The sequence below is a fragment of the Zootoca vivipara genome, chromosome 8 (genome assembly GCF_963506605.1).
Source record: "Zootoca vivipara chromosome 8, rZooViv1.1, whole genome shotgun sequence".
NCBI classification, from domain to species: Eukaryota; Metazoa; Chordata; class Lepidosauria; order Squamata; family Lacertidae; genus Zootoca; species Zootoca vivipara.
Window position 1 is genome coordinate 48,693,581 of NC_083283.1, and position 72,089 is coordinate 48,765,669.

The following is a 72,089-nucleotide window of genomic DNA, read 5'->3' on the forward strand; positions in this document are numbered from 1 at the left end:
CAAGCAGCTCCTTATACCACATGACAAATTTCTGCAATGGATGGGATTTTCAAAAACAGTTTTTGGTATTTATTAGCCATTTCTCTACTGAAGTCTTCAAAGCAGCAAAGAAATTGTGCAGTATAAAAACACATACAATAGATACAACAAAAGCTAATTAAAAAACAACTCAAAACCACAGTTCAAAGTAAGCCCCAGGAAACAGCAGCAAATGGAATTGCGTTTATTGTTCAAAGTGGGTGGGTGGAAAGTCCCACTGTACATGCCCAGGCCGTTGAACCCACCTAAAGTAGATCACTAGATTCATGCCAGTGCATTTTATGGCGGATTTAGTGGTGAAGCTTGAGTTGCTCTGGTTAACTACTCAGGTCTAGAAGTTATGGGGTATGCCACAGTAACAAACCAACTGTTTTCAAAGGAAACCTAGTTCTGAGAAAAAAATCTTACATATTTTGGAATACTGTTTTTGTCCCTGAAAATATGGATCATGTTGAGGATATTCTACATTTTCATGAATTTTATATTGGGCTAACGAGAGAAAAAACGATTCTTACTTTTGGAGGAAATTATCCATTTCATCCTAATGCACTGAAGATATTCCCCCACCCCATATACACACTGCAAAAAACAATCAGTTCTACACCATTTACTTACATAAACCTGAAAAGAAATGTAATTTGGAGTTTCATTATGTATTTATAGTAGTTTCTGTTACTTGTTTCACAACCCTATGCACAATTACTCAGAAATTAGTCCAATGAGTCAATACAGCTTACTCCCAAGGGAAGAATGTATAGGATTTTAACTTTTGATTTGCTTTATTAAACATATACTTTCAGTTATATTACATTCTCTAGTTATTTAAAGTACTGTATTGTACTATTTCTGCCTGTGATTAATATAACTAATTTTAATGAAATCTGATATATCTGTAACAGAGTAAAAAGAAAACCCAACTTTTAAAAACCAAATATGTTTTGTTCTTCAATGATTGAACCATCACTTTTTAAAAAAAAGATTATGGTAGAACCAGTACTATGGTATAAATAGCTCATGAGATAAAAAGGGACATCATAGTCTGAGTGTTGGAATAAAAAGGTGGGATCTGATCAAAGACAATATAATTGATGGTTCCATGAAGTAAAAAACTTGGGATGAGTGCCATAAGGTATTGCTGAATTTCAACACATGCATCTTGAGTAAGAAAGGGGGAGGGGAGGAAACACCCACACTGTCACTACAAACAACATCAGAAACTTTAAAAGGCTGCAGTGGAAATCAAAAGGAAGAAAAAGGCTTTGCCATCTTTTGTGTTTAAGGGAAGCAAATTAACTTCTTGACATTTGCGTTATTAATTTTTATGCTTTGATGGAAATAATCTGTTGCAGTGCTTTAAAGTCCTGGGTTTCACCTCAAGGAGGGAGGAGGAGGGAGAGGAGCAAAAGACTTCAAAGTGAATGATTACCTGTTGATGATGTATTGTATTTAAACACTCTGGCTGGGGATTAAAGCCAATCCTTAGGGCTGTTAACAATCTGCTGTAAACAACTAATGAATCAGAGGACTGGGGCATAACTAACCAAAGCTGAAGGATTTTCCCATTATGATTACAAGCTGTGGCCAGACTATGGCACTATTCTGATATAGTAAAAGGGATTTAGGTCGCTGCGTACCCTGATATATAGGGACCACTTATTATTCCTGACAACAACACAACTCCATCCAGGCTTTGCCTAGATATCTCCTGAAAAGTTTTTGATGTAACAAAGTAACACAGTATTTCTCATTACTGTATATCCATAGTCATCCTCAGAAGTATTGATAGTGCTATAGAGAGGGACTGCCACGTTACAGGAATTTCAGTATTAACTTGTCTTAATTTAACAGCATTTGTATGCTAGTTACTCAACAGAAAACTTCTAAACAGTTTACAAAGCACAATCTAAAATACTCATACGTATTGATAAATTGCAAACATTAGAGAAAAGGTTTACATAATCAAAATATAAATAAGACCATCAAGACATCCTACATGTGTTGTATGCCTGCAGAGGGTTCCATTCATAGAAGGAGACGACTTCTCAAAATACTTAGAGAGTTGCATACAGACACCACAGTTAAAATCAGAAGTGGGATGTCAGGCAGCCATACTAACCCAATGCCACTGGGGAAAGGGGTTAAACAGGGTTGCTTGTTAGCGCCGTTCCTCTTTAATTTTTATATAAATGACATTGCTCAACATATGGCGAAGTACAAGTCATCAGCTCCTGCCCTGGAAGGCAAACACCTGATGCTGATGACATGGCTGTCATGGCACTTACTCGAAGGGGTCTACACAGCATGCTGGAAGGGCTTGCAGCTTATTGTTCCCAAAACTCTTTAAAGATAAATTATGGCAAAACCAAAATTGTGGTGTTTACTAGAGCTCGCCACACATTTAGATGGACTTTAGATGAACACATAATTGAACAGTGTCCTTTTTTAAAATATCTTGGTATCACTTTCCAAGCTACATCTAGCTGGCTTGCCCACTTCAAGGCTGTAACCCTTCTAACACGTAGGACAATTGGTGCTCTGCTCAGCCTTTTTTATACGAGGGGAGGGCAACTGGTGATCCCGGAACTAAAAGCTTTTGTTGGAAAAGTGATTCCCCAGATGCTATATGGGGTAGAACTTTGGGGATGGAATCAGAAGCTGCTAGAACAGCTTGAAATCTTCCAAAAAATTTATCTCAGAAGAATTCTAGGCCTCCCTCAGGGTACTCCGGCAGCCTTCTTAAGAGTGGAAGTAGGATTACCTTCTGTGTCTGCCAGGGCCCACTTAAGTTCATCAACCTCGCAGATGCCTCGAACACCTTATTGGCTAAACAAGCCTTTGTATCTTTACAACATAATACTACTTGGCGTCAAAACCTATTAGATATTGTATCCAGATACAATCTACCCGAGTTTAATACTCTCAAACTGTGGAGCCCTGATAAAAGTTCGGGAATGGATCTTTGAAAAAGATGCCTTTTTAGACACCATGAAGATAAAAAAATATGGGTTTTCCTACTGGTTCCCCCGAGTAAAGGCAGTCAAAATCTGTGCCAACTACCTGGTGGATATCACTGATCCCACCCTTCGGAGAGCTTTCACAATGGCCCAGTTTCAAACATTGCCAACTGCATACCTGACCGGTAGATTTACAAAAATCCCAGCAGAACACCATTTATGCCCTTGCTTCATGAAAATTAATGAGGATCTTATACATTACCTCCTCTATTGCCCCATTCACTCGGGCTTTAGAGACGCGATGCTGCAAACTATACCCAACTCTATAATCAATCCTGAAGATAGAGTAAAAATGTTGTTAGTTGATGCTAACCCACGAATTACCCATGTGGTAGCGGTCTTTGTGATGAAGGCCATGAAAGCCAGGGAAACATTTATGGATGATAAAATAAAGACCCCTTCATCGTCCGTTTAACTTGTTGCTTGTTTTCCTTCTCTTTCTGTTTTGTGGGGTGAAGGTTTTGTTGGGATAGTATGTAATGAATTTTAACATTTTTAATTATTGTTGTGTTGATATTTGTGTACAGGCATGGTCCTCACAATAAACGGTTTTGTTGTTGTTGTTGACAGATTTACACTCATAGAAGGAGCTGCATGTTGTATGCCTGCAGAGGGAGCCATTCATATCTCCCTGTTCCCACCCTCTGATGCCCACATGCTGAATCTGGAATTCTGAGAAGGAAAGCTGTCATGCATATAACCTTTCAGGTCCTCAGGAACCCCAGTCACTCAGGTATTCCAGATCATAGCCTATGCATGTAGAGCTCTGTGCATGTGTAGGTTTTCCTTCCTCAACCATCCACACTCATTACATAGGCTTGGATTCAACTAACCTGGTGCACAAGGGCTCCAACTAGTGCAACAGGGCTCCTCCCATATACTGTTACCAGAATTTATGGAAAGGTGGGGGGGGAGGTTTGCCCCTCCAGCAGACATCATACCCCCTATTACCAAAATCAGCACAATCACTCCTGCAAATGTCCCCACAAAACACTTCATCACACAGTTTTTTCCTATCTCTATTCAAAGGGCCTTTGCTGCACATTACCAAATGTAACAGTTCACTGATAAGTGAATCTATATGCTGGCTCTATGGGAAAACTTTGTTGTTGTTTAGTCGTTTACTCGTGTCCAACTCTTTGTGGCCCCATGGACCAGAGCATGCTAGGCACTCCTCTCTTCCACTGCTTCCCGCAGTTTTGTCAAACTCATGTTAGTAGCTTCAAGAACACTGTCCAACCATCTTGTCCTCTGTCGTCCCCTTCTCCTTGTGCCCTCATTCTTTCCCAACATCAGGGAAAACTTTAGAAAGTCATATAAAATCGCTCCAGTATCGGATTTGTGCCATTCCAACTTTGTTCTGTTCAGGAAAGGAATGGCTACCAAGGGGGGAGCCTGGGATGTGGGCAGGGGCAGCCATCATCCCCCAAGCCTGAGACCACATACTTAGCAGCCTCCTTGCCTAGGTGATAATCGCTGGCATCCAAGCCCCTGAGTGCCAGACAGGTAGCCATTCCAGAAACAATAGTAAACCCAACCACAGGATCTTGGTCAAGAAAAAGGGATGTGCTTAACTTGACCGGGAGAACAGGAACATGTACATACTTGCCTTTGTTCTGCTTAATGTGTGTGAGGTGGAGGTCAAGGGAGGAATGGAGACAAACTTGATACTCAGGTTTTTGCTAGAAGACCCCTCCCATATTATGACATAGCTGTGATGTATATATGATGTATGTATGATGTTTCACTAAGGGTGTTGTGGGTAAAAAGGGAAACTTATATAAAAAATGAGCCATCCTTTGTTCAGGGCTTCTTTCTGCTTCTTCCATGTGGTAGTTGGAAGTCCTGTTGCAACAGTTCCTACAGGCTGCTGTTTTGCTCCAATGCTCTTGGCTGGTGTCTTTGTTTGGCAAATCCAAGTGAGCCTGGAATTTTCCTATAACAATACCTCCCCCAAGTCTACTCTGTAGGGTAGACCCCTATAATAGTGCATGAGGGTGAGGAGAGTGAGGATCATTCTGTCTGGCCAACAGAAATACACAACACTGAATTTCTTCCCAGGACAGCAACAGGGGTCACAATATGGGCCCATGTCCATTTCTTATGTGTGGAGTCCACTTCACATATATATTATGATCACATTTTAAAACATAGAACTATGGCTAAAATGGGCTTACTAGAGGACTTTAATCTGTGTTCCCTTGAACTTAGTTTTAACATTTTGTCCACTGCACTGTATGAAAAAGTGATAGCTATTACTGCACTCCTTACCCTCAGCTACTCCTACTTTGTGTGTAATGTAAGTTCAGAAAGATGTGCTCAGATTATAAATGTATAGCCTGGATTCAGCATACTTTGCAAAGTTTTACCCTCCCTGCAAGAATGTGATGAGTTGTAATCTGAGACATGCATTAAATGAGCCTGGTCTCATCTATTGAGAAGTGTTGACTTTATGACTGTGTGAATGGGTCCAATGTGATGGGCTAGGAGAGGAGCACAAGCAGCTGTTCTGGACTGGATATATATGGGAAATGTCCGAAGAAGGCCAATTTTTCAATTACAGAGTGTGTATGTGAACCACACACACACACTGTGTGTGAGCACACAAACACATTTCTAATATAGACAACCACACCTGGCATGATGACATTGTTCTTGAAATGCAAAGAACTCGTTGACCTTTACAGTCTTTCTTTTTTTGTGGTGGTGGTGGGGAGGGATCTTTCTCACTAAAAGGAAAGTAAACAAGAATGCAAACAAGAATGAAGACTTCAGATTTAGCATACACCGGCTGTTCTTTTGAGGAATAGAAATCAACAGTATTTGCCTTTTATCAGGGGTGTGTGCGCAGTGTGGGATTGTCAGTGCTCTCAGCTAAGATGCAGAAAGAGAACTGAAAATATGGGAAAGTAAATACAGACACAGAGAATGGAATGTAAATAGTCTCTGAGCAGCCAAAAGGCATCTTAGAGGAGGCAGGCAGACTTTTACCCCCGGATTACTTCCTTTGAAGATTTATGGTTTGTGGAACTCTAATGCATTATTTGTGTGTATTATATAGCTTTATTACAAACTATCAGCCCAAAGCAAGAACATTCATGCCAAAAGACTGATGTGCATGTGCACAGGCTGCAGTGACCACAATACATCTCTTCCTGTGAGACTCCCTCCCTCCTTAAGGGAGTTGCCTGCCTTTTAACAGGTGCAAGATAGAAAATGCTCCAACAAGTGAAACTTCTCCCTTCATGGCATACCAAATCAGCAAAGGTAAAGGTAAAGGACCCCTGACAGTTAACTCCAGTCGCGAACGGCTCATCTCGCTTTACTGGCCAAGGAAGCATTTGTCCGCAGACAGTTTTTCCGGGTCATATGGCCAGCATGACTAAGCCGCTTCTGGTGAAACCATAGCAGCGCACGGAAACGCCGTTTACCTTCCCATCGGAGCAGTACCTAAGCTGTTAATGGTTGTCAGGTTGAAATTACTCTTGTATCCTAAAGAACTGTATAGAACAGAAAACACAGAGCAAAAGTGGCTTGGGGTACCGTAAAAGCCAACAGATTCATTGTTGCCATAAGCCTTCAGAGACTGGAGACTGCTTTGCTAGGTCTACTTTTTCAAGGCTCCAGCCTCCAAAAGCTTATTGCACAATAAATCTGATAATATTAAGGCACCCCAGTCTCTTCTGCTGGGTTTACTGTAACAAACTAACACTGCTACCTCTCTGAAATAGAACAGGGTTTTGTTTTTTGTTGAAAAAACAAATCACAGAGGTCTGGCCCTGGCTCTTGAGCTATTCCCTGCTATGTTAGGTACAGAAACTCCCTCACAATCTTCACTAGACAGTTCTACAGCTTGTAAGTCTAAATGCCTGTGATCAACATTAATTTGTCCTAATTCAGTTTTTGGCAACTTAGACAAAGCATTTCTCAATGCATACTTAAATCGTTTCTAGATCTCAAAAATTATTGGGACTTGTTTTCTGAACTGACATGCATTAATTAGTACACTCCTAAGGCAGTGCTGCGTTGGAAAGAAAACCCTGTTGTGTAAGGCACTTTCTATGCATGCATTTGAAAGCCTTGATCTGTTTGGTCCAAAAATTGTTCTCACGCTAGCTGTCCTGTCTTTTGGTTCCACAATGTTCCTTGCTGTTATTGAGCCTAATAGGTTCCATTTGCCACTTCTATGAGAAAATTGGCTTCTTCTGCTTAGAAAATATATTAGCATAAAACAGGAGATACAGCAAGCCTTTCATTAGTGACAGTGTTCATTACTCAACAAATGTCTTCCCCAGATTTCTTTTTGCTTGGTCTGTCCCAGGACATGTGTTTGTAATTGGTATTGTTTGTCAATTGTTGTTTCAGGACACAATTTAGAATCTTAGAATCATAGAATTTGAAGGAGCATGGGAAAGGTCTGAAGTTTCAGCCTCTTTTAATTATTCTGAGGCCCAGTACATGTGACTATCTTGTGTTCTTCACATTATCGTGCATCTGATTCCAGTGTGGATTTCCTTTATTTCTCCACGTACAGCAGCTCCAAGAGTACTGTAGTGGACAAGTGTTCAGTTGAGTGGGGTGAATGTAGCCAATGAACACAGCGGGGAGGAAAGCTTAAACAGTTTATTCAGCTATAGCAGATGGCATAGAGTAGATTGACACCCAAAGAATCTGGGCAGCACCTTGAAGTGCACAGCAAATATTTATATGGTTCTAATACATGTGAAAAATGTGTGATCACAATTACTATTGGTTACACACAAGCATGTACTACTCCATTACTAATTAACATTAAGCATAGACATAGGCCTCAAAGGGGAAAAAGACTCTTGCAGTCACTCTTCAGTTAGACTCGAGGGCCTAGTTTCTCAGAAAGCAGGTTTTAGCAGGTTCTATGGTCAGGCTCTGTCTCTGCCCTCTTCCTCCCGGACATGGCCTTTTGGAGTATGCCGGGAACTCTCGAATCACAAGATCTGTGAAAACGGACAGTTTGATTTTTCTCCTGAAGACACCAGGTGTCAGCTAAATGGGTTGGGCTAAGTAGGTCATGCCATTTGGAAGCACAGTCTAATTGGGGGAGAAGCAGCCAATAGGGTCTCTCTGGCCAATTCAGCATAGCCTTGCACAGAATCTGCCAGTCATTGTGGACAATATTGAGCTAGGTGGACTAATGGTCTGATAAGGCAGCTTCCTATGCACCTAACCCAGCTCATATGGTTGTTGTGAGAATCAATAGGGAGACTACATAAGCTACCCTGAACGCCTTAGAGAAAGATGGGAAATAAATAAATGTAATATATTTATATAATTCATTTATATATAATTCATTTAAATATAATTCATTTATATATATTGTGGAATATATATATATAATCCACAATAATTGTTACATCTGCTGAGACAACTCCATCCCATGTTGTTGTTCACCGAAAGGTGAGCACAAAAAAACCACCCCAATGATTTACAGATCTTATTTTCCAGGAAAATTTCTTCCCGATTACAGTTCTGGGACCTGATCTTTCTTCTCTTTTAACATGTTGAGAATGCACACTCAGCCATCATCAAAGCCACATCCTTTATGTACTGTAAACCCTGTAAACTCTGTTGACTGACTTATGCTGATTTCTTGATAACAGTAAGGAAGAGAATCCTGTTGTCTTCCCCCTCGTATCTAAAAAGCAATCAGGCTTGCGGTGTCTAAATTGTTTGTGATCAACTGTCTGCTTTTAAGTAAGAGGACTCATTAGAATGGATGTTGAAAGCAATCTATGTTTAGTTTGGAACTTGTATGTTCAGTTCTTATTCCTTACTTGAGAAGAGCTTACAGGCAAACTGTAACATGCCATGTCTCTCAGTACAATAATGTTCCCCCAAAGCCAACAGCAACAAAAAGAAAAAGGTGCTAAAATAATTCCTTCTTGTGGCATTTGGCGACATCAGATTTTGTTTTGCAGAATCTGCTTTGAACCTTCAAACTGTGTTTTGCCATAGCTATGTCAACATCTTCTCTGAGTTCCAAAAGACAGAGAACCTGACACTGTTACCCTTCTGGAAATTGACATTAAATTGTCATTAATATCTGCTGGAAAGAGGGAAAGAAAGCAAATCATAGTAGAAGGGCTTTAAACAACAACATATAGGAATCTATCTAAAATCTCTGCCGCCATGAGTATTGTGTAACAACAGAAGGGCAAGCTTTCCACCCAAACAACTAACTAACTAAAAATCTGCAGCCATGTGAGCTCCTAAGGGCCCCGCTCCATGTGACATACAAATAAGGACAGAAAACACACACGAAAAGAGCTGTTTTCTTTTGTTTGCATTTTTGTTTAAAGAAAAGATTGAGACATTTAGAGCAGAGTAACAGCAGGCGGGGGAAACAATAAAGTTGCTTCTCTGCACCCCTGCCTGAAAAAGTCACTTTTTTTCTTAAGATAAAAAGGCCATCTAATTTGATACACGTATTTGCATACAATATTATTATTATTTAGTTCAATAACATTTAACAGTTGTCCCTTAATGCTAGAGATGGTGGTGAATTTTGAAAACAGAGATTTAGAATGTGGTCTCCCTCAGTTCAGAAATCTATGCTCCTTTATTAGATGAGCCCCAATACACACCCACACACCTCTGATCTGGCTGATAAATGGGTTCTCTGCTGCTAGACAACCTTTCCTGTTGGTTCCTAAATGGCTTTATTCTTGTGAGGTGTGGCAAGACTGGTGGCAAGGTGGGCTTTATGGAGACAGGAGATGTTTTCTTGACCTCATCCTTAAAGTCTGGGCACTGAGAAGCATAGCATGAGAAAGGATGTTCCTGAGGTTTATAACATTATGCATGGAGTGAAGAAAGTGGACAGAGAAGTTTTTCTATCTGTCATCCTACTAGAGCTCAGATTCTTCCAATGAAATTACTTGGCCATAGATTCAGGACAATCTTCACACAACAGATGGTTAGCTTAAAGGAATTTGCTGCCACAAAATGTGATGATGACTAGTTGCTTCGGTGGCTTTAAAACTGGATTAGATAAATCAATAACAGGATAAAGTCTATCACTGACTCCTAGTCATGATGGCTGTATGGAAATGTTCAAGTCAGGATGTCCCTCAGTCCCAGTTGCTGGAGAGTAGCAGTGGGAGCAGGCTATTGCTCTCATGTGCTGCTTGTGAGTTTCCCAGAGACATCTAGCTGGCCACTATGGGAAAGAGGATGGACCTTTGGTTTGATCCAGCAGGGCTCTTCTTCAGTTGTTACAATGAAGTCATTTTCAACAGCTGCCATGTGCCCTTACAGTTAAAGTGATGGTGTGATAAGTAGAACTTCTATATCTGATTTGTCACGGTGAACTGCTGAGTCCCAAGATGGACCCTATATCTCATCAATTTTGCCAAAGATATGCTTTACAAGCTAGGTTGACTCTACTATACCAGTAGACTAGGTAGCTAGTTAAACCAGCACAGTTAAAGAGACACCCCTTATCTAGTAGAAATATGTGTAGATCTTTGGGCTCTCATGCTGCTTCCAGCATGGCCCACTTGCCATGCAAACTGAGCACTGCTACAACTTTTCAGGGAGTTCTAAAGTACTCTCCACTCCTGCAGTGTTTCTGTCATCCTGTGCATGGTATAAAAATTGTTTTACCAACAGCTGTCATTACTGAATATGTGGACTTATAACAATGATTGCCTATCACTCTAAAGAACTTTTCACATGAAGGTTAGCTGCAACCAGGATTTCAACCACCCAGCAATGGAAAACCTTGAAAAATCTACATTTGTCTTTTGTGGTATAAGAATTTATGGATTTTGGCTATTACAGGGAAAAAAGGCACATAAATTGTGTCTCCAAGAGGATGGAAAACCCAGAGTACTTTTACGTTATCTGGTGGGATTTTATTTATTATGCTTCAGACTTAGCTGCCCAACATTCACCATCTACACCAACTCAGGAAATATGGGTGTTTTGATTTATATTTGTGTGTTACCATGTCTTCCTCTTATTATTTTTAGCTTCTTTCTTACCTTACTTTGTATGTGGTACCCTGCTACTGCACCTTTGAGTTACCAATGGTCATTATGTTACACACACACCCCAACACACACACAGAGAGAACCCCTGATTTGTGTGGGGGTCGCTTTCCTGGCAGAGTGTGTATAAGACCGCCCTACCTTGTTCTGCCCCACCCCTGTTTTGCCCTATTCCACCCCCACTATGCCCAATGGGTGTTTCTTGGGTACAAACAAGGCACACGGATCACTTCCCTGTGCCTAGCCTACCTCTACCAAACCCCCATCTCATTTTTGGGGGTGGGGTGGGGTGTTTTTTTGTTTTGAACATCTATTACATGAGAGTTTGAAAACTCTCCAGGCACATTTGGATACATTAGTGCAGTCCTGGAGTAGCTGAAGTCTTTCTTGGCTGTGTGCCTCACAAAGCACCCTAGGCAAAGAAGCAAATTTCCAGAAAGGCATGGCTTGTCATGTTACATTGCTCCACTGATGAAACTCAGATCCTCTAGGGATAGAAATATTTGTCTTGGCTAAAATGAGATAAAACTACCCCAGCTTACCACAGAATAAGATAAAAGGTGTTTGGATTTGTTCGCCTGGCCTCTGTACCCACTCAGTATGTGTCAGTGTCCCACATTTTGAACTGAACCAATTTCTTATTTATTTTGAAAGGGATCACCTAAGCATACCGGAAGACTTACAGTATAAGCAGAAGCAACAAAACTTAGTAGGCCATCAATAAGTATCACAGTTGCTGTAAATTAGGGGGGTGTTTTGAGGTAGTATAATGGGGTAATCAGTGTTAATGGCATTAGATTCTTCCATTCTCACCAAGAGTTTGGATAACTGTTTATATTTGCATAGCTCGCTTGGTTAGAGCGTGGTACTGATAACGCCAAGGTCATGGGTTTGATCCCCCAGGGGTGCATATTCCTGCATTGCAAGGGGTTGGACTAGATGGTCCACAGGATCCCTTTCAACTCTATGATTCTATGATCTATATTGATGTGTGTTTCCCTGCTTAAGAACAGTTAGGATTTCTAATGGAGAATGACTGGCTTTTGTCCTTACCATTTACTCTGCATCCAGTGCATTCCTAACACTGGTTTTTGAAGCCATGTACAAACATCATGTTAGCCACAATCTATATCTATCCTGTTGTTTCTGGAGAAATATTGCCGTTTGATGCATTATCCCTCAAATCAGCTTTAATCAGAACTAAAAACAAGGCACAGTGCTTGCACATGCACAAATGACAATGAATAGGAGTTCCAGGGAGTGTTGCATCCCTGCCTGCTTTCCACCCATTGGCATGGACAGACAGTGGATGACCTAGAAACACATTACACCTTACCAATGTTTATAACAATATGCAAATGTGTCTTGAAATGCACCCCTCCCCCAAGATCTTGCTGTGCTTTAAGCTGGTAATGTGTATATAGTCATTGTTTTCTTGGGGTTGGAAAGTGGACTGGAAGGCACCTCCAGATGACCGTTTATTGAGGATTCATCCTGATACGTTTCCAGGGAAATTAGATGTCGTTGGCTATTTAATGAGTGTTCATTCTCATTTGTTTGCAGGGACGTTAGATGATGTTGTGTCAAAGCAAGTGTTACCCCACACTTCCCTCATAACTTTTTTTAAAAAAATTTCAAAATGCCTAATCTTTTGGGGAAGCAGATTTCTTTTGCTGGAGTACCAAATGAACTACAGTTGCACAACCTGAATTTGTCAATGTGTGATTGAACCTCGCGTGAAAGTACACTATAGGAAGTACCTATAGTGTCTTCATAACATTTGTTTTAGTTACAAATATACAGCAGCAGCACATCTGCTGATTTTGCATCATATCCCCAGAACTGCCCCTCCACAAGAAAATCACAGCTCTCTCTTCTCCAAATGGAAACTGAAATCTGGCTCCATATTATTTCTTTGCCTTCTTCTTAGCTAGAGGGATGTCATGTTCTTCAAACTCTGATGTTAATCATATACCAGCAGCTAGACAGAGATGCCTAGTTATCAGGAGAAAGCTGCCATTGGTTACTTATAATTAAGGAAGCATTAAGTGATCATCCTGGACTGTGAGTGAGCCATCAGCCTAGGAAAGGTTGTTCTCCCAGTATCTGCAAGGATATATCTAGTGGCTTCTTTGAAGTGTTTTCCCCTTTGATCCTGAGTTTTAAACTGCACGAATATCCTGTATTAATGTGCACACTATTTTTAAGGACATCTGCTTAGAAACACGATGATCAGCCATTTTCCTCCATAAGGGGAACATTTAAGTATTACTATATTTGTGGTGAACAGCTAAGAGGCCATCTGCTTAGTGCTTCTAGAGCTCTACAGGAAACAAACACGTTTGAGCAAAAGACTCAAAATGACAAAATGCAACCCTTCCCCAAAGTATTTTTCTAAGGCTGTTAGTTAAAAGTTTTCATATGGTTGCTGCCAGCATCAAACAGAATGTGGATTGGTTGTTTAAATTTTAAAGCGCACGCTGTGTGTTTCATCACATGAAATACAGACTGCTTGAACTGGCCAGCCATGTTTTGAAGTTGTAAAGAAATCTCGCTTCTTTTTCTTGATACAGTACAATGCATTCAGTTCTGTATAACGTATGTTAGTTCCCTTCCTTCTGCGAGATGAGGTGTATGAGAGCGCTGAGAATAGAGACGTCATTATTTGTGCTTGACACTGAAAGCAAGAGTTCTGGTCTACCGGGATGAAGTGAAAGGAATTTACTCTCATATAATAAATGAGGATTTCTGCAATGCATTATAAATTGAGGACAAGAATTGCTTACGTCTTTGTCATGCAACAGATTTATATTGGAGCAGGGAACCTATTTCAGCCTGAAGGCCACATTCCATCATAGACAACCTTCCGTGAGCCATATACTGTGGACTGTATCCTCTACCTAGCTATACCTAGCAAGAGGTATTGTCACAGTTCAATGATACATTACAGCAAGGTAAAGTCACTAGAAGACAACACAGAGGGAGAGGTAGTCCTGAGGGCCAAACAGAGGCAAAAAAACCATACCTTAAGGCATAAATAAAATTTGAACCTAAAACATAAATTAAACTCTGTCAGAGACTAACAGGGCACGGCAAGAATCACACAAGAATTACTCTCTGCAAAGTACCGCAGAAATGTCACGACATCAAAAAACAAACAGCTATGAGTTCTACAGAGTAGTATAATTAGATGGTGGCATTACAACATTCATTTACTTACTAACATGCAGTACAAATTCAAACTATTCTGATCCCCCTTTTAGTCTCCCAAGCCAATTTTATTTGTCAATTTTTCAACCAAGGCTATATCCCAAACCTTTTGATTCAAATATTCTTTTATAACTCCTTCCAAAAAAAAGGGTAATCACATTTCTGTAGCATTTAGAACATGCCTGCATAATGTCTGACCCACTAAGGCATATGGAGCCATGCAGTCATATGTGGCAATTTCACTGTCCCACCATTACTAGAAGGCAACTGAAACATTTACTAACTAGGCCATCATATGTGATAATTTTTGGTTTGCTGGGTCACACGTTGTGGATTGACTGCTTTAGAAGCCAGTAAAATGCACCACCAACCCACAGGGCACAAAATTTGCTTCCCTTGAATTCAGGAAAGTTTTGTGAAACTGGAACAGTCGAAGCTCCCCCATGTAGGTCCCCCATAGGTCATATGAAACTGATTTTGAAGAAGGTGACTGATGACTGATAGACACAGATTACTGGCTTGCATTATATAGTCCAGAAAGCATACATGACCATTCCCAGCTGTGGCTCCAACACTGGGTAAAAGCATCTGCCACATTAAATTACATTACAAAGGAAAGAATAAAGGAGTCCCTTCCATGCTCTTTTACCCAGAAAAAACAACAACCAAGAAACTTGAAAAGCCTGAGGATTTTTTTTCCTTGTTTTTATAAATATTGATTCATCTGATTGCTCTCTACCTTCCAGGGAACAGGGGGTAAACATAGTGCAAACTCATTCTGGTATGCTCAGTGACTTCCAATTCCTGCTTTTTAGAAGAATCCGTTATGAACTTCACTGGGGCAGTAATTGGATTTCTCTAAATGTTCCCCTAAATCCCACATCTAGAGAGTTATTTATTTTTAAAGATAGATGCACTAGAACCACACTAATTACTGAACAAGATTCCTTGATACAGATGGCTTACTGTTTTTCACATGGCTGCAGGGGAATTGGGGAGGGCAAGGGTCCTTACCTATACGACTGCCAGGGGCACTAACAGCATTGGCCAGTTGGGGGTCCTCTGGGTCAACTTGCCAAAAATTGAACTTCAGATTGGCCAATTGTGGCTGGTTCAGTGGGCATGGTTTAGGGAGACTGAACTGGGGGAGCTAGTCTTCTCTCAGGCAGAGCAGTTGGAATTGGATCCCCCCCTCCCCCGGTATCTCTTGGCTGTGCCTGAAAGTAGGCAGACAGTTCTGTAGCACAACCTTGCTGTGGAATTAATTGGTCGCCATATTCAGGGCCAGGGAGGACTTTGCTTGCAGGCAAATGGGTCATGTCTGGAGGTCATATTAACAGTCACAGCTTTTGACGGGATCCTTAGTCAAAACTAGAACCAACTGTGTAGTGTACTCCGCTAAAGGGGTCCATGGGAAAAGTTTTGTCTGAAGGCCCAGATGGGCGCTAATGTGCCATAAAACATCCCATGTGGCAGCCTGATGGGGCTGCTCCATTTGATGTGTGTCATGGGGGGATCCTTTAACACAGGATTGGCCCTAAAGGGGCAATTAGCCAGCAATTGGGCTAGGCTGATTCAGGATACATACCCAATGCCGAAGTCAAAGCCTATTTACACCTGTGATCAATAAAAGTTGTGGCCATTTTAATCTAAGCTGTTGTCCTGCCTTTACTGGCACTCTTACACTGCCTGTCCCGGTGAACCTGGGATCACGGTACCTGAGCTCACAATCTCATGCCATTGCCTGTCAGTGCTCTCAATGGCTTCCAAAGTAAGCAGATACTGTGAAATGCTCTTGTCAGTTGTCCTGCACATTCATAATGTGCAGAATTTTTATCATCATATGTTCCACTTATAGGTAAAAGGTAAAGCTAAAGGACCCCTGGACAGTTATGTCCAATCAAAGGTGACTATGGGGTTGCAGCACTCATCTTGCTTTCAGGCCGAGGGAGCCAGCATTTGTCCACAGACAGTTTTTGGGATCATGTGGCCAGCATGACTAAACTGCTTCCACAACGGAACACCGTGATGGAAGCCAGAGCACACGGAAACACTTGTTTACCTTCCCGCCACAGTGGTACCTATTTAGTTACTTGCACTGCCATGCTTTCAAACTGCTAGGTTTTCAGGAGCTGAGACAGAGCAACGGGAGCTCACTCCATCGCAGGGATCCGAACCGCTGACCATCCGATCAGCAAGCCCAAGAGGCTCAGTGGTTTAGACCACAGCGCCACCCGTGTCCCTGTTCCACTTATAATACAGTCTTATACCAAACAATAGAATGGATGTGTAGGCTGCAATTCTATGCAGACTTAAACTTGCTTCTGAGTAGACATGCATAAGCTTACACTGTTACATATTTTAACATGAACAGTAATGAGCAAGTTCAATTATATATGTAAAATGCCTTGAGTTGTAGCCAACTAAGTTCTACTCACTCAATGAAATCCATGAATGTAAGTCAGCAATGTGTATTAATTTCATTGGGACTACTAAGTAAAACTAACATTGGATACAATTGCTTGTAGAATGTGTTGAACTCTTACCACTGTTCTATTGCTTTATAGCATGAGTTTCAAGATGACCTGAACAGATTGGGAAACAGCCTAAACTAGCAAAATGGATTTCAATAGGGACAAATGCCAGGTTCTGTACTTAGGCAGGAATAATCAGATGCACAAATATAGGATGGGGAACATCTGGTTTGACAGCAGTACGTTTGAAAAGGATCTAGGGGTCTTAGTAGACCACAAGCTTAACATGAGTCAACAGTGTGATGCATCTTTAGGAAGAACTTTATGACAGGTGGTGGACTCTCCATCACTGAAGGTTTTTAAACAGAGGTTGGATAGCCATCAGTCAAGGATTATTTCACAGCAATTGCAGGGGTTTGGACTAGGGAGTCAGTGTGGTGCAGTGGTTAAGAGCTGTAGTCTCTTAATCTGGTGAACCGGGTTTGCGTCTCCGCTCCTCCACATGCAGCTGCTGGGTGACCTTGGGCTTCTTTGAAGTCTCTCAGCCCCACTCACCTCACAGAGTATTGGTTGTGGGGGAGAAAGGGAAAGGAGAATGTTAGTTGCTTTGAGACTCCTTATGGTAGTGATAAAGTGGGATATCAAATCCAAACTCCTCCTCCTCCTCCTCCTCCTCCTCCTCCTCCTCCTCCTCCTCCTCCTCTTCTTCTTCATGACACTTGGGGTCCCTTCCAACTATAGAATTTCATTAATTTTTTAAACACCAGACACTTGTATGTAGAGAATCTCTCTCTCTCTCTCTCTCTCTCTCTCTCTCTCTCTCTCTCAACTGCAGTCCTGTACTTACCTGGGGCTATGCCCCATTGGACTCAATGGGATTTACTTCTAAATAGACATTCATAGGATTGCACTGTTAAGCACTTAGGCATTTATAACTGTAATTTTATAACTCTTCACTTTCCAAATACAGGTAAAGGGAATATTTAAATAAATGTAACAATTTTAAATATGAAATGTGATCAGCAACATTAATATTACACTGCCACTGATTTATATTTGTTTGATTCATAACTGGATAATTGCCTTGCTTTCATTCAAGGATCACAGGTGATATTTCAAATATGATAAATATATAATTTCTTACTGTGCAAGAAGGTAAAATGAAGCCAAGACATTCCAATCATCTTTTTACTTTCTATGCCTATGCAACATGCACTGGACCTGATTTTAATTAGCTACTGAATGTCTTCTTAAAAGATAGTCATCTCTCTGTCATGTAATCTTTTCAGTTACTTAAAAGTTCAAGGTAGAAAGTTTCCATAGGTATATTTTACTACACAAGCCTACCATGGAAATTTACTCATGTATAGTCAAAGTCTTGCATTCTCTGCTTACGGTACTTTAGAAATGTCTCATTCTTTTCTTTTCTTGGATTAGCAAATATGGCATACTTGCTTCATAAATATCCTAGAAACAATTTCTTGCGTGGAAAAGGTTTTTTAATAGTCACACCCAGTTATTGGGGTCAGATTAGGATAAGGACCAGGTGGTTAAGCCTACACTTTAGGCATGTGTAATATTTGTTAAATCTGTATGCCAAGAACTCTGATAACAATGGATGCCATGCATATCTCAGCTTGTTTTTAAAGGAGACTGTGCTATAGAGTGTTTTTTTTAGCATATTGCTTTAAAGTTCTAATATTCTCTTTCATAACATAGGGGAATAATATATATAATGGTGTTTAATAGTAGTTATATACAAGACTGCAGTGCAGTATCTTTAACTTTTGTACTAATATAATCCTTACCCATAAATAAACATCATTATTGAAAGACCTACTGTGAACTGCCCATCAACATCAATCTTGCAAACTGTTGAGGGTCCTGCACAGCAATAAATTGTAGAAACCAATCTTCCCATATGTATATCAACATCCTACATATGGGAGTGCACTGAAAAAATAACAAATCAGTGTCATGCCTAATTCTTTCCCCTGGATTTCGCATTCACCCAGGTCTCCTTGAATGAGATGGCAAATGGCCCATGAGGAAACCATGGAGTTCCAAAGGAGTCCTAAGCTCTTGATTAGATAATTGTGCCTTTAAGGAATATTGAAGCGCTTGATTCAGAGATACCAGGGCTTACTCCAGTACCTAGGAGCTCAGTTTGGCTCTGGCTGTTGTAAGAGCAAGTTGGCTGTCTTGATGATGTCTATAGGCCATCAGACTGTGTCTGACTAATGGGTCTTCCCAACTGATCAGCTTCCTCATCTTTCCCTTCAGATTTCCACTATATTTTTCAAGTACAAACCCCTAACAAACCCCAGTCTAGGATCTGAATGTTGCCAATATATGTTAGTGGTTAAGGTGCCAAACTAGGGCTGGGGAGACCCAGATTCTATTGAATCTCAATGAGTGATCTTTGGCCAGTGACTCTTTCTCGGACAAACCCCCATCACAGGGTTGTTGTGAGTATTATACCAGGGGCCGGGTAAAAACCATGTATGCCACCTTGAGCTCCTGGAAGGAAGGAAGGAAGGAAGGAAGGAAGGAAGGAAGGAAGGAAGGAGATACCATCTGCTAGGGGTGCTGGAACAATCCAGGGGGGGGCGTAGTGGTCTCGGGTGCAATTGGGGGGCATTGAATAAAAATAAGGGGACAGTGGAAGCATAAAGAAATAAGTGAGGAGAATAAAATTTTGAAAAACCATTTATACATGTTTCATCTGTTGTGTGATGACGCTTATCGCCAGGTTGGGTGCCACTGCAGGACGGTGACAAAGCCTCCCTTGGCTCTTGTGGTTGAGTTGGAGGCGAGGGGTTTTCCTGGAGTTGAGTGAACCCCTTTCGGCTTCATCAGGAAGTGGATCGCAGCTTAAAGAAGGTAGATTTCCAGGGGGCGCTGAATACCTTTTTTTTTTTAAATGAAAAGGGGCAGTAGGCCAAATAAGTTTGGGAACCCCTGAGACAAACCATCTGATGGATCTTCTTTTTTCTCTCAATCAGATTGGGACCCAGTATTTTTGGAGAAGTAGTGTTTGGAGGATTTTTGCTCTATAACCTATTAAGATTGGAAGCTTGTCGTCGTACTTGCCATGAGAGACTGCACACAGAAGAAGCATAGGCATAGGTTGTTTTTGTTTTTTAAGCCATTAAAAACAAATGGACTGCAAGATAGATGAGTTTCTAGGCATGGTGTGACAACTATACACAGCGTAAAACAAAACAAATGATATTAGCAATAACCTTTGAAGCAGTTTGAATAGCAGTTCCAAGAGATGATAAGAATTCTAGGAAACCCAGGGACAATATACAAAGGACATCTAATGTTGTATCTATTCTAGCCTGGACAGGTGGCTTATATGGAATGCTGCAAGATATTAAGATAAAATAGAAACAAAATACTAATGGAATCCTCCATGTGAGATTTAAATTATGGGTGAACTATTGCTCTCTTTCAGGCTAATAGTTTGATCCAATGCACATACACTCACACATAGGATTTGTCTTAAGGAACCTTATGTTAGAGCAGGGATGGGGACCCTCAAGGATGGGGAATCTCAGACTCATAGAGCAAATGTGACTTTCTAGGCCTCTCTATTTGGCCTCTGAGATTATGCCTGCCACTGTGTTAGATTATAGCTATGACTCCTGGTCTGTGCTGTAATCCCATGCATGCCCCACCATGGGCCCATCATGCTGCCTTTTTGCTGGTTTATCTTCCTTTAGCCATGCAGTAGTAGATCTATTGATACATGTGTGAGGATGTAACATTTGGTTGAATTTATGGAAGATGAGGAACCTTGGGCATAATCCAATCCAGGCAGAAGGACTATGAGGGGCAAATAAATTACTCTAGGGGATTTTACCTGGCAGGGAACAAGGCCTAGACACTGCTTTACCTGCAGCACATTTGGAAAGCTAAGTAGGGAACGTCTGGTATGGTTTCAAATTGGATGGGGAAACCACATTTTAAGATTACTCATTGCAGACAGTTGGAAGAGATGACCCTCGGGGTCCCTTCCAATTTACAATTCTGTGATTCTAAGCCTCCTGTCTGGAAGCATCCATTGTAGGGGCTCACCCACACTTTAGCTTGTGCTGCACAGGTCAGAGAGGTTTTCCCCTTGCCACTCCCTTCCAAGGGAAAATCCGTTCTTTAGTGATAGAGCAGAACAAATGGCAATCTGGGGAAAACTCACATTGCTGTTTGCTCCAACTGAGAGCTAAAATGTGCTTTTCCCTGGGGAGAGAAACAGCAGGACAGTAGGAAATGTGAATAAGCCCTGAGTTGGTTTACAGAACCAGCACAACCAAATGTTAAAGCTTTGTCCTGAACTGTGCTACATAGATTGGATTGCTTCCCTATAACGAACTCCTTGCAGGTAGAAATAACTGTGCCAAAGGACTTCTTTTTCTTCTTCTTTGTGAGTCAACATTCAAACACACATTGTTTTCCTTGAGGACACAGTCCAGGAAAAATTAACATATTGATCCTGCTGTAAAAATGGATTCCACTGAGAAGTGATCCAGGAATGACGCTGTATTATTGGACCCAGACCCTTTTCAATGACTATATTTAGAAGCTTGAAGAGTTTGATCTTGAACATTCAATTGTCCAGAGTTCCATGAGGATTGACTGATAAATTTAATAACAGGAGCAGCACCTTGCCAGCTGGCAACTACATGGGCAAGACTTTTATGCAACTTTTTGGATATTCAACACATATGTACAGTCACATTTTAGAAATCAGATCAGAAACTTTATTGAAAGTTTGCATCATGAGTAGACATTGCTGTTTATATTATCTGACATCCACATATTCCAAAAGCTTTTCAATATGGAGCAACCTGAGGATATTTTAAAGAGAACTAAGATAATAGGATATCTGATCCAAAACATTTAACATGTGGGAAAGCTCTCCCCCCTTCCTTTTTAAAGAGAAAATGCAGTTCAGTCACATAAAGCCATGATACTTATAAAAACTTCCACATAAGTGCAGATTTAGCAGTATAAATGGTCAACTTTAAAGTGCAGTTAGGACTAACATTTTCTCCCTTGGCATCATTTCAGAGCCTCCACATGGAGCTTTATGAACACAAAACACAGAAGGAAGATTGTGTTTGATTACACTGACTGTTAAATGTGGCCTCTTAAAAAAGCTGAACTTCTCAACTTGATTATTTTTTAAAAGATACTTCAATAGGACTTGAACATTCTGTTTGTACTCCCCCCCCCCCGCCTTTCCCTTGTGCAGGATTTTCCATCAAACAGATTCTGGAGATTGAAAAAAGAAACTTGGTTCAGCTGTTCAGAACTATAAGCGAAGAGTTATATATAAAAAAGCATGTCTGTTGAATAGTGAAGTATTTGTGATATGTCTTCAGGAAGATGCCCATATTTCACAGTAGAGCCAGAATTGTTTTCAAAATAGCAGTTAAGCTTATTTACCTTTAGTCACATTACCATCAATTTTTGTATGTAAGATTTTCCTATTGTTCCTAAATACAACAAATATAATCACCTCCAAGTTCAATGGCTTTAAAGAGGATTGGATGAATGAATGAATGGATGATAAGGTTATCAATAAAATAAAATAAAATAAAATATTCCTTCCAGAAGCGCTTAGAGACCAACACATTATCAATTCAGTTCAGATACACACTTCTTCAGATACACATTATCAATGGCTACTAGCCACAATGTTGCTGGAAATTCCAAGTGTGGAGAGTGTTGTTGCGTCCATGTCCTGGTTTGATTAGATGGGCCTTCGGCCTGACCCAGCAGCACCATTTTTAAGCTCTAAGGATTTATCTTCTATAGCTCGTCAGCTTTCCCAGTTCAATAGTTATTTTAACAGTAAAATACAGGTGTTGGCAGATGTTTTTTCCACTGCTTTGTTAAGATGGCTATTATGGCTATAATGTCCTGCCTGTGGTAAAGCTAGGGGTGAGAAGCAATAGCACACTATTGAAGGCTCATCCTTCTGAGCTATTCCTGATTTGGGGGGAGAGAGGGAAAATACTTGGATCATACCTGTGTTAATCCAAGAAGAGAAGAGCTATCTCAGATCTTCAATGGCTCGTCTGTCTCTTACCTCAGCACAATGCTGAATTCCAGTGGGAAAATGACATTCCTTGCTCTTGTCTTTCATTAGTTAGTTTGAGGCAGGAATTATTTTTTAAAACAGGTTTGTCTCACATGTGAATCATGTTTTTGGGGCAGACCTTTGAGTGACCTTGTGTACTAATGACGGCTACTTTAGGCAGTACTCAATTATGGTGGTTGTGGGTAGCCAAAAGGATGCTAAACCTAAGAAATGGTCTTGTAGGGTTTGTTATGCATATACTTACCCATGCATATACTTACATTCTGCTTTCTTTTTATTTTTCATTCCCATTGAAGAGAAAGTACCAATTTCCCAGAAGAAATGGAACATTAGCTTCTTATTTAATAACAGCTGAAAGCTATCTTTTTTTCTTAACGTTGGAACATTTTCTCTGGAAGACATGTTTGCAGTACAAAATGATTCCACTCTACCTCTTACAGCACTATTAACAATTTACATTTACATACTGTTAATGTTGAACTCGGTATAATCTCTAGTACTCTTTTATATGCTGTCTGCTGGCGACTATAGCAGACCTTATGGCTCCTATTTTCCCTAAGAAAAAGTCACAGCTACTTTAACCAAGCCAAAGTAAAACACAGTTATAAAATATGACTTTTGTCAAATAAAGTTTAATAACTAGTATCCATCTGGATCTCAGAGTGAACAAGAGAGAGAGAAGTGATTTGTTTGTCATAGTGTTAATCAACATTAATTTGCTATATTTTGGCCGTTATTCCAATTCAGCTTCTGTAATGCTAAAACTTTACTGCTACTATTATGTTCTAGATTAGAATTGCAAGTAATTATTATGTTTTACTTTAAGCCTACCCTTAAAGACAATAGATAATTAAATTTAACACTGATCAATCTTTATTCCGGTCCAGAGACCCAATAAACCGTTACAAAGCAATATATAATTTAGAAAGCCTATCTCCAGGTTAAACAAGCATTTTGTTCAGTCTTAAAGAATTAAATTTAACAGCACATGAGAATTGAAAACCACGAGTTTGGTTTCATTTTCATTCAACTTCTTGTTTCTAATATTTCAGGTATTTTTGTAATCATATTGTTTTCAAACACATTTCTGCTCTTCTGGCTTGCAGAAGCTTGCATTACCGTATTTTGAAATGACAGACCCTGCAGGCTGTAGAGAAAGTACCTCTCTGGCTGCATTTGGCTCATTTGTTGTCCATTCCTAGTGCTTGTTTAAAAGTGTTTGAGAGCTGATTTAAAAGCTGTTAAGCATCAGCTTGCACATTTTTGCCTAGTGATGGGTGAACTCTCCTCCGCTTGATTCAGTATTGATTTGGTGTTTATAAGGGTTTTTTTTTGTTAGCATTCAGAAATGACGTAGTTCTTTCTCAGTGTGTAACGTTGGCCCATACATGCGGAATTGCACACAGGCATATTGCTCCCTTGGTTTCATTTGCCTTGCACTCATCCCACTCATTTGACATAACAAGGAGCTACCTGGAAGCTAAGTCACCCTACCTCTAGACAAATACACTTCCAAAATAAAGTGCTTTAGAGCTGGCTCGGTACCATCTCTCTCTCTCTCTCTCTCTCTCTCTCTCTCTCTCTCTCTCTCTCTCTCTCTCTCTCTCTCTCTCTCTCTCTCTGCAAGAAACAAGCAAAAGAAATGACCCAAATATTATTTAAAGCATTTGTAGCCTGCTCTTCAGTTTTAAAAAAGTTCCCAGAGGAGCTTACAAATATTAATAATGGTTAACTGGTCTGGGTCATGAGTTTTATTGAAAGTTATGTGTTAGCTAATGTTACGAATATCAATACACACTACCCAAAAAGCATGTGGCTTCGAGGGTACTAGCCTATAGAATGCTGACTGTTCATGCATTCTGATTTAGAGAAGAGCTTCTTGGAGAAATGGCACTTAGAATCATAGAATCATAAGAGTTGGAAGAGACCACAAGGGCCATCCAGTCCAACCCCCTGCCAAGCAGGAAACACCATCAAAGCATTCTTGACATATGCCTGTCAAGCCTCTGCTTAAAGACCTCCAAAGAAGGAGACTCCACCACACTCCTTGGCAGCAAATTCCACTGTCGAACAGCTCTTACTGTCAGGAAGTTCTTCCTAATGTTTAGGTGGAATCTTCTTTCTTGTAGTTTGAATCCATTGCTCCGTGTCCGCTGCTCTGGAGCAGCAGAAAACAATCTTTCTCCCTCCTCTATAGGACATCCTTTTATATATTTGAACATGGCTATCATATCACCCCTTAACCTTCTCTTCTCCAGGCTAAGCATACCCAGCTCCCTAAGCCGTTCCTCATAAGGCATTGTTTCCAAGCCTTTGACCATTTTGGTTGCCCTCTTCTGGACATGTTCCAGCTTGTCAGTATCCTTCTTGAACTGTGGTGCCCAGAACTGGACACAGTACTCCAGGTGAGGTCTGACCAGAGCAGAATACAGTGGTACTATTACTTCCCTTGATCTAATGCTATACTCCTATTGATGCAGCCCAGAATTGCATTGGCCTTTTTAGCTGCTGCATCACACTGTTGACTCATGTCAAGTTTGTGGTCTACCAAGACTCCTAGATCCTTTTCACATGTATCACTTGATTATAGGTGAGCATTACAAGCTCAATGATTTTTCTTGTAGCATATTTTGTAATTTGTTGTTTCACCTTTGTTTTGGAATGGTCTGAATGCAGACCATCATATTCATCTGCATGCTATTAAAGTGATCTCCACAACATTTTTCTTTTATTTTAGACTTCATTTCCACTGTGTATCATGAATGTGCCAGTCACTTTGTAATAGGTTTAACAGCTTGTATGGGTGGTTTGTAATGAACATTGTTTCCCCCCACCACTCAAAAAATGTTTGCCTGAATTGCAGCTGCTACTACTACTACTGCTAAACTACTTTTTTCATTGTTATCAACTATGTATGATGTGACTATACTGGCAATTTGAATAACTGGCTCTGTGTATATGGGGACATCTATCACTTTCACCGATCCTTCAACAGTTAAATCCCTATGAATTCATTCATGAACTGTGGTTTCCTGCCACGTAGTGTGTCCTTCTCCACCAGAGGCATAATCTATAAATTGGCTGAAAGCATTGAAAGTCTTGGTTGGTGCTGAGCAAAGCCTCCATCCTAATAGAGTTACTAGTATGGTTATAAATGTGAACCTGACAAGCAACTTATGATCTGATGAATGAGCTGACCTTAGATCACTGATAGTCTGGTTTTCTGGGAATGGAAGTTGAATAAAATAGGCTTCCTGGATACAGTTGGTGGTGCCATCAATCAAGCACTTTCCCTAAACAACTCTTGATAGTGAGAACAGTGTTAGATCATATCCGTGGGGGAAGAGGCATAGCTTAGTGATAGCATACATGCTTTGCATACAATCTCTGGTATCTTTAGGTAGAGCTCAGAAAGATTCATGTGTGGACAACTGCTACTAGGGTTAGAGATGAAAAAATATCCCCTTCTGTGATGTGAAGAGTACTAAGCTAGATGGACCAGTGGTCTGACTCCTATTTAAGTTACTAAACTGCAAGAAATGGGGGATAGTAGTAGAATTGTATTATCACGCGGCTGAAAGGTATCCTTATTATTATTATTTATTAAATTTATATACTACCCTGGCACAAATGGCTTTTAAGCATCACTGGCAGACTGGAGTGGAGTCATCTGGCTCTCAGTCTGCCAGGGACGCTTCTGCACACTAGTGGGCCTCTGATTGACCTATTTAAATTTTGCAGTCTGGGCATTGAAATCCTGTCTGCCAGGGATGGTCGCTGACCAGCGAGGGACCATAACTGCTTACCAACCAGAAATGGGTAAAAGGTAACAGTAAAGGGACCCCTGACTGTTAGGTCCAGTCGCGGACAACTCTTGGGTTGCAGCACTCACCTCACTTTACTGGCCGAGGGAGCCGGCGTACAGCTTCCGGGTCATGTGGCCAGCATGACTAAGCCGCTTCTGGCGAAACCAGAGCAGCTCATGGAAACGCCATTTACCTTCCTACTGGAGCGGTACCTATTTATCTACTTGCACTTTGACATGTTTTCAAACTGCTAGGTTAGCAGGAGCAGGGACTGAGCAACGGGAGCTCACCCCGTCGCGGGGATTCAAACCGCCAACCTTCTGATCGGCAAGCCCTAGGCTCTGTGGGTAAGCGATCATTAATTAATATACCGCCTTTCATCCATAGATCTTAGTCAGTTTACAACATAAAAATACATTATCTAATATTATCTAATAAATAGTTTGTTTTATCTGTTGTATCCTGGTGGATAGCTCTCCTGCCTCACCATGTGGAGTTGTATGGCATGGCCTTTTGGATCCCATCCAGCTTTGTGGTCTTGTTTGGACATGCATGGGTCTGACTTAGCCAGACACCACTCATAAGTGAAAATCATCAAGTAAACTATATTCTGTCTATGCTGCCTCTGATGAGTTTAATTGTTCGGAAAATACTGAGCTGAAAATAATGCAAATGTGTTTTAAAATGTTCTTTATAAAAAAAAGAGGGTGAGTTTATATTAATCAGCTGTTGTTTAAAGTAATCTTCTGCATTAATCTTTAGCAAGAGGTGCTAAAATGCCTTTATGGCATGCCAGCAAGTGATAAAAATAAGGAATAGCAATCTTTATGGAAAACATTAAAGGCACAGCCTTTTAGCCTCAAAGAAAAGTGTTCATTCATGTTAAAATCAAGTTGCTCAGATACATACCGGTATATCACAAAACTATTCCCCCCCCTTTTTATAAAAAGTCCTTTTTTACTTTAAACAATAATACTTTTCTAATATATTGTAACTTTTTTCTATTAGCCCTAGAATTTTGATCTGATTGTATCAGCCAGGTATGTTGTGACTGGACATCAAACTAATGAATTTCTCAATTCTTACTCAACATCTCACTTATCCTTGAAAGCTGTTGTCCCAAGCTTGTTTATTTACTTGGATGTTACTATCCCACTGTTCTATGATGAAATCAAGCTCAAGGCAGTTCATTAAAAGAATATAACTCACCACAAAGTGGAAAACATATCTAACCACAAAATAAGCAACAGAAAAACATCATAATACAACATCTTTGTAAAAACATATGAGGTAAAACATATCAGAGGCTCATCTAAAAAGAAGAAGAAAAGTCTTCTGCTGATGTGCTAACAGTGGCATATTAAGCAGCAGCATCTTGCACAGCTCAACTCTGGCAATGCCATCATAAACAGCAACTGACAAGTATTTGGTTTAGAGACTTCCATCAACCAAAATGCTGTTAGGGCAAGCTTCACCCAACAACATAAATAAGATGCAAAAGCTCTTTAAAAATAATAAAGCCATAATAAAATGGAATAGCAATGTCACAGTACAACTTACAAAATATGAATCAGCGCAATTTAGAGATACACACACCTGGATGATCTCTTGAAATAAGTGGATTTAAGCAAAAAGCTAAAGTCCCAATAACTTAATGGTGGAATTGTATCTTCTTAAAATTTTGAATTGTATTTTCTGGTCCAATTGTGCGTCTCAATTTTACATTTGAGCATTCAATTTTTATTCATTTATTTAAAAAGATTTCTATTCATTTATCTCAAAAGATCTCAGAGAATGGTAGTGTTTATATGCAGATAGATAGATATCTTTATTGTCATTGTCCCCTTGCGGGAAGAACGAAATTACTCGGTTACCACATCCACTCAGATAAAGCATTCCACATAATCCAAAATTACTACAAAACCCTAATTAAAACAGTACAATACAATACAATACAATATAACAAGTAAAATAAGATGACTTCAAAGTCCAAACTTTCCATTTAAGATCAAAATAACTCTAGAGAAGAAACTGTTCCTGAGACGGCTCGTTCTTGCCTGCATTGTTCTATATCTCCGTCCCAATGGCAGGAGCTCGAAGAAACAGTGACCAGGGTGCGTTGGATCTCTTGATATGTCTTGTGCTTTTGTATGGCACCTGGTGGTATAGATTTGTTCTAAGGTGGAGAGTGAGCAGCCAATGTCACTGAGAGTGGAAAGCCTCTGACAGCTTTAATTTTTCCAAGGTGCACATGCAATATACTATGCACAAACACCATGTGTGACAATCCATGTCTCAATTGCCTGTTGCTTTGAGCATAGCAATTTTTTTTGCCTTGACAAACTGAAGCATTTCTCATTCTGCTTTATCACCTGTCTTCCCTAGAGGGAAGGCTGGAGAGAGAGAAGAGATCAAAGCAAGGGCTTCCCAGGAGGGCTTCCTTCAGGAAGAGGCTAGAGGCAGAGAGAGAGAGACAGCCATTCGTTCTTATTCTCAACTCAGATCTAAGGTGGTTTAGGAAAAAGATGCACCAAAATACAGTATTTCATATTAAAAAAACACACCCAGGATAGATACAGCATAAGTATGGATTGATTATGGCTAACATCATGTGTTCACTGCTTCCCAAACCAGTGGTAGCACCACACTGGATACAGAGTAAACAAAAGTGTTTTCGCTTCCAGAGACAGTGTGTATGTGATTTGCCAGTGACAGATACGGTAAAGCAAAGCTAGATGTTAGAGATAGGCATTAAGAAAGAATTTAAAGCAGAAACCAATATATACATAGGGAAACCAAAGGGATAGATACTGGAAAATATTCTTGCTGTAGTGAATGGCTATTAACAAATGCAAAAGGACATAGCCAGTTTTAAGGAATGGGAAACCTGCAAAGATGAGGAGTAAAAAGGTACATGAGGAAAAAGGGGAGGGAGAGGGAGGGAGGGGGGAGGGAGAGCGAGCATAGCTGTCAAATTTTCCCTTTTCTTGCGAGGAAGCCTATTCAGCATAAGGGAATTTCTCTTTAAAAAGGGAGAACTTGACAGCTGTGTGTGTGTGTGTGTGTGTGTGAGAGAGAGAGAGAGAGAGAGAGAGAGAGAGAGAGAGAGAGAGAGAGAGAGAGAGAGAGATGCAAAGCTGTGAGGATATGAGTTGTATAAGCAACTGAAAAGTGTTAAGGTTTAATCAAAATTAATAGTAAATCATGACAGCAGAAATGTAAACCAGGACCCCCATGATAATGAGAAAAGCCAGTGGATGTATCTCAGTAGCTATCTGATACTTTGGGTTAGGATGGGAAGGTGTAGAGGAAAAGCTAAGATAACACACATACCTCTCCCCACACTGGTTAACCTTGGTAAGGAAACATGAGTCACTGAACTAAATAAAGTTGGGAGAAGATGCACTGAAAATAACACACAACACCCTGTAATTCAGCTGAGTATCCTTTCCCCTCCCCCCAAAACAAAACAAAAACCTAACAACAACATAAAAGCCTCTTCCTTTTAAGTTGCTGCTTGCCAAAGTTTTGCTTTTCTTGCTGTAGAAAAAGAACCCTCTGTCTAGGGGGTGAAATTCCTCCCTTTCATTTGGTAAGGATGGTGCCACAGACTTCAAGGACTAATCTGCACGCAACAGCTCTGATGAGAAATGCCAAGAAACAGCCCACTTGGAACAGATGGCAAAAAAGAGTTTTAAATTAAACAAAATTAGGAACTCACAATATACACACGAAAAATTAATTTCCAGACATAAAGTTCCACAGATGAATCAGTTTAAATCTGGAAAATATTAATATTCCCAGTGCATTACAAGGCCAGCACCCCTTGAGCTGCAGCTCATCCTTCTTGTAAAGGCAATGGCATGTAAAGAATAATAAGGTTTAGGAACCAAGTTATGCTTGCAAAACATCACTGCTTGCAATGCACCAGGGTTGCTAAACAAGGTTGTAAAGTCAGGACAGATCTGGATAGATGACCCTTTAAGAATCACACTCTTTCTGTGCAGAATACTCACACTAAACACAGATCTAGGGTATGTGGAGGATAAGACAGGGAGAACAAGCACATAGATAGGAGAGCCAACAATGTCTTCTAAGATAGTTAGACCCATTCAGTATCTTACAAGCTTTTTCTTTTTTCTTGGACACCACCTCCCATTGTTCCATACAGCTGCAAAAGTTCTGAAAGTAGTCCCCAGATTCTAAATATTTTCTTGAACTCACTTTGCACAGTGCAATATAGCAAAGAAGGCATTTCCACAAACCATCTTGGCTTTGAATCCTGGAACTGCTCCCTGCCTTGCGGGCCTTTTCTCACCTGTCCTGTGTATCCTCAAACCCACTGAGGTGAAAAAACCTGGGGCGTGCACCTTCCATGTCACATGACCCATGTGAGATTGTGTCTTGGGGGGGGGGAGGTTTTTTTCCCTTCAGGGCAAGATAGCAGCTCAAGATCAATGCCAAATGGGCACTGTACTCACACACAAAATAAAGGGATGGCCCAGGTTTTCAGGATGCTTGAGGGATGTGGGCCTGGGAGGGTGGGGCCCTGAGTGACTCTAGCTACAAAAAGCTGAGGCTGCCGAACAGACTCTTGGGCTGGGGCATTGTTTATGGGGTTTTGTTGGGGGGTGTTATTGATATTATTTTTTTGTATCTTTTTATATTTTATGATTTATGTGGCAATGGTTCTGTTTGGTTGTGTACTTTTTGATGTTTTATTTGTTTATGACTACTTTTATTATGTTTGTAATTGTGTATTTTTTCATGCTGTATGCCACCTTGAGCATGGTTTTAATTTTGGAAAGGTGGAACACAAGTAAGATGATTGATTGATATGGAGGATGCAGCCCATGTGTAGTTTAGCATGTCTGCCAGTCCCATGTCTAGGGTTATGGTGATATTTCCAGTCATTGTACATATGCCGAGAAAGCTGTGGCTGGTGATCACTTCTCAGAGGATGTACCCCCCAAAGAAAAGGCTCATGTATGCAGTCATCATTATAAGATTCTGAACATGTGTAATGTACATTTTTAGCTATATGCAAGTGCCGTCTGTGTAGGGATTTTTTAAAAACATGTTTAAGCAGCACCTGCGGATTATCTTTTTAAAAGTGAGAATAAGCAACTGCTCTCGTTTTTGCATCTTTCTAGTCGGGAGGCATTGGAAGACAGGAGTGCCTGGGGTGCTCTGGTCCATGGGGTCACAAAGTCGAACACGACTAAACGACTAAAAAACAACAAGTTGGAGTTAAATGGTTTGAGAAGATTTAACTATTTTATAGGCTCACCCACAAAATGCTTTATTATACTCAGTTCAAGTAAGTGATTTCTTCTGGATATAGAAATCTCTGAATTTCCCAGAGCAGACCGGCTGCTCAGTTCCTTTGTTGTTTACCCATAACCTTTCCCCAAGTATCCCAAATCAAAATATTCTTTTCCATTTTTAATGAACTATTAAATGTCAATATTAAGAGCTGGAATAACTTGCACAACATGCTCTGTTGTTTCCTACAACACACTAATTTCCTCCATTTGTCATAAATTAATACCCTTTTGAAAAATATCATCTCCTCTAAGCGTTTTCTTATGAGCTTTACAGAAATAAATTGCCCGCTCACTATGGTTTGCAATATTTCCCAGTTCCCAGTGCGTATTGTGACTCACATTCTAGTTATGTTAGATCTCAGTAACATAACTTCGTAATCTCTCTTAGCCACAACCTGCCTGTCTCCCAACAACATAGTATACACTCTCCAGATACTAGATTTATATTTATTCCCTGATGCAGGAACTACTCCCACAAAAACATGATCAGAAGGAAATCATTAGCCATGCACAAATCTCTTTCTCTATTGCAGCAAAAAGTAATCTATTCTAGCCTAGTAATTTTGTAAATAGAAATAAAATATGCAAAACTTCTCAATAGGTTGTAACACCAAATTTCTATTAATCCCTCTGCCTCTAAATTCATCTGAAGGAATGTTTGTTTATAACTTGCCTTTGGACCTACCAAAGGTTTATTTATTTCTAGAACAGCATTGAAATTATAGCTGCTAACTTAGATAGCTTAGAAGGGAATTACTGAAATTCATAGAGGATAGGTATATCATCATTAAGCATGATGACTAATAGTGCAATTCTAAGGCTTAGTAGTAGCCTGCAAGAAAGCCCTGAAATGGGGTGTTTGAGGCTAGGGACCTGCTAGATCCAAAGTGTGGATTCTCTTAAGAGACCCAATCCTTGGGGTCTGGGGAATGTGCCAGCTGTTGGAACAAAACAAAAAAAGCTCCCTCCCCATTTCCTCAGCAACACAAGCCCCGGGGCTTGGGAGGCAGTTCTGGTTCTGTAGCTCTGTTCTGCCCCATGGTTCCCCAGCTGGTATTTCGGATTATCAAGCCTGTGAAATTTCCATGTCCTATAAGTAGTTCGCTGCAGAATATTAGTTGCCAGTGGGCAGGCGTGCCAACTCTAGGGGTCTGAGGTGTCTTTGGCCCCCTTAATATTTGTTGGAAAGGGGTCTGGCCCCCTCAGTGTTGAGGGGCCTGGCATGTGCCGTTACGGGCGTAGCATATCGCAGTTCCAGTGGCTGGCTCCTCTAGACAATGTGTCACGTGTGCAATGTGCGCTGAGACCCCTCAATCTTGGGGGCAACCTGGCGCCTCTGCCAGTGGGTGTGGGAGCAACAGCAGGGGGGGGGGTCTTATTATATTCTCCATCTAGTGCTATTGCTTATGTCAAACTAAATATTGCTCTTCTTTGAAATGGCCTAGTGTCTTACAAAAAGGACAAATATCTTAATTAAGGATTAACATTAGGAAAAAATCCAGATTAAAGAAAAATCAATAAGGTTATATAACTGAAGCTCTGTAGCAACACTTCAAAGGCTAAGGCCAATAAGCTCCTGGCCACCAACTAATTCATGCCATTTTCTGACAAGAAGGTACAATTCTTAATAATTATGAAAACACAAGAAGAGAGAGGAAGGCAGGGAGAGAGGTGGGGGTGGGGGAAGAGAAATTCTGTGAGTATTTTATGACAGCCTTCCAAAACCTCAGACGCAACACAGACGCCTATTAATTTATTCCTTTGCGTGGCCTGAGAGTGCTGACCTCCTATCTAATCCTGCCCTTCAGGGTTCTTCATTTCCAGCACTGCTCAACCCAGTCAGGCCTGTTTAACAATTCCTTTTCTGAATTAGGCTCTTTGAAGAGGCCCACTTTTTGTTCAGTGACATGAAAGAGATACTGATGCTGATTATCAAAGGCATGTGCTCTAAACCACCAAGCGTCTAATGCCCTGGGGAGGTAATATTATCTCTGCCTTTGGATTTTACATCCTCCCATTGCAAAGAAATTGGTTGTTAACTTGTAGCTCTTCTCTGTAACCCCTTTCTCTCCCCTCCTTCTTCAAACCTCTTTCCTGGCTAATTTTTCAGGAGATATTAATCTGAAAGTAAACGAATTAATAGTTTAAGCAGGTAGGTCACACTAAAGGAGCATGTTATTTTTAATTTGATGCACTGGGACTTTGAGATGAGTTGTACCAGAGTACTTATGGGTGCTGAATCATAGAAACATAGAATTGTAGAGTTGGAACGGACCCTGAGGGTCATCTAGTCAAACCTTTTTCCATGCAGGAATCTCAACTAAAACTTATATAACAGATGGGCATCCAAACTCTGCTTAAAAACCTCCAAGGAAGGAGATTCTACCGCCTCATCAAAGAGACTGTTCCACTTTTGTACAGCTCTTACTGTCAAAAGTTATTCCAGATGTTTGGTTGAAATCTCTTTTCTTGGAACTTGAAGCCATTGGTTCGAGTCCTAGTCTCAGGAGCAGGAGAAAACAAGCTGGCTCCATCTTCCATGTGACAGCCCTTGAGATATTTGGAGATGACTACCATGTCTCCTCTCCATTTCCTCTTTCCCAGGCTAAACATACCCAACTCCCTCAACTGTTCTTCATAAGGTTTGGTTTCCAGACCCTTGATCATCAAGGTCAACCTCCTCTACATATGTTCCAACTTAAATTGTGGTGCCCATAAATGGGCACTGTACTCCAGGCATAATCTGACCAAGGCAGAATAGAGTGGTACTATGGCTTCCCTTGGTCAATACTTCTCTTGGTGCATCCTATAATAACATTAATTGTTTTGTTTTTTTAATTTTTTGGCTTCTGAATCACATTGTTGACTCATGTTAAACTTGTGATCTAATAAGGCCCTTGATCCTTTTAACATGTACTGCTAGCAGGGTGGGTGTCCCCTATCTTATATTTGTGAAGCTGGTTCTTCCAGCCTAAGTGTAGAACATTACATTTGTCTTTGTTGAAATTCATATTGTTAGTTTTTGCCCAGTTCTTCAATCTGTTATGGTGATCTTGAATCCCAATGTCTTCTGTGGAATTGGCTACCCCTCCCAGTTTGCTGTCACCTGCAAATTTGATGAGTATCCCCTCAATCCATTCATCCAAGTCATTTATAAAGACGTTAAACAACAACAGGCCCAGGACAGAACCCTGTGGGACCTTCACTTGTCACTTTTTCCAGGATAATGAGGAACCATTAGTGAGCATTCCTTGGGTTTGGTCATAGTTACCACATCCAGCCCACATTTTACTAGTTTCTCCACAAGAATATCATGGGGGACTTTGTCAAAAGCTTTACTGAAATCAAGATACACTATGTAGACCACCATTAAACCAGCAGGTGATTCCACACCTATATAAACAGCTGGAATGATAGTAGATCTCCATTTGAAGATCTCTCCCTCATCACAGTTGATCAGGAATATGAAGACGAGCAGCAAAGTCAGTCCTCCGGGAATATGCAGGTAACCTTGGAAGAGACAGCACATGGAAGAATCCCAACCAAGCCTATGAAGAGGCGTGTAGTGGTGATAGGGGATTCCCCACTGAGGGGTACAGAAGCAGTGATCTGTGGGCCTGACAAGATGTCTTGAGAAGTGTGCTGTCTCCCCGGGGCCAAGATCAAAGATGTAACAGAACGGCTGCAAGGAATCAGAAAACCCATTGATAAATACCCCTTCCTTTTGGTCCACGTGGGAACCAATGACACTGCAAGCCATAGCCTCCAGAAGATCAAAAGTGATTATGAGGCCCTGGGCAGAAAGTTGAAGCAATTAAATGCACAAATTGTCATCTCATCTGTCCTCCCAGTTGAACGACATGGCCCAGGGAGAGAGGGGAAAATAGGGGAAGTGAACAACTGGCTTCGCAAATGGTGTAAACAGGAACGGTTTGGATTCTTAGATCACGGTCTGCAGTTTCTTGAAGATGGACTTCTGGCAAGTGATGGGCTGCACCTCACAAGGGTTGGAAGGAATGTTTTTGCCATGAAACTCAAAAACCTCATCAGGAGGGCCTTAAACTGACTTATGTGGTGGAGGGAGACAGTGGTCCTGAAGGTAGGAGTCTTTCAAGTGCTGAAGATGATCAGTCAAATGTCAAGGACCAAATGGAGCAAACAGCACGCAGACCTAGTGGTGGGAGGAAAATTTCCTTAAATAAGAGACATGGGGAAATGATCTATGGTCTTCAATGTCTGTATACTAATGCCCAGAGCATGGGAAATAAACAAGATGAACTTGAGCTCTTGGTACAGCAAACTAAATACGACATAATAGGCATCACTGAAACCTGGTGGGATGAGTCTCATGATTGGAATGTAGTAATAGAGGGATACAATGTATTTCAGAGAAATAGACCAAACAGGAAAGGAGGAGGAGTAGCATTATATGTCAGGGATGTGTATACCTGTGAAGAGATCCAGGATTTAAAACTTCAAATCCAAGTTGAGTGTATCTGGGTCAAAATTAAGGGAGAGAAAAATAACAGTGATCTCATTGTGGGAGTTTACTATAGATCCCCAAGCCAAACTGAGGACACAGATTATGCCTTCCTGGAACTGATGGCCAAGCATTCAAAAGGAAGTGAGATAGTAGTAATGGGGGATTTCAACTATCCTGATATTTGTTGGATGTCAAACTCAGCCAAGAGCATAAGGTCGAACAGATTTCTCACTGGCCTTGCAGACAATTTCATTGTCCAGAAAGTGGGAGAAGCAACAAGAGGATCAGCCATTTTAGATCTGGTCCTAACCAATAGTGATGACCTGGTTAGTGGGGTAGAAGTGGCAGGATCATTAGGTAGTAGTGACCATGCTCTTCTGGAGTTCATTATACAGCGGAAAGGAGCAACCAAGCATACTAAGACTCAAATCCTAGACTTTAAGAAAGCCGACTTCAGAAAACTTAGGGAAACGCTGGGTGAGATCCCATGGACAGAAATACTAAAGGGAAGGGAGTTCATGATGGTTGGGAGTTTGTTAAAAGGGAGATACTAAAAGCACAACTTCAGGCAATACCAATGAGACGGAAACATGGAAGGTGCCTAAAGAAGCCAGGGTGGCTATCTAAAGAACTTTTAACTGAGTTAAGATTTAAAAGGGATATGTACCAAAAATGGAAAAAGGGGGAAATCACCAGAGAGGAATTCAAACAAATAGCCAGCACGTGTAGAGACAAAGTCAGAAAAGCTAAAGCACAGAATGAACTCAGGCTTGCTAGAGAGGTTAAAAGCAACAAAAAGGGCTTTCATGGGTATGTCCGTAGCAAAAGGAAGAACAAGGAAACAGTGGGGTCACTTAGAGGAGAAGATGGTGAAATGCGAACAGGGGACAGAGAAAGGGCAGAACTCCTCAATACCTTCTTTGCCTCAGTCTTCTCTAAAAAAGAAAACAATGCCCAACCTGAAGAATATGGAGCAGATGATTCAGCAGGGGAAACACAGCCCAGAATAAGTAAGGAGGTAATACAAGAATACTTGGCTAATTTAGATGTATTCAAGTCTCCAGGGCCAGATGAACTACATCCAAGAGTATTAAAAGAACTGGCAGAGGTGATTTCAGAACCACTGGCAATAATCTTTGAGAATTCCTGGAGAACAGGCGAAGTCCCAGCAGACTGGAGGAGGGAAAATGTTGTCCCTATTTTCAAAAAGGGGAAAAGGGAGGACCCAAACAATTACCGCCCAGTCAGCCTGACATCAATACCAGGAAAGATTCTAGAGCAGATCATTAAGCAACCGGTCTGTGAGCACCTAGAAAGGAACGCTGTGATCACTAAAAGTCAGCATGGGTTTCTGAAAAATAAGTCATGTCAGACTAATCTGCTCTCATTTTTTGACAGAATTACAAGCCTGGTAGATGAAGGGAATGCTGTGGATATAGCCTATCTTGATTTCAGCAAGGCCTTTGACAAGGTGCCCCATGATATTGTTGTAAAGAAGCTGGTAAAATACAGGCTAGACAATGCTACCATTCAGTGGATTTGTAACTGGCTGACTGACCGAACCCAAAGGGTGCTCATCAATGGCTCCTCTTCATCCTGGAGAGAAGTGAGTAGTGGGGTGCCACAGGGTTCTGTCTTGGGCCCAGTCTTATTCAACATCCTTATCAATGACTTGGATGACGGGCTTGAGGGCATCCTGATCAAGTTTGCAGATGACTCCAAATTGGGAGGGGTGGCTAATACCCCAGAGGACAGAATCACACTTCAGAATGACCTTAACAGATTAGACAACTGGGCCAAAGCGAACAAGATGAATTTTAACAAGGAGAAATGTAAAGTACTACACTTGGGCAAAAAAAATTGAAAGGCACAAATACCGGATGGGAGACACCTGGCTTGAGAGCAGTACATGTGAAAAGGATCTAGGAGTCCTGGTAGACCACAAACTTGACATGAGTCAACAGTGTGATGCAGCAGCTAAAAAAGCCAATGCAATTATGGGCTGCATCAATAGGAGTATAGCATTAGATCAAGGGAAGTAATAGTACCACTGTATTCTGCTCTGGTCAGACCTCACCTGGAGTACTGTGTCCAGTTCTGGGCACCACAGTTCAAGAAAGATACTGACAAGCTGGAACGTGTCCAGAAGAGGGCAACCAAAATGGTCAAAGGCTTGGAAACAATGCCTTATGAGGAACGGCTTAGGAAGCTGGGTATGCTTAGCCTGGAGAAGAGAAGGTTAAGGGGTGATATGATAGCCATGTTCAAATATATAAAAGGATGTCATATAGAGGAGGGTGAAAGATTGTTTTCTACTGCTCCAGAGAAGCGGACACGGAGCAATGGATTCAAACTACAAGAAAGAAGATTCCACCTAAACATTAGGAAGAACTTCCTGACAGTAAGAGCTGTTCGACAGTGGAATTTGCTGCCAGGAAGTGTGGTGGAGTCTCCTTCTTTGGAGGTCTTTAAGCAGAGGCTTGACAGGCATATGTCAAGAATGCTTTGATGGTGTTTCCTGCTTGGCAAAGGGTTGGACTGGATGGCCCTTGTGGTATCTTCCAACTCTATGATTCTAGGCATGATAAGCTTGTCTTGTGAGAAGAGGATGATATATCTGGACCACTATTACTTATGAGCAAGGGTGCAAAAGGGGATGTACTTTTGGAAAAGCAAATTCTGTAAGTAAGTATGAAGAAGAGTAAGTAACTTGGGCCAAGGGGAGTGGGAGACAATAAAGTACTGTATAAAAGGTACATTGAAGCAGTGGGGTGAGGGCAGTGGTATATTGAGGTACATTGAGGGAATGTGGTAAGGGAGGCAATAAAGTAAAAAAGGGACACTGAGTCATGAAGAAGTTTAGATTTTCACCAGTGTTTACATAATTAAGTTATTCTAGTTAAGCCAATCAGATTGTTCCAAATAAGCTATTCTGATAAAACTGCTCAGGCGTGAGGTGGTTTTATTATATTTTATTGTTTGATTTTACTGTATTGTTTCGTATTGTTTTTATTTCAATATGAACCCTGCTCCTCGAGATCACTTGTAATAAAGGGCAGGATAGAAACCAAATAAATACCGATTACAAGGCCAGTAGGTAGGATCTATGGGGATCAAATGCAGATCTCCAGGTTCAAAAACAATTGTCATACCAAGTTAGCAAAGCTTTATGGTTAAGTACCACATGACAGATTCATGGGGAGGCAGTTGGCACAGAGTGGGATGGGGAAAATGAACTATATTGTTCAGATTCTGAGATTCAATTTCTGTCATCCCCAAATTGTGACAATCACCTGAGATTGGAATCTGTACAGTACTTACAAAAGTATGTAGGTAGGCAATACATGTCTCACAAACCTCTTGTAGCCTCCAAAGCCATATGGTATGATTATCTGTAGCCTCTTTTCAGAGTCCAGTTATTCATCATTTTTTGGGTGTAGGTGTGTTAAGATTCTATTTCACATGGCTGTAAAAAATAGCTATGTAAAATGCAATTTGATAAGATGTCTGCCTTAATGTCTGCCCTGAGAAGTTAGCTCAGAAGGTTAAGATACTGAGGTATGTTGCATGAGTAGTTTCTTCTTATTTGCTTACAACATGTTTTATTACTTACCCACTATTTTCTAATATTACTTAGCCAAAAATACGTTTTATTTTTCTTCAGCAAAATGTGCATTCTTCCCTTATCAGGGCCATATGGGAGCCCAGATTAATGTTGGATTGTTTAACACAAAGTTATTTTGAAGAATTGGCATACACAATATTCATCTGAAATATGTCAAAAATCTCTTTTAGGAAAGGTATAGTTCAAAATTGGGCCACATGGAACTTTACCAAAAGAAGTGTATCTGGGCACTAGTTAAGCAACTAGACAGAAAACTGAGATTTAGCCAGAAAGTCTGAAAAGAAAGCCTTAAAATAGGAATAGAAAACTTTGAGATGCTAATATATTTTATTTATTTTACTAATTGCACATTTGGGCATCCAGTGCTAGTACACTGCATATATAGTTTTTGTGTGCAATGCCTACGGTTGTCACAGAGAAACACCCTATTCCCGCCTCTCCCCATATGAACTGACCTGGAACCTGCAATCATAATCTGAGGCCCTTCTTTGTGTGCCTCCTCTACAAGAGGTCTGGAGGGGGGCAACATGAGAATGGGCCTTTTCTGTGGTGGCTCCCTGTTTGTAGAATGCTCTCCCCAGGGATGCTCGTCTGGCACCTTCATTACATATATTTAGGCGCCAGGTGAAAACGTTTCTCTTCAACCAGGCGTTCAGCTGATTAACTTTCTATGGCTTTTTAAATGTGTTTTTGGGAGGGAGGTTACTGGCTTGTTTTTGTTTTATTTTGTATTTTGTACTCTTATTTTGTATTTTTCTGTTGTGGGGTGCCATGGGATCTTCGGAGGAAGGATGGTATACAAATCATAATAATTATGGATTTGGAGTACAGTGTGAATTCCTTTTGAAATCTGTGGGAGTTCAGTACTGTCTTTTAGTTCAATAAGCTATGGTCTGGTGCAGGGCAGCCAAAACCTGTGGTCCTCCTAATGTTGTTGGACCAGAATGTAATATGGACCACAGATAATTAACTGATATATAGGAAGCATACTATTCACATTAAAAAACAGTATGGATGAACTCTTCCTTAACAACAGCCATTCTGTCACTTCCCATGACCATTTGCCTATCTACACCGGGCATCAGTTTCCTACCAATTACTGCTTCCTTTCTTTGGTTGCTGGCCTAACCTGACCACCAGCTTATATATTCCTGTGTCATATACATCCATTTGGATTCCTGCCCCAGGCTGGTTGTTGACCTGCAGCATATATATATATGTACAGTATATAAGAACATGTAGATTCTACAGGTACACGTTTATCAAAATTCCAGCTATAATCACACAGCTGCTGCTGTATGCACAATCATCAAGATAACATCTGATCCAGCTGTTTTGCTGTGGTGGCTTTGAAGCTGCATAGCCCGTTGGCCTTCTGGAGGCAATAAAACATCATTTATTTGTGATTAGCTGCATCCTGCCTGAAGTCATACATTTCTTGTAGCAGCAATATAGTAGCGAGAGGTTACACACAATAACAGTGTGTCTGTCTGTTGTGCCCAAGATGCCCCAAGTATACAGATGAAACACATTGGTGGCCTATACCGTGTGTCCAGTACCCTTTAAAGACTCTAATTATGGCATAGACAGAAAGCAAAGCTTCAGCTTTTACCAAAGCATAGTAATATGCTCCTATGTTGAGCTCTATATTGAGCAAATTGCATCGTCAAATTTTTTAGAACCCAAGGGAGCATTTTCGTCGCCGCGGCCCTAAAATTATACAAGACCAAAACGTTGGCACAGCTCCTTTATGGATCCTTTCTGGGCCTGCCATCCTCTGCTTTCTCCCCTCTGGAGAGAGTGCAATCCAAACTCCTTAGAGCCCTCCTACAAGTCCCCAGATGCGTATCAAATGCATGGATCAGACTAGAAACGGGGATGATGAGAGTTGAGGCTCACATCAGCCCAACATCAATCTATAAATGGCTGTCACTGAAACTGCTCCCCTGTAGTAGAGCTCCACTGATCCTTTGCGACCAGTTCCAGTCAGGCTGGCAGACATCAGTCCTGAACACTCTTCAGAAACTGGGTTTTGCCCCTCAAGCCCTTCTAAGTCTGGGCTTGGGCCAAGCAAAAGCTATGGTTAGGCAAAGATTTCTAGACACTGAGAGACAACAGGACTGCTTAAGGTGCCCCGACTACAAAATTGCAGAAATCAAGAGATACATAGCTGGACCGGCAGCATATCTCTTTTTTCTGGTATCCAAAAATGCAAGAAGGGCTTTTACACTTGGCTCTGCCCTCGCCAGTCTTGGAAGGACCCTTTAAAAAAGTGCCATATGACCAGATAATTTGCATCTGTCCATTGGGGGAAATAGGAAGCCCCAAACACATATTTTTTAGATGTCCCTTTTACGATGAGGCACGTAGAGAAACCATTGACCCCCCTGCTGGTGAGGCTTGCTGACCTCCTGGTAAAGCAAAAAAATCGATCTTCTCCCGTTAGGCAAAGATCACAAGACGATCCGGATAGTCGCCAGATTCTGCGCAGAGATCTGTAGGCGCAGACCACCCCCCGTTTCAATCTAGCTTGAAACTCGGATCTACGGGCGACTCTGGGTCATTTCTCTATGGTAGTTATCTTAAAGTTTTAAGTGTTTATATGCCTTCCGCATTTTTAAACTTAAAATCCATTGTTGTATATTGTTTTAAATGTTTGTTTTGCTTTTGGGATTGTAGTTCCATTTGTGTTTCACAAGCTGGTCTCTGACCATAATAAATTTCATGTTCATGCTTCTATGTTGTTGTTTTTTTAAAAAAATAAAAAATGCTAGAATTAGCATCCTTTCCAGACCAATGAGTATGTGAAAAGGGGAGATCAGGATTAAGCCTTCTGCCATCCTTCTCGACTGCCACACTTTTAGCTCAATGTCCAACAAAACTGAATCACCTCACGGTTAGTATATCTCTTATTTAGCTATAGCAATCATTACTATAACTTCCTACCCCACAAAAAAATGAGTGATGGAGAGATGTTGGATCAGGATGGTTTGATAATAATGATCATCACCATCCACTTTTGGGGTCATAGGTTGCACTTGCAAGTGCCGGTAAACATATTAAGTGAGTTAGAAGTGATTACAAGATCCATATATTCATACATGGGTAATGAAATAATGAAAGGAGCTTGTTTCCAGTCAAGCAACCAAAAAAGTCACCTCTCACCTTTACTTCTGATGTCTCATTATTGGTTGTGCTGGAGGAGTTCATTATTTATTTATTTTTTAAGTCTTCGTTAAAATTCACTAGTATTTTAGTGTGCATTTCTCCTAATCCACACCACTTTTGCATGCAGTTTTGCCTAGTATGCACATTTTTGCAAGCAATTTCCAATAATAGAATGCATTTTAGGTTGCCGTTTTCACTATCACGTGTATTTTAATGCACCCTTTTATAATGTATGCCTTTCTGTACACATTATTTTGGGCTGCAGAACTGCATTGTGAAAGTGTGAATTTCAAAGATAGCTTCAATTCAAGAATCATTTCAAGGAGTGCAAATTAGGTAGGTTTGCATTAATATATGAATTGAACCAATTTCACCCACATCTCTATACCTTTTCGTGTCTTTGTGATGGCTTCATGTATTAAGTTGTACATACCAAGGCTTTATCGGTACAGGTAGCACATTGCTTGAAGGCTAAGGGGTTAGGATCACTCAACACATTCTTGTACCCCTGTTCCATAAGACTGGAGTGATATTGTCTGATACTCCATTAAAAATCATATACTTCATAAAACAACATATTCACAAAAATTCACTAGCTGCAAAATGTGTACTTTTTTATTCAGCTGTTTTAGAACCTGTCCTTTGAGCATAATTTGATGAATGGTTGTGATGATGGTGGTGGTGATGATGATGATGATATCAAATCAGTCTGTTTTCCTCATACAAACACTCTTGGTTAGTTTCTTTGCCAGCTGTTTTTGAAGCCTGTATTTTTCAAGACTAAGTATTAACATGGCCAATTGGATCTGTTTGCAAGAAATAGTTTCTGAACCCATTTCCCCATTCTCAATCTTTTGCACGTTAAATTACAGAATTGTCTTTTTTAAATTTAAACATGGAGTTAAGAGAAGGCTCTTTCCCCTCTAGCTACAGCATTCGACCAAAGTTTAGCAATGATCAAAGAGATGCTGGTGGTCTAAAGCCTGGATTGTTCTATTTTCCCAGTTGTCAACACTTGCCTAGCATATCCTATCGCCCAATTCTGGGTTGTTGTTTTTCTCAGTAGAAATTTTGCATACAAAGCAAGAAATGTAGCTTGTGGTTAGGGAATAATACCATTCTTTTCAACCATCCTCAGTCAGCTATTTCAGTCTTAAGCAACCACATTTCAACATTGTTTGCATGGGCATGCTATGACATATATACATGGATAACTTAAAACTGATTTGCTATTCTTTTCACAAGTTGGGTGGATGATAAACTGTCTACCATGATGTCCAAAGTGGCCTATAGATTAAGAAATAGACTTGAAACTAATATATTAAATTGGTTTATTTCCTACCCCCTACCCCCCCCCACTTCTTTTCCACGAAGCACATAGTTAAAACTATAAATAATATAAATAGTTAAAACTGCTGAATTTGTTCTCCCAAGATGTACTGGTGGCCACCAATTTCAATGGTTTTAAACGTGAATTTGAGCAGGCCTGGCTCTAGGTGTAGTCCCGGTGGCGTGGGGCACCAGGGCGCCGGGCCAGCAGGGGGGGGGGCGCTGCGCGTCAAAGCCATGCGGAAGCCGTGCTGTGCGCTGTGAGGGCGGGGCGCCGGAGCGATCTCCACGCCTCAGCGCCAGGGCGCCCGACCTGCTAGAGACGGCCCTGACCATGAGGATACAACTGCCAATGGCTGCTAGTTATGATGACTGCGCTCTAATTCCACTATCAAAGACTGTAAGCTTCTGTATACTAGTTTCTGAGAATCACAGGTATGGACACTCCTGTTATATTCAGGTCCTCCCTGCAGGGTTTCCATAAGTTTCTGGTTGGCCACTGTGAGAACAGGATGTAAGACTAGACAGTCTGATCCAGCAGCTGCTCTTGCGTTTTTATCAATGGTTGATGTTTGAGACTTTTTATTGGGGATAATGGATGGATTTTGAGTTACAGCTTTATTTTATACGCACTTAGCTGATGCAAGGAATAGCACTCAACTATTTTTTTACTCAGAATAGACACACTGAAATTAATGAGCATAATTAAGTTAGGTCCATTAATTTCAGTAGGTCTACTCTGAGTACAAGTTAGTTGAAGACCACCTGTGGTGTTTTAACTTTTCAACTAATGATGTCTGGTTGGTGTTCCCCTCCCCTCCTGATTTCTGCATCCACTTTGTGCACTGTGACATGCAGCTGTAGCAACACAATTATGCTGGCATTGTACACTACAAAGTAGCCTATTTTATGCTCATACAATGTTGCATTGGGTTTCCAGTTGTTCCCTGAGAAGCTCAGTGAGGTGTGTGGGAAGGATTGGCCTGTAAATCTACAATTCTTTTTTTCTTTTAAGAACTGCAGTGGTTGGTTTTTTTGTCATATATATTTGACATTAACATAGAATTGGAAGGGACAAAATACATGTTACACAATCATTCACTAGTTGAACTGCAGGTAACTCTTGCTGCAACCCTCTTTTGATACATTTATGATGTACAGTAATTACCAACATAGCTCATGTCAGTAATGTTTGTAAGTAGAAACAACCATTGACTCATCATTAGCAACATTCATTCATTTATCCATTCAGCATTCCAACGTGTCTGAAAGGGGAAGGTCAACTGACCACTGCCTCCCTATTATTAAACTTCCACTATTTAAGGAAGAGTTAGTTTTAATATGTGCCTTGGAGAGTAGGTAAATATGTGCATTTGGGGAACAAGTTTGGAGTAGATGCCTCTTTGGGTACTGTAAACTACCCAAGCCTGGATAGCTCAGATGGTTAGTGCATGGTGCTGATAATGCCAAGGTTGTAGTTTTGATCCCTGGATGGGACAGTTGCATATTCCTGCATTGCAGGGGTTTGGACTAGGCAATCCGCAAGGTCCCTTCCAACTCTACAGTTCTATGATTTCTACAATTCTTTTTTTTAAAGACAGGCTCTCCATCTACAGTGTATTTGTTTTTTGTTTTAAAAATCCACATACTGATTGTCAGAAGAAAAACTCTGTCAAGCAGTGGCTTATTTAAAGGGAAACATAGGTTCTTCCAACATATATTGTAGTTGTTCAGTTAAGAAACCATAGCCCTTTTATAACTTGAGTGATTCTAGAACTGAGCAAGCCAGACAGTTTGATGGTGGAGCCAAACCATAGCAGAGCAAGCCAACAATTTGAGTCAGGTCAGTGAAGCTGACTAAGTGCATATGAGTGCTCAAAAGAAAATACATCATTGATATATGAGGTCACTGTGACTGCCAGATGAGAATGCCAGAATAGGCTCCCTGCCTTGGCTCTCCTGTGCTCAAGCATATGCAAAGCAGAGTCTTGGGCCAGATTTTCAGCATTGGTCTTTCCTTAATGTGAGAACCTTGCATGGATGTGTGGGGTAAACAGCTTGCATTTCATAGACCCCAATGTACCAAATAACAGCCAAGTAATGAGACTCCACAGCTTAAAAGTCTGATTCCACTAAATTTATGTATCCCTTGGGTATCATGAGAACAACTGGCTTGCCAAAATAGCCGGCGTATTCAAACCCAAGCCCTATGGTTTTCTTAGTACATTCTAAAGGCCCGATCCTATTACCTGCTATACTAGCTAAGTAAATGTTAAGGATCTGGTGCACAGCAGCTGCTATAAGACTAGAACAGTGATGGCGAACCTATGACACGCGTGTCAGCACTGACACACGTAGCCATTTTCGGTGACACGCGGCCCTCCCCTTTTTCATTTTTTTAAAAAGGGGAAACAATTATACATTTTTGTTATTTAAACTACAAATATCGTAAAATTATGAGGTTTTTTCTCGAAGTGACACACCATCCGAGTTATGCTCGGTTTTTTGGGCGAATTTTGACACACCAAGCTCAAAAGGTTGCCCATCACTGGACTAGAACAATGTCATGCTCTATGTATATCATTGCAGTGCCATACTAACTTGACCCACTGTCGTGATCACTTAACAGCAATCCCTTAAAGGGAGGGAGACTCTCAAATTGTTTCAGTAGAGTGTATCATCAAATATTCAAATAGACCAAGAACCTAAAAAATGGCAACTTTGAAGACGTTTATTTGTTTTTTTCAAATATGGGAATGCTATGAGGTTTGCCAACAGTAGGGTGGGTGTGTAATATTAAAATTAGATCATGAACTTTAGACATCACAGTTATGGAGTATTTGTCCTCTCAAACGCAGGATTGTTATCAACTTTGCTAATATATATTCATCAGTGTGATCTTAATGTCAGCTTAGGATAAATTCCCAATGCTTCATTGCTGAGATGGTATGGACCTCCCACACAACTGAAGCCACTTTTGTTTTCATTTGGGAAGCCACTGGTTTCAATGCAGTCCTGTGTCGGTGGGGAGGCAAAATTCTATGTTTGCCTATAATAAACTGGCATTTTACTTAGTAGAACTAAGAAACCCAACTGAGTAATAAAAATACTGGTTATGGTGGTTTACAATTAGCATTGAGGCAACCCTAAAGTCTCTTACCATCTAACACATTTCAGAATAAGACTGATGTTTTTATTAACTTCAAGAAAAATGAAACTAACAAGTCCAATTTGGCAAAGTATTGTCAGATTTTTAAAAGCCTCAAGCATGAGAGCTGTTGGGATCTGGGCTTGCGACTTGCAAGTTATTGCTAGCATTAGCTATGTTAATCATTTCACTCTTGAGAAATTGACAGGGGAGAACTTTGGCTGATCTTTTGAGTTTTTATAAATCCCTGTTGGTTTTGCAGTCCCCTCTCTAAATGTATAATTACCCGCCTGGCTCCTATTTTGGTATTGTTTTATTGTTTACTCTTCTTTACTTCAAGTCACCAAATCTGAGCAAAACATTGCCTCCTGTTGTGTTGCAAGCTTTAAAAAAGGTCAGATTTGCAGGAGCAGTGAAGCTTTGAATTACTTGCTGGTGTTTAAAGATGATATAGGAGAAAAGATCATTTCAAAGCCTCTTGCTGTGCGTTTCTTAATTAAAATTCTTTCCAAAATATAAATGTGGGGTGAAGGGAGGAGTGGGACAGACTGAGTTCACTTATTTGTTGAGTTTGATTTTTTAAAATCATAATGCAGTTTTAATCATTTATGCTGCAAATATTGGTGCAAAGGAATGGCAAGTGCAATAAGCAACAACTAACTTAGCACCAGATGTGATCCTGCACTCAAAAGAAGCTTTGCAGACAAAGAGGAAACTGAAATTCTATATTCAACTCAGTTTAAAGTTCCATGGATTTCAACAGGAAAGAGTTAAGCATATATTTAGCAGCTCACTGAGATTATTAGAACTTAAATGTGCTTAAATCATACAAATTCCTGTGTATTCCAATGTGGTCTTCCAATCCTGCAATTCCCCATTTACATAGTATGTATTTGCAATGATTTAGTTAAGAGCAGTAAATTTATTCAATAAATAGAGCCAAATGTCAGGAACGAATGACCTCTACAGTAGTGATTTTTTCCAGCTACATATCCCTTGCATCTGCTGACTTTCCAAGCTAAGGCTTAGGGACCTATTTACACACATGCTCTATCTTTTTTCATATGGTTTACAAACTGCCTCTGAGCAACTTGAACACAACACATAATGTTGCTGGGGGTAGCTGAGTCTGGGTTCTCGACCATTGACTTTTGGTCTCCAATAGGTGTTAAGGAGAGACAAAGAAGTACCGTGATCATTGGCCAGAGGGTGGGAGAAGAATACAGCCTTGTAATCCTCCCAGAGCATAGCATATCTGTGTCAAATGTATGTGTGTGGTATGGCAAAGTGAGAGCACATATAGGATTGTAGCTGACTAAACTATACTCCAAGTAGACCCATTCAAACAAATGGACAAAAGGTAATCATTACTAACTTAAGTCCACTGGTTTTAATGGATCTGAGTATGCCTTAGTTGGATGCCAGCCATAAAATCCATTATAGTAATATAGAGAACAGATAAAATCCAAACATATTCAGATGAGATTTTATCAGCTGTGTTAAGCAAATACATCCCTTGCCTGGTTCTAGGAAAAAGCAACTTAAAAGGCAAAACCCTAAGCAGCCTAACAATGGCTTTCACTCATGTGTAAAATTTGCAAAGGCCACCTGTCAAATCTCTGGTGGAAAACAGTATTATTATTATTATTTTAAAAAACATGGTAGCTGGCTGGTTGCCATATTGAAATATTGAAGTGTCTGAGAATTTGTGAGTCTTTCTTCAAAGAGTATCCTTCACCTCTTCAGTAACTAGTGCTGGCTACGTAATAGGTATGAAGACAGCAGGCAATCGCAGGTTCTTTTTGACAATAGTTAATTTTACCTTTAAAAAAAATTCACTTTTTCACCTTAAATAGCCATCCCTGATTGTCTGTGATATACACATACACCATGTACATATGATTAATATAAATGTATTGTATGAATTCCTTCCCTCACTCAAGTCTACAATTTGCTAAGCAGATCACAAACGGGTGCAGCTAGAAACAGAACTTTGCACTACTTGGTTCACATCCTTTCAGATAAAAATACAAGAATTTCAGTAACATTTATTTGGTTATATCCACTTTGAATTTTCTGCACAAAAGTGTGTAGGCAAAAGTAACAATAATAATTCCTCCACATTACTGTACTCTTTCTGTGTGCTCTTTTTGATACCAAAAAAAAAAAAATCTTGTTTAGGCATGCCTAACCAGATGCGTAAACCTGACATGTTTTTTAATCTGTAATTTTAGTGTCATTTTAACTGTTGATTTTATTCTGATTTTTCAAAACATCAAATTTTATTGACAATTTTAATGTTCATTTTATATTATTTATAAACTGCTTAGAGGTTGGATTTACAATTAAGTGGTGTACACATTTGCTTACATGAAATAAAATAAATAAATTACATTTGCCTGCTAGAGGCAACTTAACTTCATTTAATTTAATGCATTTAGAAATGTAGATCATTGCCATATGTTGTTTGAGGATAAAAGGGAATTAATATTTACTATGGCAAATCTGTCATTATTTAAAGTACCGTAATAAGTCATATTTAAAACACAATCTTATAGCCAGCTGTACAGCCATAGGTTTCAACAAAAGCCCTGCAGTGCCAAGGGAAAGCCAGATATGCTGCCACCATGACAGATACACCAGCAGAACTGCTCAGATACACTGGTGATAATATAGGGAGAATCATGGTTATGTCATGGGCAACACATGGTGTGTCTGTTTGTGAGAGGAAGCAGACCATATTCTATACTCCTTCAGTTCACTGCCATATATGGTGCAACTTCACAGCAATCATTTCTCCATCAACAGTGTAACTTTCCATCAGCCCCAGAATGGACACAAAGCACTTCCTCTCACCCTTGGGCAAGCTTGAGAAGCCCCAGCCTACTTCCCAACAGCAGAAGGGAGCAAGCTTTCTCCATCTTTACGTGGCAGTCTTTGCTTTCTCTACAGCTCCAAGTACCTTAGCAGGACCAAACTCAAAAGCCCTTCCCACCCTTTCCAGCTCCAGACTTGCTGGCCCAGCAACCAAGACAAAACATGCGGCCAGGGGCAATGTCCTGTTCCCTTCCCCAGTTGGAACTGGGGAAGGGAACAGGACATTGCCCCTGGCCGCATGTTTTGTCTTGGTTGCTGGGCCAGCAAAACCCTGTGGCTCTCAGCAGTGCATGCTGCTTTTATCATCGGCACATATTGATGCCTATGGGTTTCTGCCAAGCTACAGCCTACATAGCTTGGACTGCTCACTTAGCACACACACACACCATTTTTGTGTGCTCAGTCACATGGAGGACAGTAAGTGTTCTGCAACACTCCCACACATCCACACTGTCCCATAGTATCATAAGAACTTTTGTTCCTAGACTGACATGACTCTGAATGCTTCCAGGACCTTTGCTATCCCCATGAACATTCCGGAATTTTGCAGCTTTTCTGCCGCCCCTTTTTGATGTCTTCACAAGTGGTGCTGGTTGCAGGGAATGCGCAGTCTGTGATATAAACTACAGCCTGCCCAGAAGAAGTCTATTGGCACTGGCCTCTAGTTGACATAGTATATATGCAAGAACCAAAAGGTATCTAGACCAATGTTCTTGGGTATGCAGATGTTTTTGGACTATTGGATTAAATTACCAGGGAAGATAAGTGTTGGAGCCCAGCCACATTTGAGACCCCAAGGTTGAAGAGCCTAGCAAGATCTGAAGGTATAGTGGACCTGCCACTTGTGTAAGGGTTCGGTCCGCATGCAAAGGCAAAATTCTGCAAAGTCAAGAACCGCCTGGAACTGTTTCCCTGCGAGGTGGAAGACTGCTTTTAGGGTTGCCATATTTTGAAGAGCAAAAAAAGAGGACACATTTGCCAGCTTCTACTTTTAACTATGGATCACTATGACGACTCTCATTTTACATACTCATGAAAAAGAGGGTGCGTCCTAGAAAAAGAAGACACCTGGCAACCCTAGACTGGGATCTGGGAAAGAGGTGTGGGGGCTCTGGGACGCCTCCAGAGCCCTTGTACCTCCTTCCCAAAGCCCCAGGGGAGGCAGCATCCAAGGGCTCAGGGATGCTATCAGAGCCCCCTCCCCCTTCTTAAAGCTCAGTAAGCAAAAAAACAAAACAAAACAAAAACCCTGCTGGGTGCACAGGTGTGTGTGTGTGGGGGGGGAATAAATAAATGGAGAGCAGAGACAGCAGTGGGTTTCCCTGGCTCTCCATTTATTTATTTATTCCACACCAACCCACATAAGATTGTGATGGGATAAGTAAAGCGAGCGCAAGTTGTGGGCTTAACGTACTTACTGAACTATGGAAACAACTACGGTAATTGTTCATGAACTTAGTATGTATAAAGTACATTGCTACAATATATCATTTTTATGGGGTGAAAACCACTTTGGGTAGAGTAGTGTAGGAAGGCTATTTACAAAATACAAAATGAAGTTAAGTAAATAGTACCCACCAGAGGCACATGGCAATTCATCCCCAGTTTGGGGTGAACAGATTTATCTGCTGAATCCATCAGCTTGATTTTTGCCTATTTCTAGCATTTTCATCTCTACTTATACTTCCTGTGCAATTTAATATATTTGAAATATTGACTTGGTGAAATTCTGGACAGGCCAAGGCCTGGCAGTGAAACTCTGCCCTCAAGTGGAACCATTAAAAAAGACTTGGCTAAATGAACAGTCCATTTGACAATTTTCTTCTCTTAATGTCCCTTACCCATTGAGAGACAGCAGACTTTGAGAAGTTTAAGCAATACGTGGGAAACTGACAACTTTGTAATACAATACATCTCTACAAGGGTCATTGAGGATGTCCGATAACAAACAAACAATAATCACTCAGATTTCTGAACCAAAAATAAAGAAATCTCTTTCTCTCTGCTCACATTTGCTCTTCTTTCTGCTTTTATCCTGTGAATTTATGTCTCCTACAACAGAAATTAAACCTATTGTTCGAACTGTTGGTGTTCTCTGTACAGTGTATATGAACTACAGATTAAGACTTTATTGTGGGAAGTAATTTTATCTGTAATACTTTCTATATATGTCTGTAATCCAGTTTTCCGTTTGGCAAACAGTATTAATTTTTACTGTCTTTTTCCTTTAAAAAAGCCATTCACTGTGTATTCTGCTTTCAAGAGCATCCTTCCAGTGCTGCTACTATTTTTTGTGTTTGCATTCATACTATAAAGCACATTTAAAACACATTTCTCTCCCCCAAATATCCTGGGAACTGTAGTTTGTTGAAGCTGGGAATTTTAGTTCTATTATAGACTAGTTGACCCTCCCACGCGTTGCTGTGGGCTATCCCTGTGGCTGCCCCCACCCTGTGACAATCCATTACGCATTGCTGTGCCTGACTCAGGGGGTCAATGTTTCCCAGGAAAGGGGGAGGATGTGTCTGTTTCCCCCTGGACTATGTGTCCCCCCCCCCGTGGTTGTGTCTCATCCCTGTGCTTACTCCCATCCTGTAGTGACCCATGAGGTATCCCGTCCTCCCCTCCCCCCACCCTGTGGCTAAGCCCCATCCTACGTCAGCCCATGACCTATTTGGGCTCCTCCCCCCACCCACCCAGGGCTCCATTTGGGATAGTATTTAAAGGGCTGTAGTATTTAAAGGGCTGAGGCCTAGTCTGTAAAGTGGAGCCGAGGCCTAGTCTTTAGGCTGTAAAGTAGAGTCAAGGCCTAGTCTGTAGACTGTAAATTAGAGCTGAGGTCTAGTTTGTGGGCTGTAAAGTAGAGCCGAGGCCTAGTTTGTAAAGTAGAGCAGAGCCCTAGTTTGTAGGCTTTAAAGTAGAGGCGAGGCCTAGTCTGTCAGCCTTGGCTTGGGCTAGTATTTAAATGCGAGCCAAGGCCTCCGCCCTGTATCTCCATTCCTTGACCCCAGCCTGACTCTGTGGGTTCTCTGGTAATGGCCGCCTTGGTGGTTTCAGTTGCTCAGTTGATGACATCATTATTTGGCGCCGCCCTTCAGAGCTTCAGCTGGTGACAGCATGCGATCTGCCTTTCTATTGGGTGCTGCTGGAGTCTTCAGAGCTTCTGCTAGTGAGGTATAATTTGTGCGCCACTTTTTTGTGTTTAATCATTATTTTAGGTATGAAAGGTGTGCTTTTTGGGGGAAAAAATTATACCAGATCCCTCCCTGATGGGCAAGGTACGCTTTGTCCTAATTTGATGCAATTCGGTTCAGCGGTTACAGAGGAAAGGTGTGACATCCGCACACGCAGTGGGAACACACACACACACACACACATATATATATATATATAAACTACAGTTCCCAGAATTCTTTGGGGGAAGTCGGGTGCTTTAAATGTATGGTGCTATGTACAACTGCCAGTATATCAGAAGCTGCTGTCATCTCTGTGTCGCTGCCCCCTGTGGTGAAGAACTGAAACTTTCGTGACAGAAAGGAGTATAAAGGACTTCCTTTTTCAGTAGATTCTTGTTTGATTGAGAAGACCTACCTGAGCTTCCTACCTGTGTTTCTGGCCTTGCTTTTTTAAAATGGTGTAATTCCTGGCTTGTTCTACAGGTCTTCCCTTCAGGTTTGCTTTCTGGTGCTGATTACTCATCAGTTCTGATCACTGTCTTGTTTCATGGCTGCTCCTAACTCATCTATAGCCCGGCCCTAGCACGGATCAATCCTATACATGCCTGAAGTAACTCCCATTGAGTTCAGATTTTCAGAGTTCAGGTTTGATATTTATCCTCCTAATGGAAGTCTTCTATTACCTTCTGTATGGCTCTGATCTTATTCAGTAATGATTTTGTTGATATATCAAAGTGTGAGGATCGTAGAATGCAACAACTGATTGGCCTGCAGGAAAACGACCAATCAGGTCCCAGGAGGAAAACAGAATTAGCCAATCAGACGGGACTCATTGTGTAAATAATGTATATAAAAGCCTAAGGTTTGGGGGGCATTTCATTCACTGTTTTACAAGCTGCAAGAAAGAGCATGAAGTTACTACAGAACTCAGAGTATATTTCACGCTTCCTAGTTTTTACCTGTCTGTCCCACCTCCAGGAACGTGTCACACCTGACTAGTGTTTGCCAACTTGACTTTACTGCTGCACCACTAATCGCCGTAACCTGTAAATATTTGTACAGTATACCAAAATGGGATGCTGGTCTTCTGGAATGTGTCCAAAAGCTTGGCATCATCTGATAGATGTTTCAACCCAACTCCATAATGCACCTGACAATTGGGTATTATTTTATCAGTGCAAGAGGAAATTATTTCCTAAATCCAGCAATAAGGATTGTTGCCTCTTTGTTTTTCTCTCTAGCCTGGTGTACTTGCAGATACTATTCCTGTACCCTCCTACATATCTAATCCTATTTTTAATCTTACAAAGCTGTTTGCCTTTGTAATATCCTGTAGCAGGATATTAACTAGACTTTATTGTCTGCTGGTGTAGTTTTGAATGCTCAGAATCTTGTCAAGTAACCTGAAATAACTCAGAATGAGCAGGAGAAAGCAAAGAACCATCCCTCCACCTCTCTCTGAATGCCATCACCACCCTTTTCACTATAGTCATAAAGAAACAGGATGTTGATTTTATTAGCACTGGATTTTTTCATAGATACAATCTGTTTTAGCAGCTAAATGTCTGCACAGTTGCTTTGGAACAAAGCTGGAAAACAAGAAAATGTAGTGAAGCTCGGAGAGGGGAAAGCAAAAGGAGGGGAAATACATGGCTGTGAGTGAGGAAAGCTACATCAAATTATTGCAGTTTTATTCACCCTACATGTTGTTTTTAAAATATATTTATTTATTTGCAAATTTAACAAGGAAAAAAGAAGAAAAAGAGAGAATAATGCTGTAAAAACAACAAAAGAAAGAAAAAGCAGTATGTGAATAATACCTATGGTATAATCAAAACAAAACAACAAGCATAATCTATCTTCAACCTGTTTTATCTTCAAATCTGGATTACATTAATTTAATGTGAGCATATGGGTCAAATTGAAAGTGATGAGCACCAGTCTATGCAATATCTCTCTAGCTGCAAAAATTGTGTTATATTGAAGTGTTATAGATCCTGTCTTTTTATTATTCACAGACCCTGTCATACAAATAAAGGTGTTAAATAAGACATCTCTAAAATAACTCAAGCTGGGTAATTCACAAGAGAAATTTGGAAACCTTCTGTACATACTAACAAATATGCCTTTTGATAGAAATTAAGACCTGGAAAACTAAAGCAGACTTCTGATACTGGAGGCAGCATTCTCTTAAGTGAAATACAAGGCAGAGAAATACCCCAAATAAATTTCCTAAATGTCCCATTAACCTTTTGAAAACATATATAATGAATATATAATGAAATACCATTTAGTATGTATTATTCATGGCAGAATATTATTCTTAAGTATATTAACTTTACCCCAGTACTAAATTTAAGTGATACCCATTTTCCAAATTTCTGGAAATCCCCTGAATCAATGTATTCAGATTCAATTTAACAATTTAAGAAATATCTGTTGTTACCAAAATGTCTAGATGTGTAAAGACTTCTGTGCACCAACAAAACTGCCATTTTAGTATACAAAGTAGGTGATCTATAATTGCTGATTGGCATGAATTCAGCTTTTGATCAATATGAATTGTTCAAATATGAAATGCTTCCTTGTCTCACACACAGCTGCTTCAGCTAAATATTTCCAGCTTCCCATCTTTCCAGGGACAAAATGGAGATTCCTGTAACACACTCAATTCCCCAGCTCAGAAGCTATGTCAGAAATTATAGGGAAGGTAGTACAAAGTCAATTCATTTGTCTCCTACCTCATGCATGAACCAAAAAGGGAAGATGCTATAACACAATCATCATGATACCCAAGTAGGAGATCCCGCTGAACCCCAAAACACCTGCAGTCAGGGAGAAGTGTGATTGGTTCTCAGCACCATCAATGGAGACAGCAGACTGTGATCTATGGATTGGTCTTTAGAAGGGCAGGTTTGTCCAGAAATTCATTTGGGCCCCGTGCTGTGAACTTTTCAGCAGGCTTTAAAAGCTCATTTATTTTGGATCACCCTCTCTTAAATAAAGCCTTCATTATTAGAGAGCTTTATTAAGATGGATGGCTTTTCTATGCCTGCAGGAATATTTATTGTTTTATTTGTTTTAGCTGGCCTCTGTTTTAAAGGATTGTTAATATCACAGCTATAGTAAGTTTCTTTTTCTATGTGGTTTTTAAATACCGTGTAAGCTGTCTTGAGGCAACCTATAAATAATTCTATAAATAAAAATATAAATACTCTGCATCAGGGCCCATACAGATTAAACACACAAAACTAGGCAAAACACACGCACAAATCTAGTGTACCTTCTCTAGCAATGGTTGTGCCTTCCTAAGAAGGCTTGTCTCATTCTCTGAGAGCCTAGGCCCATATCTATATTAGAAATATTAGAACACGAGGCCACAGCAGCATGGTGGAAAAATAGGCATAGCTGGAGTGAATGGGTTTGGGACTTAGGTCACCTTTACAGGTGAGTAGACTGGATCATTTCCATTCCAGTGCTGGGTGTTGTCTCTCTTTATTCTTTTCCATGCCTCTTGCGAGCACCAACTCTTTTTACAAACCACTGTCAACTGATCCCTAAGTTGAGAGAGAAAGAGAGAAGTATATGCCATCTCCCAATCTCCACCCTAGAACCGCACAATGCAATTGATTTTAGAAAGCAGAAAACCATACTGTAGAGCAACTGAAGATCCAAATAGCAAGAAAGAGTTGTCAGAGGATAAAATTTTGTAAAACTTTTTGCCAAGTGTATCTGGTCGTTGCTTACCTCCCACTCTCTGTATGTTGATTATCTGATCCAAGTGTGCTCTCCTTCATCCCTGGCATCCTTCCAGAACAAGAAACTCCTCCGTTTACAGATAATCTGACATTCCCTGCCTTAATTTTTCTCATGAAGCAGTCACAAAAATGCAGATAATCTTAAGTATAATAATAACTACTCAGAGAAAAGCAAATGCATGTAAGGCTACTATTATTAATAAGGGTTTGAAAACATACGTGCATGCAGTACATTTAATATTTTTGTTGTTGTTGTTTAGTCGTTTAGTCGTGTCCAACTCTTCGTGACCCCATGGACCAGAGCACGCCAGGCACTCCTGTCTTGCACTGCCTCCCGCAGTTTGGTCAGACTCATGTTGGTAGCTTCGAGAACACTGTCCAACCATGAACTGGCGAGGCACTCCAGTATCCCTGCCAAGAAAACTCCATGGACAAAGAATACTTTTAATCTAGCATTATTCATACAATTTCTTCTGGAGTAATTGTATCTACTAGTCTTAGATGTCCAATGAAGCCACCAATCTTGCCACACATTACACCCGTTAGACAGAGGCTAACATGGCGTTCTACATTAGACAAGTGAGGCAGAGCCAAGTGCATGCTTAGTACCATTGCACCACCTAAACAATATTGTTACTTCCACTTACAACAGTTTTCTGTCGGGAGCACTTACTGATATAGAAAGCTGCTATGAAAACCTGTTAGATATTGGGTTGTATCAAATGAAATTCTACACAGAGTAGACCATTGAAAATAATCTATGAAAACTAGGCATGTCTATTAATTTCAATGGGTCTACTCTGTGTAAAACTAACACTGGATACAATCCTATGTGTAATAATTTGTCAGTGGGCCTGCCTCCTCTTCCATCCTTCCCCCAATGTCTGAGGTCAAACGTGGTGTGAAAAATGTTTAGAAACCCCATGGTTAGTACAGTTTAGCTACCTGCAGCTTGAAAGGAACATGGTTCCCATGATGGACACAGAGCCAAGTCCTAATACTGGATCAAAATGGCACAGCCTTTACTACCAGCTCCTGGTGGGAAAGGGGTGGTGGGGTCCTTAGCTACCTCTTATATGTCACTGGTAGTGTACCTTGGAGTATATAACTGGGCCATGAGTTCATAGTGTAAAAGATAATGTTTGGAAAACTATTGTCAAGGGCTGTTATCCCATCTTGTTAGTTGTTGCTTAGAGGACCAATGGAATAACAGGACTCACTTCTCACAGCCTCAGTAATAGCTTGGCTACTGATGGCTGTTTTGAAAATAAGTGTGCTAAGATGTGGGGTGGGGAGAGCAAGAGGAAGAAAGGAGATGCATTTCTGAGACCATACTGCTTTTCTTAAAAATGTAATGGAAGGAAGGAGCCCTCATCTTCCTGGATCTGAAGCACTATGGTCCTTAATGAGAAGCATAAATAGAAGCATTTTTGCTAACCACCAAATTAGAAACAAATGTGCAGCCCCGAAGGAGGGTTTTTCTTGGGGGTGGGGGTTTACCATGTGGTCTGATCTTTATGTACCAATCATTGCCTGCAGCATATAATAAAGTATATTTAACTCTTTAGAAACTTGTATTGATGCCAGAAGGAAATAAAATGCCAGGGCGGCCCACTTTCATTGATGACATACATCGCTTTCATGTGCTGCTTTCATGCTAGTCATTCAGAAAGGCTGAGCCTCTCTCTTTTTCTCTTCCAGTGGTAAATTGTCAAGTGGAACTGGAGTTTTATCAACACAAATTATTTGGAGAAAAACAGAGGGCCAGACCTTGGTGGTGAAGTTACTAGCATTATTACAAGCTAAAGGAATGGCAGAGCCTGAGAAGGTGAGGGAGAAAAGACTATAAAACACATATTCATTAACATAGAGAGAGAGAGATACAGAACATTCAGTAACATTTCCCAGACCTTCAGTTATAGAGAATTGGTTTAACTCACAGGTGGCAATACTAAAATATATTATTCTGCCCCACTTGATGGAAGATCCAATCTACTGAAACCTGTATGTCTTTTTATTTCCAAACATAGCAACCCATGCATAAACACACTTCTGTTAAGTATGAGAGATTGGGCTGTTCTATAACTTCTTCTATTTCAGAAAAAAAAATGTGTGAGGGGAGGCAGGATGGGACAAACAGTATTTTTCTTTAATTGGGTGGTTAGCAACCATGCCTGGCTTCCTTGGGAGCTTTTAAAAATGGCTATTACTTTCAGTGTGTGTGTGATTGAAACTACAGGTTAGGAGTGAAAGATTCAGCCTCCCTCCCCACACTGTGCACTGTGGCCCTGATAAAAATTGTCCACTTAGCTAAAGCATCCAGGCCTGGGAGCTAATGAGGCAGTTAAAGTAGTGTCTGATTTTGCCCTTACTGTGAGCAATCCACCTGGTTTTTCATGTCTTTCTTGCATTTTCCTTATTTTAAGCAACAGTTTAAGTTTTCCTTATTTTAAGCAACAGTTTAAGTTTTCACAAGTGTCCAGAGCCACAACCTTGCAGATTCCCTCATAGTAGTAGAAGTTGAATGTTGGAAATTTAGGAAGTACTTCTTCACATAGCACATAGTTGACCTATGGAATTGACTTCCACAAGATGTAATGGACAACAACTTTGCTGGCTTTAAATGTGGTTTAGCAAATTCGTAACAGATATGGCTGTCAATGACTAATAGCCATGATAGATATGTTCTAGTACTTCTGCCAGAGGCAGTATGACAAGGCTCACAAGTGGGGCAAGTGATGTTGCCCTCAGGACATCCTTGAGGGCTTCCCATAGGCATCTCATTGGCCACTGTGAAAGCAGGATGCTGGACTAGATGGGCCTTTGGTCTGATCTAACAGGGTTTGCATTGTGTTCTTAACAATTAAATAAGAAGCAAATCAATTATTATATTGTACACAAATATAACTCTTCATGAAACTTCTTTATTACCTGAATGATAATTATTACCTTTATGGATGAGTCTAATACAAAAACTGAAGTACTGAGCAGGAAGATGAGAATGGAGTGCCAGTTTAGAATAAGGCATCCATCATGGTTTTGCCATCAGAGGGCATGGCTTCCATGCTGGCTTGGAGCCTGGCATAGCTCTTATCTTAGAAATTAACCATCGCTGAAACTGTAGAAAATATTTATCAAAATACAGAAGTGTATGAAGTGATTATTCTCATAGGTGTCTCTGGTGATGAGACAAGACTAGCTGAAATAAATTTAATTAATCTGAAGTACCATAATTATGGAAGCTATCTCTTCTGGGTAAATGAAGGGAGATAGATCCATACATAATATTAATAAATCCAACCTATCTGACCTATCTAATAGCAACTGACAATGTGATTTTTTTAAAAAAATGTATGTGATGTTGGGCCAATCTATTATCAACAACTTCTCTATCTCCAAGGAACATTCCAATTAATAGCTGTTACAGGTTTCTAGTGGATAAAACTCATTTTAGAGGCAGAGGTTTCCAGCCAAACAATGTGTGTGGAGGGCAGAGCAATTTTGAACAGAATTAATGGGCTTTGTCCTGTTCTTTTGGCTCAAACACAGAATCTTAATGAAAGGAAACAGACACAGTTGTTCTAAGCATTTTCAAAGGAAACTGCAGGAAAGTATAAAGGGTTGCCGTATAAAAGCCGCATGTGTCACGGAGATGCTCTGATATTGTTTTCACTTGCCAGCTGTATGTAAAGTAGGAGATTATGCCCGCAGCCAAGAGGTCTTCCCACATCAGAACAACAGCCAAAAAGCCATGGAAATGTTGGCAAAAACGCTCACTTTACCTCAAAATGCATTTGATTTTTCGTAAACAAGTTCCATGCATTAGGAGCATAGCCAAAAGCACGCAGACAAGAATATTAAGCTTTATTAAAACATACTTTGTTGAGAGATATAATACAAAGAGTTGTTTTCAGCAAAAACACGACATTCAGTTGCATTGGCTATTATGTAGAATGCCATGAAACTCACCCAGTTGCTGATTTTCTATTGTTAGTATCTTCTAAGGATGTGGCTGCATCAGCTGTTTGTCCTGGGATATGCCAATAATAGCTGGTGCCATGTACAACTTTGTGTGAATGGTCTCCTTCTGCTTCTGAATTTACCTACGGAGTGAGTCAGACTTTCATTAAAGAAGTGTCATCTTTTCCATAACTACTCCAGGAGTTTTCCTCACGATGTTCAGATATTGTGGGGATAATTGTCCCCTGTCAGCATGAGCAAGACAGGATGTTCAGGGCCAGATTTAAGATTAGATGAACCATGCAGATGCCTGGGGCACCAAACTCAAAGTGGCACTTGTCATAGACTATCTAGTTGGCTAACCATTCAACAGCTGAAACAAATAGTACAAACAGTACATCTTCACTTGTAAAGCTGGCAACACTGACCTTCATGAAGAAATCTGAGTTATTCTTTCCTTTTTAATCCATGGGAAAATGTACAACATTAATGCCCATTCATCAAACAGATAATCAGATAAGTTCATACAAATAACAACAACAACAACAACAACAACAACAACAACAACAACAACAACAACAACAACAACAACATATTATTTATACCCCGCCCAACTGAGGAGTAAAGACTTCATGTTTCTAGTGTATGCGCATTGTCTCAAAAGTAAGCACATAATTTTTTTTAGCACCTTGTATCTCCCATTGTATGTCATGGGTCCTTCCTGTCACTGGATAGGGTATAGAACTACAAATTTCTTAATAGTCAAATGATTACTTTTTCCATAGATCTGTTTTACCCACTAAAGCAGGCATCCCCAAACTTTGGTCCTCCAGATGTTTTGGACTACAATTCCCATCTTCCCCGACCACTGCTCCTGTTAGCTAGGGATCATGAGAGTTGTAGGCCAAAACATCTGGAGGTCCGCAGTTTGGGGACGCCTGCACTAGAGCTTCAATCCTATGAACACTTGAGGGTAAGCACTATTGAAGGTAGAATCTGACCTATGTCTTCCTCACTAAGCATGCATACGATCAAGTTGTAGGCGTGCTTACTACAATATTACCTGATGGATGTTAATCACAGTTAATTTCCCTTTAATGTGATTCAGCTATTCTCTTTGTAAAATTTAACTTAAAGGATAAGAAAAAGTGGATTTCAGTTATCCTTTGAACACATGTTTACACATATAGTGGAGATTCTAATCCACTTTAATATGTGAGAACAGAAGAAGGACTAGAACTAGTGACTGGAAGTTGTTCCATATTCAATATGCAAAATACAAAATGGTAATTCTATAAATTATCATCCTTCACTGCTAAGGATGCAAATGCAAGATGACTCACTGTTGTGGGTTTCTTTTTGGCTCCTTATGAAAATGAGGACAGCTGCTAAGAATGATGAGCAACACTATCTTTCTCATTTATGTGTGTGGTTTTGCATCTTTTTACAGCTGCTTTTCACATTTTTTTTCTTTCTGTTGTAGCAACTGTGCTAGATGCTGTATGATTTTTTTGTATTTTAGTTGCTTCTTTTATTTCTTATATTGTATGTTATTGTATTGCAGTTTGAATTCTTTAAAATTTCCAATTTTCAGTTTGAATTGCGTAAAATTCTGGCAAGCATTTCAGGGTGCCAGATGGAAAACTCTTCTCCTTCTCCTCCCTCCATGTGCTGTTTGGAGAGTTATCGCAACACTCCCCCCCATGCCAAGCCAAAGGGGGGGGGCATGCAGAGGGAGGAGAGGAGGAAAGCTCCATTGCACAAGCAGAAGTCCATGTGCAGGAATTATGCTGACAGGGCTCATTAGGTGAATCTCACCATTTGCCTTCAGAAGAGGTGGAGTAAATTTAAAAACTCCTTTAGACATAAATGTCAATAGACATAAAAATGACTTCCCCACCTCCATTATATCCATACCTACAATGGAGGATGGAATTCTGAGTAACTGCAGATAACCACACCACACCACTAGATGTAAAATAGACCCAGCCAGGTGTACACTCTGCAGTGACATGGTCCCTCCCCAGGTTTAATGAATTTAGAGCACACAAATGGGAACTTTGGTATAAGAGTGCATGGCATGAACAAATGGCCAGGCCAGGGCTAAAATATATATGCTCAAATGCTCCTTAAGTTGGGCAAGTTGACTGCAATCGCTCAAACATTCTTCTAGACTTCATGCTTCAGTTACAGTCCTCTCCATTGATAGTGTCCCTATTGGCATTTGGCAATAAGACTTACAAGTGTGGGCAAAAATATCAAAGGCTTCTTGACCTCAAGGTCAAGTCAGGCCTACAGATTGAAAGTCTTCAGGGAAGGTATGTCAGTAAGGTTGTTTTCTGCCAAGAGCGACACAGAAATTTGTCATAAACAATTGAATAAAAAAAGAATGTCATATTCTATCAACAGCTCATTGAATTAAGCAATAGCCAAATTAGGAAGCACCATTCATTCTGTACAACAATAGCAGAATCCAATAGTATTTTACTGGGGCATCACATGCCTTCAAGATTTAGCTTTTCTAAACTGCTCGGATTAATTAGTTTGCATAGACTATTCCAAGGTCAGTTAAAGATGAAATATAAGCAGGATTAACTACTTTGCACTCACTTCAGAGACATTATTTATAGCATGCAATTTTATCCTTTTCCTCCCAGGCACATGTCAGAGAAAAACACATCTTGTCATGCTTTGGCATTATCTCTCATTTTCCATTACAGTAACCAGGTGGAGATGCTTTTTATTCTGTGCCAGCAACATTGCATATCCAGAACAATTTTTCTCCCCCCCCCAAAAAAAACTTTTAGAAATTATTTCTCTGCTCAAAGGCATTTTTCTTGTAGCAATATAGTCCTCTAACATATGCTACCCTGCTATTGAATATTCTACTCATCTGTGCTTGACAATGAAACGCAATGTGTTGTAGAAAAACTTGTTTTCCAAGTCTTGGCAGCAAAGGCAACTCAGGAGAATGGCAGCAGTTATTCAGTCATAGATTCCTCATTTATGCACTGGTCTATTTATTCATCTACTTGAGAAGCTGTTAGCCCACTTTTCTTCATAAAGACTGAAAAGTGGCTTCCAATAAAAAAAAGTACCGTATTTTTCCATGTATAAGACTAGGTCCCCTCCCTTAAATATTATGTCAAAAATTAGGGGGTGGCTTATACACGGATACACCTCCCCCCATTTTCTTAAATCTGGGTCCCCCAAAATAGGGGGCATCTTATAGACGGAAACATACGGTAATAATGGGGTCTTCAAGTGTTCCATGTGGATTCTTGAAAAACCCTTGAGAAAATCAAGCCCACAAGAATTTGAATAATCATGTTTACCTGTGAAATAGGCCGTAACAGTTTGTAGAACTTTGTTTGAACCAGGACCAAGGAAAGGTGAGATTATAAGGATGACATCAATAAAGCGTCATGGTTTTTTGCCCTAGAAAAAGTGTAGTGTACAAAGCTTCAGAAGCTTAGTAATTGTTAGCAAAACAGTCATTCTGAAATTCTCTGATACAAAGCAAGATGAAAATATCCATTCCTATTTATTTGAAGATTTATAATTTGCCTTTTGTTTCAAATGAGTTCTCAGGCATCCCTCAAAAGACAAAGAATAACATTGCAATGAAATAAAGAAAAGACAACCTTTCTTAAATCAAAGTACCCAAACATAATGGGTACCTGTGAGTAAAGATAAAGATTTTAGGCAGATATAGGATAGGGGCGTGTTCAATAGTGTTGCTTGTCTGGTGGTAAGACTTCTGTCAACAGAACATGATGGTAAACCATTTTTGGCAATTAATTCTCCCCACTGCAGCCCATGTACCACCCTAAAGCTGCTCTGGGTGGGTGGGTGAGGAAATAGCTGAAAATGACTTTCTTCCCCATTTTGCTAATGGAAGCTACACCACCAGCTGAGCAACACCTGTTGATACAACCAGTATGATTTAAGTGCACAATTAACTGCTGAGGTCTCAGGTATTTACTTACTTACTGACTTACTGACTTACATTGGTGGGTGGCATTTTCTGGATTGCATGGACCATATTTTATTGTTCAATTGCAATATTTTATTGTCCAGTTGCAGTTCCTAAACTGCAAGGAAATATGGCTGCACAACCACAATGTATTATGTAGGGTTTTGCCATCTGTGCAAATTTTTTATATATCTGGAAGAAGTGAGTCAGCTAAAACACTGCTATTTGCCTAATTACAGCTAATGAGTGAGAGGATTGGGCTGCCAATTCCTGTGATTACTGGATTTTTGAAGAATGAAGACTGCTAAGCTCTGGTTTATGACAGGTAAGCTCTGACTTATGATACGTTCACAGGTATACACCAAATATGAAAGAGCAAAGTAGAAGAAAACATTAATCATTGCAGCAAATTAGGTTCTAGCAGTGCCTGCCAAGTTCTGATCCATTCAGCTGACATGCTGCAAAAGGTTGAGTGTCAAAACAATCTCTATGTTGTTAAAATGGATTAACTTTGGGCAGCTGTATTGTCATCAGTTGTACACTTCTTTTTAATTAGCAGATCTACAGCAGTGTTGAAATGATGTGCCCATTTTCTCTTCACTGTTGCCAGACACTTTTGAGTTGAAAGCAATGCCAGCTTTCTGCATGTGCCTGGCCTACAGCACAAATCTTGGGGTCTCCCAAGCTTTTCTGTTTTCTTCTTTCCTTCCTTTCACAAAACTGTTTCTAGTCCTCATTTGAGTGGATAAATGGGTATTTATTGGCAATGTATCCTTGGAGATTTATGTCATGGTTCCAAACACTGGTGCTTATGTATCAGACTGCAGCACAATAGTATTATTACCAACATGCTAGCATCAATCTCATCCCATCTTTGCTAAAGAGTACTCAGAATCATACATGGATCTGCCTCATTTTAGAGTAACCCTCTGAAGAAGGGTGAGAAATAGTTAGTTCCCCATTGACAATCTCAGCGCTACACCACAAGCTGTACTGGTAAATTAGTGAATCTATCACAAGTACAGACACAGTCTTTAACAATTTGTTCCAGTTTGTGCTACTCACAAGAATAATATCCAGAAATAAATCATTTGAAGGGGCATATCATCTGAACTAGTTATTTCGGCCAGTCTTTCCCTGAACAGCCGTTTCAAAGCATACTGCTGTGCAAATGGCTACTTAGAGCTAAACTAGATATGATATTAAATGCATCTTTGCATTTAACCTACTGTTTGTTTTAAAAATATTATTTATTAAATTTATTAGTTGCTTTATCTTGTCCAAGGCAACCCAGAGTATCTTACAATCAAGCAAGCAAGCAAGCAAACAAACAAACAAAGATCCACACAGATACATTAAAACCAAGTGAGGGAAAATGCACTGAATGCAGCCCATCCACTTCTAAAAGGCCACAGATAGTTAAAGGCCACAGGCCTGCTCGTAAAGGAAAGTTTCTGCCTGGCACCTCGATAAAAAATAATGGTGCCAAGTGAGCCTCCCCTGGGGAGAGTGTTACACAAACAGGGAGCCACTGCAGAAAAAGCCCACTCTCATGTTGCCACCCTCTGGACCTCATGTAGAGAAGGCACACAAAGATGGGCCTCAGGTGATGGTTACAGGGTCTGGGTTGGTTCATGTGGGGAGAGGCTGTCCTTGAGGTACTGCGATCCTGAGCCATTTAAGGCTTTATAGATCAAAACCAGCACTTTGAATTGGGCTCAGAAACTAATTGGCAGTCAGTGCAGTTTGCCAGGGTTGGTGTTATATGCTCAAATCATCTTGTCCCAGTGAACAACCTGGCCACTGAATTATGCACCAACTGAAGTTTCCGAACCTTCTTCAGTGGCAGCCCCATGTATATTGTGTCCTCCCTTAAAGAGGGCACGTGTTGCGGTGCGACCTGGCAACCGAACCCTGTGTTGTGAGTGGGTACAATTGGATAGCCACAACACCCTATTGGTAGGTCCCTTGATGCTGGGTTGAATCAGGCCAATGGGATGCTAGCCAATCTATATATGCCCATGCACATGACTCAGAGCTTCCTCTTTTGGTCAGTGCATTGGAACACCCACCCACCTCTCCCTACTTTTAGGGCTTGCGTGCTTGATCTTGCTACGCCTTCGTTTGTCATCTGTTGTTGGGACAGGGGCACAGCAGGAAATTTCCCCACTTGGCTGATTGGCTGGTGCCACTTGGGTTTCGCCTGCCGCGTAGCATATCTTCATAACTTGTAAGGTTGCAGATAGGCTCTGGTTCAGGTGATAGGGATGGGGGAACGCTCTCACCATCCATATGTGAAGGGTATTCCGTTAAAGGAATCCAGGGACTCAATGGTTTGGTCAACCCTGAGAGGGGTTGTGCCCATTCCTGAGTCCAGGGGGACATCTGGGTGGTGGACATAGCATGTCCCCAGCTTTCTGCCATTCCAGGTGTTCACCCTAGGCTGACCTACCGTGTTTCCCCCTTTTTAAGACGGAGTCATAATATAAGCCATGGCAGGATTTTAAAGCCTTTGTAAAATATAAGACATACCCCGAAAATAAGCCATGCCTGCAGGGTCGGCGCCCAGCAGCGCTGGGCATGGGAGAGAGGAGACTGAGCAGCCACTGTGGCATTGCGCTGCCAGAGACTCGCAGCCACTGAGGAGCTTGCGGCGCCGGGGCTTGCAGGCGGCTCTCGCCTTGCCGCCCTTTCTCCTGCTCCCGGGGGAGACGTGGCTTCTATTCCCCATTGCCAAGGAAACAGCCCGGGGGAGAGACGCCAGAGCTGAGGCACCCCCCGCCCACGGATCCCACGTGCCGCCGAAAACGGCAATGCTTAGGGCCCCCCACTCCTCGCCCGAAGTGGAGTAAGGCCCCCCGAGCGGTCCAGGGCTTGCTTCCGAATGCGCAGGGACAGGGCTGCGCTGTTAAACTCTTTGCAAACTCCTTGCCCAAAAGAAAGCTGTCCTGCAGAGTGCCGGATCGAGGAGCCGGTCTGCAGAGTCAGCGCCCAGCAGCGCGGCGCTGGATTGAGGAGGCGGTGCTCCGCGCGGCGCTGCTGGGCGCCAACCCGGGAGGCCGCCGGATCGAGGAAGCGGCCTGCCGGGTCGGCGCCCAGCAGCTCCGCACGAAGCACCGCCTCCTCAATCCAGCAGCTCCGCACGAAGCACCGCCTCCTCTGGCAGCGCGATGCCGCAGTGGCTGCTCAGTCTCCTGCTCTCTCCAGTGTCCAGCACCGGCGCAGCTGGGCACCGACCCTGCAGGCTGCCTCCGGAACCCAGCAGCAGCAACGCTGGCTGCCGTAATTACAGTTTAAAAAAAATTAAAAAGACCCCCCCCCGAAAATAAGCCATAGGCTTATTTTCTTGGGTAAAATAAATATAAGACGGTGTCTTAAAATGTGGGAAACACGGCTGGTGCCCTGGGTCAGCGCTACCTGCAATGGTGCAGGAGCTAGAAAAGCCAGAGCCTATGCAACCACTCACCTGATGCAATCAATAAAGTTTTGGCCTAAATTCTGCCAAAAACAAACCAAAATTTGAGTCTTGTCTGAATTTATCTATAGGGGGAGGTTTAAAGGTCTAAACACGCAAAACACATTGCAGTAATCTAATATTTAAATTATATTAACTAGGTGGGGGGTGCCAGCAGGGGGATTTCCTCCCAAGGCAAATGCCAGCATCATTGGAGGGATTTTTGGCAGGACAGCAGGGAAGAAAGTATTACATTCCCTCTCCATACACACCTGCTCCTTTTTTTCCTTTAAAAAAACAAAACAAAATCTTGTGCATTAAATGCAATGATGTATTTTATTTCACATCTACTTTGGCTCTTACTTCTGGTGCTTTCCTATGGTGCTTTCTTTACACAGTTGTAGGTTCACATGTGCCTAAGACAATCATGTGGAGGGAAAGAGGCAATATAATTGACTAAATGAAGAAGATCTTATACAGTTGAGACACATACAAAGCACTGTTGGTAGGCAAGGCAATTTAAGGATACAAAAGCAGGATTTCAAGCATACCCTCTAATCCTCACTAGTCCTGCCCAACAGCTTTGTTTGAGCTCGTCTAGCTTGAAGCCCTGAGAAGCAGACGGTGCCAACCAAATTGTACAAATTGTATTGGTATGTTTGAAATCCTGCATCCATATCCTAGATGCTTTGTCTACCAATTGTACCCTCTCCCTGTGGTTTATCCCTCCTTCCAGTCCTTAACATACTATTCAGAATTCTGCAGAAGACCAAATACCACATTCAGAATAACTTGTGCAAATTGATTACTGTAAACAGATGCACTCTGTTATCTTGTTATAACACATGGTTTGAGGTACATTAGTCTGGGAAGCTAAAAAGAAAAAGCTTAGCATGCACCACTCCTAAAGATCTTTAATTGTAATCCAAGATCTGCCCCTCTTCCTCCTTTCTACCACTTTCACTGTGGATATTAGAAAATAATCCAGATCACAGTATTTATGATTAAAGAACTGCAGCCTTGTTATTATCTTTCTATGCATTTACATGTGACATGTGTTTTTATCATGGCAAATGATTATAAATTAATCATAACCCTCCAGACAAGCATCACTTGTAAGGTGGCATAACACATTAATTTCTCTTGCTCTTTCACTGCATCTTGCAGCTTTGACCTGAATGAGAACTTTTTTATCTCCTTCCAGCAGCATTCTGATGTCTTCCTCTCAGTTCATGAAGTTATAGGAGGAGATTGAGAAAGAGCTTGAGTGGAGTAATTGACTGCAGTTCCCTTTAAAGGATGGTGAAACAATAGTCTGCAATAGTGACAAAGACATTTCCTTGTTATTTTTTTTCTTCCCCAAAGGCCTTGAGATGAAAATGTTGCTTTCTATCTCTCTGTAGCTTTATGATCTTGAGTTTCTAGTAATGAATATATTATCTTCAATTGTGTATGCCTCTTAACAAAAGTAAATTCCCACAAGTGTTCCAAAAGCAATTTATAACCCATTGGCCAAGCGAATGTTGCATATCAAAGCTGGTCATTAAATAAATATCAAACAAAATTATCTTGCATATCTTGGGGACCTAATAAACCAGTGGAGGTCAAATGAAGTTCCCCAGGCATTTTCATGCAGCAGGTTTTATAATGAGATAACTCTCTTCTAACATATTGCATTGGTTTTATATCATGTATCTAATATAAACAACTCATTTATTTCAGTTTGCTGTAAAAAATGAATGCCGTTGGTTCAGGTAGTTGTTCCCATGTGATAGATCCTATAATTCTTTGCAAAACGATGACTATATTTTTATCTTCTTCTCTACATCAAAGACACTGTTCTTCCCTGCACTGCTGAATACCCAATATTGTGAGACTTCAGACAGATAATGGAATCATAGCTGCTATTAAAAACCTGGAGAAATGAGTGAACCCTCCCAAATTCTATGTCTGTGGAAAAGAGAGAAAAAATGTTTCCATGGGAATGCAAATGGGATAAAATTTATTCTTATTTGTTTAAAAGCTGACTGAGTTGCTATATAATGTATGCTAATACAATACAGCCATACGTCATGTTATGTCCGCTGCGGATTACGTCCTTTCAGGTTGCGGACGCGCCGAACCCAGAAATCCCGGAACAGGTTACTTCCGGGTTCGGCGCGCACACATGCTCAGAAGTGCTAAATCGCGCTTTGCGCATGTGCAGAAGTGCTGAATTGCATCGCACGCGTACGCAAATGCGGTGCTTCCGGATGCAGCCTTTTCATTTTGCAAACGGGCCTCCGGAACGGATCCCGTTCGCAACCAGAGGTATCACTGTATAATTCCTTAAAGATTTATGGCTTACGTGTGTTCCTAAACACACAGTTCATCACTGAAGACTGCTAGGACGGATCAGAAGTCTTCTGATGTACGTCTACCACCACCTCCACCTCAAATATGCCTGAAGAAACGCTTCATCTGCTGTGAAAAGGTTAAATGGGCCAAGCTACTCCACTAGTGAAGTTCTGCCCAAATTCTCCAAAATAGGGAGGGGTTGTGGTAGATGATGTGAGAAGCACCAGTAGGAACATACCTACACTGAAAAATCATCTGCATATTATGTTTTTCTTCGTCTGACATAAATGACATTGTTACAGAAACTATAACTAAATTCCTGTTGAGAGCAGTGAAACAATGAGCTAAAATCTTAGCCATATCTTAGCCATATTTTAAAATGTGAAAATCTGGACACAAAAGTTGTTGAGCTTTTGTTGGCAAAGCTTTTTTTAGTTTTGCCCAAAACTGACGCTTTTGACAAACCCAACATGAGTTGCCATAAGTCCAGATTTCCACCTGGACACTGCTTCCAACTGCAGACACACCCACAAACATAATAGAAATCTATGCCAGGGCAAGACATAAGTAATTCCCTTCCCATTAACGCCACTGGGAGGGAACAAGATACCGTATATTCTGGCGTATAAGATGACTGGGCATATGACGACCCCCAACTTTTCCAGTTAAAATATAGAGTTTGGGATATACTCGCCGTATAAGAAATACGACCTGGTGTATAAGATGACCCCTGACTTTTGAGAAGATTTTCCTGGGTTAAAAAGTAGTCTTATACACAGGAATATACAGTAA